The sequence below is a fragment of the Camellia sinensis genome, chromosome 7 (assembly GCF_055761805.1).
Source record: "Camellia sinensis isolate YWXY chromosome 7, ASM5576180v1, whole genome shotgun sequence".
Taxonomy (NCBI): Eukaryota; Viridiplantae; Streptophyta; class Magnoliopsida; order Ericales; family Theaceae; genus Camellia; species Camellia sinensis.
Window position 1 is genome coordinate 16,290,848 of NC_138967.1, and position 72,089 is coordinate 16,362,936.

The 72,089-nt window shown below is 35.0% G+C and overlaps 2 protein-coding genes and 1 long non-coding RNA gene across 3 annotated transcripts in view; 2 read left to right on the top strand and 1 right to left on the bottom strand.

The window, feature by feature from the left end:
• Window positions 1–2,383, bottom strand: part of LOC114307652 (uncharacterized) — a 2,531-nt gene extending 148 nt beyond the window's left edge. Inside the window, exons 1-2 of the long non-coding RNA XR_003645193.2 lie at window positions 2,329–2,383; window positions 70–1,325 (exon numbers count right to left, since the gene is read on the bottom strand). This is a non-coding gene — a long non-coding RNA (uncharacterized LOC114307652). The remainder of the gene's footprint in view (window positions 1–69; window positions 1,326–2,328) is intronic.
• A 15,774-nt stretch (window positions 2,384–18,157) lies between these two features.
• On the top strand, window positions 18,158–45,326 carry LOC114307723 (amine oxidase [copper-containing] alpha 2, peroxisomal). The gene is made up of 5 exons (XM_028253136.2): window positions 18,158–18,983; window positions 25,216–25,600; window positions 38,520–38,633; window positions 38,744–39,282; window positions 44,929–45,326. Exons 1-5 carry the CDS (start codon window positions 18,184–18,186, stop codon window positions 45,131–45,133), a joined length of 2,043 nt encoding a protein of 680 aa, XP_028108937.2. The 5' UTR covers window positions 18,158–18,183; the 3' UTR covers window positions 45,134–45,326.
• Window positions 28,850–30,107, top strand: LOC114307724 (uncharacterized). Its single transcript, XM_028253137.2, has 2 exons — window positions 28,850–29,172; window positions 29,249–30,107. Exons 1-2 carry the CDS (start codon window positions 29,059–29,061, stop codon window positions 29,960–29,962), a joined length of 828 nt encoding a protein of 275 aa, XP_028108938.2. The 5' UTR covers window positions 28,850–29,058; the 3' UTR covers window positions 29,963–30,107.
• Window positions 45,327–72,089: the final 26,763 nt, after the last annotated feature.

Here is a 72,089-nt window from a genome sequence, read left to right on the forward strand (position 1 = left end):
ATAAAAAGGAAATACAGTTCCGAAATTGAGTACATATAAACATGAGAGAGAGAGAGAGAGAGAGCATACTACTGCAGCAAGCAAGTTCACAAGAAGATCTTCTTCAGAAAAATCTGACTTTCCAAAGGGTAAGTGAACGATCCCAGTTTTATCTGCTCTGTATTCAGCTTTGCCCTTCTTGAATTCCTCTATGGCCTGAAACAAACGCAACCTGAATTCATTTCATTTCAGCAAATTTTAAGGGTGTAGGCCATCAGAGAACTCATATATTGTTGATAGCACAGCGTGATGATGACCATTATTTATTTATTTTTTATAATGATAAATAAATCGTATTAGTTGGCCTCTAAGGGGCACAAATCTTGCATTCACTGTGTAAAATATGTGTACTATCATTTACACAAAGGCAAAGTGTCTCCAGTATCAACAACAAAGAAAACACACAGACCAGAACAAAAAATAAAACTGATAGTGTTAAAGGGTTCTTCCTTTTACTCACCCAACCAAACAAGACCTCCAAACAAGGTATAGCAAGAACTGAGAGTCTTCTCTTGCCTTCTAGAAGGAATGCCCTTCCTTTGAATTACACACCTATGCCATGCTGAGTAATGCCAATAGCAACAACTGAACTTTTATTGCAGCCCTAAAAAAGGGCAAGGTGGTCCACTGACAAGTCCAATTTGGAGTCATGTTTGCTCTCCTAAGGCTGTCAACTACGAAAACTCCAATGGGTAACTAACCACACACAAAAACCCACCTTTGCAGAGCAGCTTGGCAGTGGCTAAAATAATTTCAATGCTTCTAATTATAAGTTGCAAAAAAAAAAAAAAAAAAAAAAGAAGCCAAAGGAGCATTTGAATGTCCCAAGTAAATCAAATCATCACTGCATTTTGCTCATCACCTGTTTGTTTCATATGTGCATTTTTTGTCAACACTTGATTGGAACTAGCAGTTTTGCAATTTCAGTAAATGTTGTATAATCATACCATGGATAACCTGCAAGTGATTACAATTAGAAAGACCGCCTATTTAAATCATATTCACTTCGCAGGGGCACCAAAACACCTGATTAGTTCAAAGAAATCACAGAATGTAATATGGCATTTGCTACTATATCACATTAATAGACAATGACATTCAAGTAGACAAAACAGAAACTAAATTCAAACTCTAGAATATCTTAAATGAGAAAAAACCAAATGTTAAGAAGGCAGCTACATAATAAGTCTAGAGATTTAAGCCCCATCTGGCTGGATGAAAGGATTCGCAATCTCATCAGTTCCATCAGTAGGTGATACAAGCATCACGACAGTTCGCCTACACACCTGCAATAGAACCAACAACAAATATTTAACCAAGAATTCTTCAAAGTATTGCAACTTCTCTTCTTATCTTTTGGGATAGGAAAAATATATACAACTTTTGGATGGCACTTCTAAGCATACTTCCTAAGATATTTTATCCAATTTTATATAAAAGAAGCGGTACTCCTTAAATAAAATCCACCTCACATGATGCACCACCAATTTCCATCAAACCTTTTGAATCAAAACATCGGAAAAATTATATAACAGCCAAAACTTCACTAATATAATTTTTAATTTTCTGAAAATTGAAAATTATGAGATGGTATTTTTATTTTTTAGTATTTCTGGCTAAAAAAAAAAAAACAAAACAGAATTCTGGTGTTTCTCTGAAAACTAGTTCTTTTTTAACTCATTTTTTTTTCCTGAAAATAGTTCCTAAGAACAATGAACTTAACAAATTTGCAATTCTATTTTCTGTTTTACGTGACTCCTAGAACAGAAAACTGTTTTCAAAAACTCCAACAAATACAAAGCCCATAATAACCCTTGTTTCCCATTTAAGTGTTGAGAAAAGAGAATTTCCAGTATCAAAACCTAAAGACTCGTGCATAATTTGATGCTCTCCCAAAGATGCAGCAAAACTTGTTGCCTGTTTAATAAAAAGTTTTTTTTTTAAAAAAAAAAAGAACAAACAATGCAAAGCTTCATTTATGAAACCAAATTTCTTGTTGAACATACCAAGCTACTGAACTTTTATAAAAGGAGCCTACTACATATAAAACTTGTTATCTATGTCCCGGCTAAGGTATTTCATGGTTTCAGTTAGTCTAAATACTCCAGTTCTTTACCCCAATTAAAACTTAATCAAAGCAAAAATGCAAGAATTTTCCAATTTAGATTTTTTAAAAAAAAAATCCCATAAAGAGGATTTTCCACAAAAATTAAAAATCTTTGCAGTACTAAAGATAAGAACTCCATTGCAAATTTTATGTTCAAATTTTAATGACTACAGAGAACATACAATTAAGCCAAGACGCCTAGTCTGATCAATAGTCTTCAGTGGATCATCTGGATCTGCAGCAAAAGCACAAGTCAAAATCATTCTTCCCGCACTCAAATCAGAAGCTAATGCTTTATTCAAAGTTGGTTTGACAAATATTTGTAGACTGAAGGAAAAAACATAGTACTACTCAAACCTAATCCAAGACAAACAACTTCTTAAAATGATTATGACATTTATCTGTAGTTATGAAGACTATCTCTAAGAGTGCACATGTTGCTGAGTGCACATTTTGGCAGTTGGACAGTAGAAAATATCAGTTTGTGTATGCAACTGAAGTGTTCAAAACATCATATAAATCAGTAAGAAACAGTGTTGGCTTGACAAAGTTGCTAGCTGATCTCACACCAGCCTCAGGGTTACTTATAAAGCTCTATTGAATGAATCAACTTTTCCCTCCCGAACAAGGGTCAATGGTTCGGGGAAAAGCCTATCTCAGATCGTTTTGGAAAGTTAGAAGAATCACTAGCAACCAGAAACTCAAATGAACGTAGAAAACGAAAACGAGGTCTTTTGATAAATATAGAACATGACTCAGACACTGACCAGTTCACATGTCTAGAGTTTCTCAAGCAAAAATTACACTAACACACTAGTTAGATATCGATATACACATGGAAAATGAAAGAAAGATTAATAGCCTCACATCACAACTACCATTCTAACCCAAACTTCTTGTGAGCTTCCAAGTTCTTGTATTTCTTCTTAATGCTGCTTGGAAATCAAACAGTGAATACATTAACAAAGATTGTCAATTTTCCATCTCCAAAAATACCCAAATTTAGTCACTAGTCACAACAGTAACAACCAAAACCCTAATTTCAGAACCAACAATGCCTTACAAATCAAATGAACATAAACCACGAACTAGTGATATCAGTACTTTTACCTTATTAGTTCTTATTCTTCTTCTCTTTCTTTGAAAGGTGAACCTATATTTAATAAGAGCAAGTATTGTAATTAATAAGATATGTTATTTGTCAAAAAAGCTTTGATTAAATGATTGCTCACCTCTTGGGATGAAAATGCATGAGATTGTTGTTGATGTGACATTGGCCGAACAGTGGGATGACTACTAAGTGAATCCACAACCTATCATTCAATAAGAGACTTACGTTGTATATTAGCTCTAGGCAATTTAAAGTAATAACTAGTAAAAATAATTAAAATACCTGCTGCCTATGTAATGGGTTTGATGGTGCAACAACTGGATCAACGGGCACGCCTGCAGCTTGCAATTGAGATTTCAAAAATTGAATTCGTGACTGAGAATCTGTGCGTATAGCCTGAATTTGTTTCTCCATTACTTCATTCATCTTTGGCTCAAACTGCATTTGATACCGTTGAAGTTGCTCTTGAACTTGTTCTTGAACTTGAGTTTGGAAGAGACAATTTTGCTCTTGTGACTGCCTATATCCACCTCCAAAAACATCAGTGGGTGACGGTCCCAATCCAAACGTCCGAACACGGGCAGGTCGCTCTGGGCCAATAACTTGTGTGAAGATTTGCTCCTGTAAAGCTGCAGGGTCAGTAGAAGATCCCTCCATGTGCTCTGCTAACTCATTCATTTGAGTCTGCAAGTTTGAATTCAATAATTAGCCCCAATATAAATATAAATATAAATCATATTAAAAGTCCAAAGATAAAGTAGTATCACATACCATAACCTCATTAACTGAATCACTATTTGACGTCCCATCTTTCATGTATGCGGCCATCCATAACTGTGATCGACTAGCAGGAACCCCATTGTTCTTTTTTGTCTCCTATAAATGAAAGACAACCAATATCTTAAGATAAATAAGAAAATTAAATAATTAAGCAGTTAAATATGTGAACAAGTTAAGTAAATAAAATAAACAACTAAGCAAATAATATCTGTTTTTGTAGAACTGGTATAAATTCATTATGGTGTAAATTGTTGACACCTCTTTAGCACATATAGACAAATATAGTTGACAAAGAATGAAAAGGATGAATGGAGAGAATAATTATACCTCCAGTCGAACTACTGAGAAAGGCTTTCGGCCTGTTCTATGATGTAATGTCTTCTTCTTCCAGATTTTTCTATTTTTCTTGCTTGATTTCTGTTCAATATGAAATATATTTAAGATGTTATAAAAAATTATCATATATAAACATTTTTTCACATAAATAAAAATTTATCGATGCACTCTGAGTGCCCTAATAGTAGACCAAAGCCCGTCACTGATCCTCATGTACTCTATCTGGTCGATGAGCCAACTTTTCTGCATCATTTTTGAAGGGTTTATATCCCATTGTTTTCACTCGACTTTTCCAATCTCTCCATTTCTTTCCAAATGAAGCCATTATTGTTCTCTTTATGGATTCATCTGCATCCGTATGAGCCTGCATTACAATTATAGACACTTATAATATGCAATGTCAACTACACTTGTAATATGCATTTCATATGGAATACAATTGTAACTTATTTTATATTAAATATCCATATATACTTTTATCTCCCTCCATATGTTATCTTTGTTTTGTTTTGGAACATAATGCCAAGTCGTAAAAGTGAGTGGTGCAAGACTCCCATCTCGTGCCAAAACGCCCAAATGTGAAGCAAGGGATGTGTGTCCTTCAACTACTTGATTAAACTCATTTGGAACAACTTTTAAAATGCCATCTTCATTAGTACCCCATTGACCATGCACATATGTGGGACCCCTTGTCTGCTTTTGTGTGGCTTGACTTGAGCTAGGACCTACAAAACAATAGTAGTAAGCTTCATATCAGTTTCTTTATGATGCAGTTAATTGGTCACTGAAGATGCAGTCAAGTGCAACATTGAGTTATAGCATACCTTTTATACTAAACGAAAATCAAATAATATGCATTTCAGTTGAATATCTGAATTATGCTTTTAATTTCAACAAATTTCAACATATCATACCATGGGGTGTTAAAATTCTGCTATCCTTGCTTCTATACCACACATTATGCTTTTAATTATCTAAACTCAATTTTTTTTTTTAAAATAACCATACATGATGTATGATAGATAGGACTACAAATCTAACTCAAAAACACCATAAGAAAATATCAAGCAAAGTTGATACATACCAGCTGAAACAGAACCATGTGATGTACTACCGCTACGTGATGTGGTAGGAAGACTGCCTGGTGGATGCCATGATGCCGGTGGATCGGGTATGACTTTCATCTTGAGTGTGGTCTGAGTCTCATCTGAACTAGAACTACTAGAGTTTGATTGCTCACTTTCACTAGAAGAATGGTCGAAGCTAGAACTCATAGATAATATCTATAAAAAAACTACAAACATAAGAGTAAGGACATGATAATCTATAATTATCTACTGCATTCAAAACAAAACAAGAGTACATGAAAGGTAAAAATGGCCATTTAAAGAAAGGTACAAAGGTGCAAAAGCAAAGATTTTATTAATATGAATATCCATACAGAAAACACAAATGTAAAAGTGAATATGTTGCCAATTACATTATCATATCAGTTCTTCGTCATCTTCAAATTGTGCCTCTGTCGATGCTTCAAAAGGTTCAATAGTTTCATCAACAGTTGTTCCATCAATACCTTGCCTAACCCAATCCATATCCTCCTCACAAGTGAAGGAAGCTACATCTAACTCTTGATCGCCAAATCCTTCCACTTCGTTGTGATGTAGTCCTTCATCAATAGTTGGTTGTTCTCCACACACCTCATATAAGTCTCTAGGTTTCATCTTGAGTACAACATTCCAATCTTCATCAACAGAATCATTAACATAAAAGACTTGTTGTGCTTGAGATGCTAGGATGAATGGCTCATCACTGTCTTGTTTCTTCGCATATAACAAGTGATTGAAATTAACAAGTGTAAAACCAAAATCATCCTGCTTAAGTCCCTTATTGTTATCAATCCAGTTGCACATGAATAACATGTATCTATGGTCGTGTGAGTAATACAATTCAATAATTTCTGTCACATATCCATAGTATGCTACATCACCTTCCACTGGATTAATGTCTTTCGCACTTGCATAGCTAGAAGTCTTTGCCTTCACCATAACCCCACTATTCTAAGTTTTTCTTCTCAACTCACAACTCTTAGTATGATACCTAGTACCATTAATTATATACCCATTAAATCTGGTGGCCTTTTGGCTGGGTCCCAAAGCCAAAATTTTAATCTCTTCTGACAACGCTACATTTTCAGTAGCTAATAGCTCAGCAACCTATTTTTCAAAGAAAGTTATCAATATTAAACATCAATTAAACTTCAAAAATATAGAAGCACATGGATTGGAAAAATATAGAAGACTTGTGCTTAATATGCACTTACATGAGAATTGAACAATTTGGGAAACTCATCATTGTGACGACGATCCACATCATAATCTCTGAGACGACGATGTGACCGCTTAATAAATTCACGATGTTCCCTGCACAATTAAACTACTTGTAAAATGCACGATAATTATAGTTGGTATAAATACATTCACAATGAGACACAGGTTGCATCTATCTTACTCTCGATATGGGACAACCGCAGCAATGTTAAATAACATATACCAATGAGCCTGTACCCATGTTGTGTTATCAAGAACAAACCCTTTTCCTTTTCCTAAAGCCTGCCCCATTAATATCTCAGGATTGTCACTAACATCGCAATTCCTTAACGGTCGATGCAATTTCAACTCAACATCATGTAAGTACCTTGAGCAAAATGTCATACATTCTTCGACCAAGTATCCCTGTGCAATTGAACCTTCAGGATGACTTCGATTACGCATGTATGATTTAAGCGTCATAAGGTACCTATAAACAAAAAGATGCATACATGACTTCCAAATATAAACAATCAAATATATACAAAATGGACATTGGAGTAGAATTACACACCTTTCTATAAAGTACATCCATCGAGATTGCATTGGACCAGCAATCTTCGCTTCCTCTGCTAGGTGAATGGGTAAGTGCTCCATTATATCGAAAAATGATGGAGGAAAAATTCTCTCAAGATGGCAAAGTGTAAGAGCGATTTGGGACTGAAGACGATTTAGACCATCCACCTCTAGGGTTTTGAAACACAACTGCCTGAAGAAATTGCTTAACTCAATTAATGGTTCAACCACTTTATTCGGTAACAAATTTATCACTGCTATTGGAAGTATTTGTTGCATGAGTATATGGTTATCATGACTTTTCAGTCCAGATATGCTATAATGTTTGAGGTTAACCCGACGAGAAATATTGGATGCGTAACCATCTGGAACTTTGATATTCTTTAGAAGTGTGCAGAATAGACTTTTCTCTCTATTGTTCATGGCAAAACATGCAGGAGGCAAATAATACTTGTTCCCAACCCTTTTCTGAGGATGTAGTGCCTTCCGAATTCCCATATCTTGCAAATCTCGACGAGTATTTAAATTGTCCTTCCCTTTCCCATCAACATTTAATATCGTCCACAATACATTATCACACACGTTCTTTTCAATGTGCATCACATCAAGATTGTGGCGAATCAAATTATGCTCCCAATATGATAGCTCAAAGAAAATACTCTTCTTCTTCTAATTATGACCCGAGTCCTCATTTTCCTCATTTTCTTTCCTTTTTCTATTCCGTTTGCTAGATTGTTGACGCTTAGAATTCAATTTGAACTTAGGGCCTAGTTGTTGTAGCACATTAGCCCCTGATAACCGAGTTGGACATGGTTCGAATTCATGAGTGCCATCAAAAGACGCACTAGTTTTCCGAAATTTGTGACCCCAATTCAACCAGCGACGATGCCCCATGTAACATAATTTCCTTCCGTTCTTCAAATATCGAGAACGAGTATGTGTGTTACAACAAGGACAAGCTAAAGCGCCTTTCGTGCTCCATCTAGACAAAATTGCATAGGCAGGAAAATCATTTATAGTCCACAATAACACAGCATGCATTCGGAACATCTGAAGAGTTTCCGCATCATAGGTGTCAACACCGTTTTCCCACAGTTCTTTCAATTCATCCACTACAAGGCGTAAGTAGACGTTAATATTATTTTCAGGTGAAGAAGGACCATCGATGAGCAATGTCATCATCATATGAGGCTGCTTCATACACAACCATGGTGGCAAATTGTATGGCATTATAATAACTGGCCAACTGCTATGAGAGATATTCATTGCCTTGAATGGATTAAATCCATCCGCTGCTAAACCCAGTCTGACATTGCGCGGCTCACTCGCAAACTTGGGATACAAATTATCAAAAATTTTCCAAATTGGAGAGTCAGCGGGATGTCTCATTTTGCCGTCATCAATTCGACCCTCTGCATGCCATCTTATTAAAGAAGATGTTTTGGATGACATAAACAATCTTTGAAGCCTTGGAATCAATGGAAATTATCTAACAATCTTATGTGGAATTCTTTGTTGCTTCTTCTTAACATCATTCTCCACCCCCTCAAACTGTTTGTATCTAGGCATATGACACACTATGCAATCATCCATACCAGCTGTTTCCTTCCAATATAGTGAACAATCCCTTGGGAATGCATGTACCTTATGATAATCGAGGCCCAAGTCCCTAAGAAGTTTCCTAGTTGCATAAAATGACTTTGGCAAAGTTTCACCCTTTGGGAACGAATCCTTCAAAAGCTCAAGCAACATCGTGAAAGACTTGTCACTCCATCCACTAAGGCACTTGATGTGCAATAACCGAACAATAAATGAGAGCGTTGAAAACTTCTGACACTCAGGATACAACTCTCTTTCGGCCTCTTTTAATAAATTGAAGAATTTTTCAGTTTTCTCATCTGGACCTTGTTTAATACCAGAACTTGCTGCCTCGTGAATAAGGCTTGGTGGAGGAAGTCCAAATCCTTCGTATAACATTTCATAAGTTTTATCACCATCATTCGAATCAGTTTGCCCGACATTCACATTGTGTGGCACAGGCGATGACAAATTCTCCCCATGAAAAATCCAACTGGTGTAACTTGGAAGAAACCTGTTGATCATTAAATGTTCCCCTAACAGGCCTTTCTTCACCAATTTGACATTACGACACCGTTTACCTGGGCATGTGACTTCATTCAACAACGGCTTATTTTCGCATGCAAATTTAATAAATTTCTTAACCCCTTGTATGTATTCCGGGTGCAACCTATGTTGATTTATCCAACTTTTATCCATCTGATTCTCTCTTACACTACAAATGCCACTGCCAAATCAACAAAGTTCAAAATTACCGTTCCGTTTTAATTAATCTTAACCTCAATTAAGTACCTTATAATGCATGCAATATGACATTATTCACCTCTAATTGGTCTCTAATATGTTGGTTCATCCTACTTTCCCATTCAGGAATGCATAGTCTATATTGTAAAAAGCAGCTCATACTGCTCTGCTCATCTCTAACGAAATTTCGGCAGCATCTCCCCATGGTTCTCCAAATACACGACATAGACTAGGTGTACTGTTACACCTTGTCTAGTATGCACTCGGAGAACACAAGGAGTTGCTACACGAAATCTCTACGAGATGGACTATAAGCAGTAAAACTACTAATTACAATATAGACTTGTGCTCCTGAACTGTCCAACTGGACAATCCAAAAAGAGCTTCATTAAAGATGACTAGGTATCTCTAATGAAGATTCTTGGACGGGTCTAAGGCTATTTATGCATGCATGTACCATTAATGATTGCATCCCGATGGTGCAATCTAAATTAGTACTATCAAGCATACTAGAAGCATATCTAGTATGAAGCATATTAATAAAGAAACCAAAAGTTTCTACAATGCTCTTGATAAATTATGATAGATTCAAGAAATACATTGCTTTCTCAAATCAATCAATAATGGAATAATTTTGGCAGGAACTCATGGATGTGGGAAGTTCAAACCCACTACCCAAACCAATAAGTGTACCAAAGCTCGAATACTTCTAATGATGATGATGATGATGATTCAGAAAACACCAAAGAGCAACCACCAAATGAGGAATCACATTCACAATCACAATTACAATCACAATCATATTAGTTGAGGAATCACAATCACAATCACAATCATAGTTATCCGCGTTAATAACTATGAAGAAAACTTGTTTGAATTGAAGACCAAACTTCACCATATAATACTACAAATCAAGATAAAGTTACATGCAAGACAATTCTTTCACATGCTAGCTAGATGATTATTTATTTATTTATTTATTTTGGGTCAAATAACCATCCAAATGAAGTTGATTGTATCCTACACTCTCTCAAATTAATCTATCATGACATTATAAAATTAGAAATTAATTAAAGGGTTAATTAGTAAAATGTCTATTCTTATATGGTCATGTGTTATCCAAGATTAATTTTTCTTTTTTATTTTTTCTGATAAGGATATGTTTTGAAAAACTATCAAAATTGAAAAAGGCATTAGCAACAGCGAAGTAAACATAAATACATCACAGGAGGTATTTTGTCCATTTTAATTAAATTGATGAAATGTAAAGTTCAAGAATGAAATAAATTTAAATTATTTATTATTAACTATAAATAAATTTTGAATAAATAATTATAAATATGTAGTAATGTTGTATCCAATGTGCACTGAACTTAGAAGCAAGCTATGAGTATAAATGCAGCTTTGATGAAACGCTGAGAGAGAGAGAGAGAGAGAGAGAGAGAGAGAGAGTCAACGAAACAGTAAAAAGAGTTTTGATTTGAGAGTGCAGTTTCACTAAAATGAAAGATCATTGATTGGCTGCCGCTACACCACTTAATTAGACAGAACAGAACAACTTCTAGCCCTTGTACTACTCACTTCCATCATCCATATTTCATCATAAAATAATAAATTCTTTTACTTGTTGGTTGATCCATACAGATAAAGGTAAAACCCTTTTTCAACCAACCAACCAACCCTTCTTCCAGTACTTACTAACCAGATACCAACTAGTAGAATCACCTATCAAATTCGTCTTGCAATAGAGAAGAAAAGAAAACTTTGGCAATCATGAAAAGACATCTAAAAGGGTTAAAGTAGACATACTATTGAAGGTATTTCATTTGGGCCTACCCTCCTAGAAAAGAACATCAAAAACCATATCATTTAAAAGGGCCAGTGTTGTCACATTTCGGTTTCTTTTACATCAGTGTACTCTAATACAAGCCATTCATGAAAAACATTAGTTGCAACAATGCACAGTAGGATAGTTTTTCAAAAAGCTTTGGAACAGGAGAAAAAATAACAAGGAGAAACATGGAATTGAAAGTAAAAACAGAGAATTAAATAAGGAATGAAAAGCAACATGACAATGATTCAAGTAGAGAGAACAAAAGACTGGAGGAGTAATCATTGTTAACTCGGGCTCAACTGTTGAGGAATAGGACAAGTTCATACTGCTGCTCATTTTTGCAAGTGCAAAGCTCTGTTGCATTAATGTTTGCAACAAAAAGAGAGCATTTTTGTTAGTTACTAAGAGTTGTCTATTTACCACTTCCAGAATGAAAATGACTAGAAACAGAGTTGACTGCTTTCAACCCAATCTGTTGCTTCAAAAGTAAACGTATCAAGCACCTTAGCTTAGAAAAAGAAACAACCATATTTAACAACATAATGAGAAGCCATCTAAAACAAAAGATCATATTTAAGTCTTTTGGTGAGGAAACCCTAAATCAAGGTTTCCTTCTCCATGTGATGTATTTTCTTCTCTAATTCAGTTGATGTACAAAAAACCAATATGAATTTGTTTTGGGGGTAGTTTCTCAATTTCCATGCTTTCTATGAAGGGAGTCTATTAGTCCCACCCTAGCTTTTAACATCTTTCCTTGGAGGGACTATTGCTTCATATCATTACCACCATATGATGAAACTGTAACAATTTTTTTTTTTTTGTACAAAAGCAGTAGCAAGGTCCTCCACAATAAATTCTTTCCCATAAGAACTTTCTGCTGCAAGGTAGAAATAATTTTTTATGTTTTACAATAACCATCTATGTATCAATGTCAAGCTCTTATAAGTTATAACCCCAGGCAACTCAAACCAACATAATAGCATCTTAATCCTAATTAAAAACACAAAGCACAAGCAAGTGATGGCCAGCCTCCACCGTTTGAGAATGTATGATAAACAAAACCATTAACATTTAAATTATCAATCTGCTAATTTTTCAAAGTAGAAAACATACTTGATTAGACCAAGCATATCTAATTTGATAAAAAGACCAGATCGGCTGTACAAAACCATTAACATTTAAATTATACATGCAAAATGTACAACAAATCAGCTTGTAAAATCATAGCAACAACAAATTCAAGTGAATTGTGAGTAAAATTACAAAGCTGAATCTCTGAATCACAGAGCTGAACTGATAGAGATAACTAGGGTTTAGATAGCACAGAGAGAGAGAGAGAGTAGCTCACCGATCTGAATCGATTTTGAGAGAGAACTTCGAAATGGCTCGGATGAATCACTGATCTGAATCGATTTTGAGAGAGAACTTCGAAATGGCTCTGACTTCGATTTTGAGAGATCTTAGACAGCGCAGAGAGGGCGTGAGAGAGAGAGAGAGAGAGAGAGAGAGAGAGAGAGGGAGAGAGCGCGAGAGTGAGATTTTCGGTTATACTTGCGTATCATATTCAAAATAAAGGTGAAACAGGAGAGAAGGAGGGCGTTGAACAAAAACCATTCCAAGGCGTTTAAAAAACGTCTTTGATTCTTGAAACGGCGCCGTTTCAATTACAGAAAAATAAAACGTTTATAAAACGCCGTTAAATATTAGAAACAATGGCGTTTTAAAAACGCCATTAAAAAAACGCCACCTAACCCCATATTTCCTGTAGTGTGTTACAAACTCATAAAATTTATTCAGAAAATTATTCAAAAAAAAAAAAAAAATCAAAAGTCTAGATTTATTTTGGGTATGACTCACATTTCACTAATTTTAAATTTACATTATACAATCACTTTTGAGATAAAAAATTCGAGATAAATTTTCATTGTTGATAGCACTTTTTGAGTTTCTAATTGGATCATGTGTAAACTATTCAATGTTCAACTCACGAAAAATTTGAAAAGCAATTAAACATGTTAGGAATCTTCATTGGAATAAATCATTCTTGTAAGGACTAATTATATTTTGAGGACCACCGTATCTCATTGAAATATTTTATCAAACATTTTATTTATTTTTAATATAATTTCTAATGTAACTTGGCAAGTTATATATATATATTAAATGTAGTAGATCTTGCACATGTATACAATTTTTATTTTATATTAATATACGTGGGACGTGAAATAGGTCTCATATCTCTAGTTTTTTGGTTTTTAAATTAGGCAAATACAATTAGGGTCTTTGAGTTAATAGTTGTGTAACACTATTTTGTTGTATAAGGTTGCAGGTTCAACCTCCATGGGGGAGGAGTTTGATTTTTTTTTTTTTTTTGGTGTTTATTTCTTTTATATTATAGAGATTGTACATAGCTAGTGTTGTTAAATTATTGATCTATTTTGATGCAATATTTTTAATATTTGTTATTATTGTTCAATCTATTGCCAAAAAAAGATAAAATAAAATAAAGGAAAATGAGTTAGACCCCCTTCAAGGAGGCACCCCCTTTGACCCCCCCTCTCTCTCATTGTCCAATTTTTTTTTTTTTCTTTTTTTCCTTCTCCTCCAATCACCACCTGCCACATGTGTGTGGGGTGGTGATTGGAGGGGGTCTCAATCACTTCATTAATGCCTGTTGGACATTTGTTAAGATGCATTTAATGTCATATTAATTTATAATTAGTGAATTATTAATTTTAGCATATTCACTAGGCCTCGTTTGGGAACAGGCTAATTTAGTAACTTTTTGGCTATTTGGCTAAAAAGGTAGGTAAAAAAAACTTGTATGTTTGGGATGATTTTTTGGCTAATTACGAAAAGATGTGCAAAAAGTAGAGAGAAAAGAGAATCTTTGACTTTTTGGTACGGGTTGTTGGCTTTTTGGCTAATTTAGTAACTTTTTAGCTAATTGACTAAAATAGCCTCTTGCCAAACGAGGTATTTAACTTTTTTTTAGTAACTTTCAATTTTATTTACAACTATTTTATAATTGGAGGCGAATCTCCTTCAGTCCAAAAACTTGACTGGAGGACGTTGTTTGGACCCGTGAAGCTCACTAAAAAAACCACATTTCAATGATCTAAAAATCATTTAGTTTGTCGAGCATGTCGTGTATTTATTCACAAAAATTAGATCGATCCGATAATTATAACATATTCAATTTACCAGGTTTTTCACCAAAAAAAATAGACTATAATTGTGTTTTTTTTAAAATAAACCATACATTTTTTTGGTGACAAATGCAATAAATTGAATAGATTATAGTTATTAGGTTGATCCTTTTTTTTTGTATGAATGAAATACACGACGTGCTCGACAAAATGAACGATTTGGATTATCGAAACGAGGCCTGTGAGGCCCAAACAACGCCTTCTCGTCTATATTTTGGACTGGAAAAGATCTGCCTACTTTACAATTAGGATCTTACTAACAAGCGCTCTGTATTAAAGTGTAATTATGTAATTAGTGTGGGTATTGATTTTTGACCACACAACCAAACAGGGAACTTAGCTGGAGAGCACGTGGCAGAATAGATTAAGCCAGCACCTTTGTACAAGAAGACAAGAAATACCGTGGTGGTTCGTCCACCCGAGAGCACTTCGACGATCAAGCCAGTCAACTTATCTCTCAAAGATATCAAATAAGTACTCAATGAACAAGTCAAAGCATCACAAATAAAAGCATACCTTAGACCCACGAGGGTGCCTCACATTTATAATGGTCAATGTCTAACTTCCCTCAGAAGTCTCACTTCATGGGACTCTATCCTTTACACTATTCAGATTAAGATGAACTTCCTCAAGAGTCTTATCTCTATTCAAATAGGTAGCTTGATGTCATCTAAAACTCTTGTTCCCTATCCAAATATTTCGGATTCAGATATGATCACATCATATCTCAGCAACTTGGTCCATTCACGTGGAATCTAAGCTAACAACCTCGGCCACGTGGACAACCCAAAAAATTTATCCTCACAACTACCGCCTTGGTTCTATTACCTCGACAACCTGAGGTGATAGAACTTATATCGTTTGATCTTCCAACATTTTAGCTAAACAACATGCTAGAGATATTTCTTTGATCGAGATTATGACTCATTGGCTTCATGAAATGAGGACTCAAATGTCCACTCGTTACAAACCAAGAACCAAGAACCAAGAATCAAGAATCAAGATGATCCTTCTCGTCCTCCTTACTAGATGTTGGTCATCTATTCTATACTTTCCCACAGATTGTGCCAAATTGTGGGTGTTGATTTTTTACTACACAACCAAATAAGGAACTTAGCTGGAGAGCACGTGGTAAAATAAATTAAGCAGCACCTGTGCACAAGAAGACAAGAAATACCGCGGTAATTCGTCCACCCGAGGGCACTCCGACGATCAAGTCAGTCAACTTATCTCTCAAAGATATTAAGTAAGTACTCAATACACAAGTTAAAGCATCACAAATAAAAGTATATCTTAGACCCACGGGAGTGCTTCACATGTATAATGGTCAGTGTCCAACTTCCCCTAGAAGTTCATGAGACTCTATTCTTTACAAGGATAACATCTATCATAACTCACACTATTCATATTAAGATAAACTTGCTCAAGAGTCTCATCTCTATCCAAATAAGTAGCTTGATGTCATCTAAAACTCTTGTCCTCTATCCGAATATCTTGGATTCAGATATGATCACATCATATCTTGGCAACTTGGTCCATTCACGTAGAATCTAGGCTAACAATCTCGATCATGTGAATAACCCAAAAAATATACCCCCACAATTAAATTTATTGGAATGTGTTGAAAAGAACTCATCATTCATTATTTATCATCACAATTTTTTAATGCTAATCATAAATGCTTACAATATCTTTTTAATGACTTTTTAACCTTGACTTTTTTGTAAAAATTCAATCGTTTCTGTTGGGAGTAAGAACCGACCCTTGAATTTTTTTATTTCATTTTGTAATTCATTTTCCTTTGTTTATTTTCCTATTATACTTCAGCAAAATCAATGTTTCAAAACTTAACATTTTCCAACAAAATTATTTGGTCACCGAAGAGTGATCATAAAAATATCACCGTTATTTGGCAACTAAATTTTCTTTTGTAGGCAAAAACTATCATACGACGACCAAAAAAATAAAATAAAATAGTCACCTAAAATATAGACTAACGGCGACAAATACATTTTTTGTAGCAAAAAATGTCACTTTTGGCGACTAAAAAAAAATTTAGTTGCCAATAACTAATATATCTCAACTAAAAAAATTTAATAGCCATATCCTAAACCAATGCCAACTAATGCATTTTTTAATCACCAAAAGTGACATTTTTGGTGACTAAATTCATTTTAGTCGCCAAATTTGATCACTTAAAGTGTAAATTCTTGTAGTGAACGAATGCGGCCTAGGTGGTAAAACTGATGGAAGAAGCAACGGGGGGACAAATGCCCCTTCAGAAACTTAGTGGCAGATGCCAAAATATTTTTCAAATGATTTGAATGCACTATTCAACACATTTGGAAAGAAGACAACTTACATTCGGACGCCCTGATGCAGAACAACCTGAAGAAAAATTGGTGGTGAATGAACCACCAGCTAAAATTAGAAGCTTATTAGTTAAAGGCACGATAATACTTTCTAGTGAATGGCCTTAGCTCTTTGTTGTAGTTTTCTTTCCAATGTAACAACACACACACGCACACACAAAAGGAAAAAAAACTAAAAACTATTAATGCCAATCTTAATAAGTGCATTAAGATTATTGGATCGTCTAATTTTTTTTTTTTTTTTTTTTTTTTTTTTTTTTTTTTTTGTTGTTGTTGCATTAGTCAGACATTTCATGTAATTCATAAAAATTAAAATTAAAATTAAGTCGATTCAATAATCGTTATCTATTTAATTTATTGCATTTGTTACCAAGAAAATGAAAGATAATTGTATTTTTAAAAATAAACTATCTATTTATTTTGTGACAAATATGATAAATTGAATATGATACAATTATCGAATTAACCTAATTATTTGTGTAAACAAAAGACATAAAATATCTAATAAAATAAACAATTTAAATCATAAAAACGAGACCTATAATAAACTGGAATAGTCCAAACAACGTTCTCCAATTTAGAATATAAACGGGAAAAAATCTGTCTTCTTCCCAAAATACCTCCAATACGATAATTGTAATTGCTTCATAAGTCTCTCTAAAATAATCATTTTAAATTAGGGCAAATTACAAACACCTCCCTCGAGGTTTTGTAAAAATACAGATTCCCCCCTGACGTTTGAGAAATTACATCCCACCCCCTGAGGTTTATATTTTCATAACAAATTGCCCCCTGAGGTTTTTATTTTCATACAGATTCCCCCCTAATTTTTTCTAATTTGTTATGAAAATTTGACTCTCAGGGGGCAATTTGTAATTTCTCAAACCTCAGGGGGGAATTTATATTTTCACCAAACCTCGAGGGGGGTGTTTGTAATTTGCCCTTTAAATTACACACATATGGAGAGATTTAGGGAGTACAAGCATTTAGGGGGATGAATTTAGGAAGTGCAAGTACTTAAGTGCTTTTTCAAGGATAGAGAAATTTTTACCCATAATTATTAATCTAACAACTAGCAATTAACATTAGCCGATAAATAAAAAAATAAAAAAATACACACATGTGCGTACTCACATCTAAGTCTCTCTATATATATGAGGACAAACCATACTTTTCCATTCAAACCAAACCATGGAAGCTTCAACATTGAGAAATACATTCATCTTCTCTCTCCTTTCCATCTTCTCCATCTCCAGCTCCACCACCACAAGCCACAGCCACCACCACCACCACCCACTAGACCCTCTAACTCCCCAAGAGTTCACCCTAGTCCAAACCATCATCACAAATTCATACCACAACTCAAACCCTAATAACCTAACTTTCCAATATGTAGGGTTAGATGAGCCAAACAAACCAACCCTCCTCTCATGGCTCTCCACCCTCAAAACCACCACACCACCACCGCGACGAGCCTTTGTCATAACCCGATTAAACAAACAAACCCATGAAATCACTGTCGATTTGTCGACTAGTTCCATCATCTCCGATCACATTTACTCTGGCCATGGCTACCCTTTATTCACACTTGAGGAACAAACAACTGCATCTGAGCTTCCAATGACTTACCCACCATTTTTGGAGTCTGTGAAGAAAAGAGGGCTCAATCTATCTGATGTTGTTTGTTCTACTTACAGTGTGGGGTGGTATGGAGAAGAAAAGAGTGCTAGGGTTTTGAGGATTTTGTGTTTTTATACAGAGGGGACTGTGAATTTGTATGTGAGGCCAGTGGAGGGAGTTACATTGGTGGTTGATTTAGATGAAATGAAGATCACTCAGTATTCTGATAGGTTTACTGTTCCGATGGCAAAAGCTGGAGGGACGGAGTATCGGGCAGCGAAGCAGAAGCCGCCGTTTGGGCCAAAGCTGAAGGGTGTCGCAACCGTGCAGCCGGACGGGTCAGGTATTGAGATTGCTGGACACACTATCAGGTCAGTCTAGCTTACCTGAAAAATTTTACCTATAAAAATTTTAATCATAGAATCAGACATTGTGGAATAGAAAGATGTACCTATAAATTTGAGTTTAAAATGTTAAGATTGAACACATTAGTATTGGTTAATACCACACATAAATATATTTGAGCAAATTACGACGGTAGTTTATATATTTTGGTTATTGCGTCTTTTTGGTCTTTGTAATTTTAATTAACTCAATTTTTACATTGAATTTATTATTTTTTCTGAATTTGATCTAATTGATTACAATTCTTAATATTTTTTTTTAATGAAAAATACTCACGTAAGTGTTGTATGTCATATTTTTAAGGGTAAAATTATAAATTTACTCAACTTATTGAGTTAACCTTAACTAATTTAGTGATAATTTTCAATAAAAAATATTAACGATATTATCAATTGGATCAAATTGATACAGAATTAAAAATTAAGGATCAAAATTAAGTCAATTGAAAATGTAGGAATTAAAATAAAATATGAAGTAAAATATAGACGTCACCAGTGTAATTTACCTAATATATTTTTGTCAATTTTTAAACAATAATCCTATACAAACTAATAATTTTTAATTTTTTTTTTACTTATTATTATGACATCTATCGTATTATTGAAGTGTATTTTGTTCATATGTGGCATTTGTATGTATTTTTTGCTTCCTCGCTTGTGGCACTACGATTAAGTTTATATATAAAAAAAAATCACGTGAAAATATTAAAAATATATTGTAACTTCAATCGTTCAGAAAAAAAAAGTAATTATTCACTATTTCATGAAACATTATCGTGGTCATATTATAATGGATGATTAATATTGTTTTGGGCATTGTTAGCTGTGAATAAATTTTTTTAGAACACATTTCTATTAATTTATTGGTTTAAAATAAGTTCACAAAGAAATTAGTGTCGTTTAGCAAATTTTAATAAACCACGTAATTTTTACTTATGTAAAAATGTAGCCTAATTAAAGTCTCTGAAGCCTTGTTTATTTTTAGAAGGAGGTCTTGAGACTGGACTATTAGTGTGTTGGAATTGCTAATACTATGTTTGTTTTTTCAAGAATTATAGCAATGGACTTATAATCCGAACACCTTAGGATGGACCTCTCACTATGGGATTACTCCTGAGGTAGGGGAGAAGGTATTATTAGGAAATGAAGATCTTGAAATTACATGTAAAATGACCATATTGCCTTTATTCAAATTCTTTTGTTGCCCTGGCTATCTCATTCTTTTCTTTACAAGTTTGCAAGAAGAGCAGGTGTTCCATCAAGCGAGCTCAACCAGGACGACTACGAAATAAAATAACTTAATATAAAAATAAATTTTATTATTAAAATATAATAGTATAATAAAAAAAAATATAGTACAAAAAAATATATATTTATGAAATATAATTTTTAATATTAAAATATATCAAAAATACCAAGGGTATTTATAAAATTTCATATATTTAATCTCATCCTAGAATGATAAAACAAATATTAATTCTTATTAATTTAGTGGTTATCAAACAAACACAATTTTTCTCCCTCACTAACAATTCCACTTAACCTAACTCTAAAATCAAACGGGTCTGAGCACCAACCAAAGGACTACGGATAGCATATGGAATTTATATCAAAATATAAGAAATTATTCAATGGGAAATTTCAGTGCAGTGTACATTTAAAAAATATATATATATAAATAAATGGTAAACTTTATATATATTAATAAATATAATCACAAACTTTTTCATGAATAAGTAGTAATTTTTTGATAGTACAACAGAAGGATAATTTCTCCTTATTCAACCATATAAGAAAATAAAAAATAAAATAAAATAATAATAGAAAATTTTAAAATAATTTATATGTAAAGAATTTTGATCTCACTCAAATAACCTGATAATAACATTTTTGTAATTGAAATTTTTGGTATACATATTTTGATTTAAAATGAAAAATTATAATCCAGCTTGATCATTATGATGTATTTATGTATATTTTTGTAACTGCATAATATAAATGGCTTTGTGAGGTAAATTAATTCCTGTATAGCAAAAAAACGATATGATATTGATATATCTTTGAATCATAATGTTGGGTCAGTTTTAGAGGGAAAGTGTATGGGTGGTATAGTGTGCCTCATTTAATGAATCAAAATAAATAAATAAATAAAAATGGACGAAAAACATGTGGATATATGACCATGTTTGGTAGAGTTGTGAGAAAATGATTAGCTTATACCTTAACAGTTTATAATTTATAACTGTGAACATAAGCTGATTTTTGATTTATAAATTAAGTTTCTCTTCTCCTATTCAAAGAATAAGTTAATTTTTTACTTATAAAAAGATATAAACTGTATTGTTAAGCTGAACTAAACATTTTAAAATAACTTAAATTAAATTAAAAATTAAAATAAACTGAAAATAAACCCTATAAAATTTTCCTAAAAGTGATAACATAATGATTTTTTTGTCGGTAAGTCCAGATGCATGATGGTTATGCATGAGCACGGTTGGATCTATAATTATATTTTATTTAAGATAAAATATTAGCTAAAGTCATTACACGAAATGTTGTTTTGATAGACAATGGTAGAGAAGGTAAGATGCTGTTTAGTAATACCTACATTTTCAATTTTTTATTTATATTTATAAAAATTTTAAAAATTTAAATAAAAATTTGCTTGATAAAAATTTTGATTTATAAATCAGTGATCTCAGTTTATAAATTTGGCCAAAAAATGAAAACACAAAAAATGTGTTTCCGTTTTGAATTTTCATTTTTTTTTTACCACCCAATACTAGCCACCACCCGTCACCATTTTCTACCACCGTCTTCCGCCACCACCCCTCACCCCCCACCACTCACCAGCCACCTACCACCACCACCCGCCACTACCACCCGCCAGCTACCCACCTGCCACCCACTTGCCACCCACCCCTCGCCGCCACCACCACCACCACCACCTACCACCCACCACCCACCACCACCACCACCCACTCGCTACCACCTATCACCCGCCACCGTCACCCACCCACCTACCTACCACCCGTTACTCGCCACCCACCTGTCACTATTACCCACCACCTGCCACCATTACCACCCACCACCCACCCGCCATCCGCCACCCACCACCCGCCACCACCATCACCCACTTGCTACCACCCACCACCCGCCACCCGCCACCGTCACCCACCCATCCACTCACCACTCGCCACCTACCCGCCACCACCAGCACCAGCCACCACCACCCGCCACCGCCACAGTCACCCACCCACCCACCACCGCCACCAACCCGCCACCACTAGCTAACCACCACCCACCGTCACCACTCTCCACCACCGTCTTCCGTCGCCACTTGCCATCACTTGCCATTTCTCACTCTTTTTTATATTTTTAAATTTTTTTAAATATTTTGTCAATTACCAAACGCGCTTGCAGTTTATGTTTTTCTAAAAATAAACAAAAAATAAACAAAAATCAGTTTATAAAATTTTTGTAAATATAAACTGAAAACGTAAACGTTACCAAACGCACCCTAATATTTTTAGTAGGAATTTTTTTTAAGACTTTTGATACTAAAATTTTATAAATAAATGTTATATAATATTTTTATACTAGTTAAGGTCTCTCAATATTTTCATAAACAAAATTCGATTCAGAAAAATTTTGTCCGACTCAGAGAAATTTGACCCTGACTTAGAAAAATTTTAATTTTTACAGAGAAATTTTGAAATTTTTCTGTAATAATACTAGAGAAATTTTATTCTATGTAAAAATTGAAATTTCTCTGAATCAAGGTCGAAATTTTTCTGAGTCAAATTTTCTCTATGAAAATATTGAGGGATCTTAGCTAATAAAAAAAAAAAACATCTTGCTGATCAAAAAAAAAAAAAAAAAAAAACATCTTGTACCATTCCTATTACACAAAGTTGGAGGTGAATGTTTTACTAATTTTTCCTATTTTTAAGTCATAATAAAAATAAAACAAAAAAATTGATAATACACAATCCATTTTGTTAGCCAATTCAATCATTTAACATTTAACATTCAACAAATCAACTTTAAGTAAACGGTTAATGGGTTAGTAAATTAGATTATATAAAAAGTCACAGTCACTCCATCTATTCTAATATTAAATATTTAACTTGTTACTATCTCAAAAAATAATTACATAAGTTATTGAGCCAATTGTCATGTCCAATCAATGTATGGGTCCGTATGAGAAGAGCTTTTCTAAGCTTTTTTAGTTATTTTATTCGCAAAAGATAAAATAGACTATTTTAGTCACAAAAAATAAAGCATCACATCTAACCCATAATCATTACGCTCTTCTCTCACAAAAAAAATTAAAAAATCAAAAAGTTCTTCCCAAACCAAACTTCTTAGCCTAGGCTAAAATAGTCAAAAAAATTAAAAAGTCAAAAAGACAACTCACTTCTCAAACGGAGGCTATGTTAGTTAATTATACATACAAATGTCATAATGTTTAAACTTCTATATTGCCATTGGGGATGGCATGTTTAGACTCTTTTTTTTTTTAATTGATCTTTTTGTTTGAATATTTTTTTTCCTTAAATCTTAAGAGCCCTAAAAAGTTTATACATACATATAAATTGTTATTATTTTTTTAAAAATCACTAAAGACAAAAAGTTGATTTAATTAAAAACAGATTTTAAAAAAATTGTCGTTAGTGGAACTTTTAAATTTTCATTTATTTTTTTAGGGGCTTTAGACATGGATTCCCTAAATATATATATATATATATATATATATATATATGTAAAAGTGAAAAGATCTACTACAAAAATTATCATAAAAATCACTTCTTAGCAATTATATACCAAATTAATTAAAAAAAATTATAGTCCAACCACGTGATTGGATTATTAATTTAATGTCAAAACCAGCCAACACAATACAATAATTTAAAGACTTTTGTTCTAACAACAAACTTAACGTTGTGTTTGGTAAATTTAAGAAGAGATTTAAAAAAGATATGTGAAATTAAGTGAAATATAAATATATTTTATTTATATTTTATCTTTTTTTTATTTTTTTTAAAATTTTTTTATCAAATCTTCTAACCAAATACCGTCCAAAAGAGATTATGCAACAAGTCAACACAAAACTTCAAGTCGGTTTCGAGATCGGGACATCACAGGGTGAAAAAAAGCCAAAAATACTTAATTGGTTTGGAATTGTCTATTTGTTGATCAGCTAAGACATAACTTCAAGTCGGTTTCGAGATCGGGACATCACAGGTTGAAAAAAAAACCATAAATACTTGATTGGTTTAGAATTGTCTATTTTGATCAGCGGGGAGAATTTAAAAAACCATAAATAATTGATTGGTTTAGGATTGTAATTTGTGTACACGTTGCCTGGTTCCGGATTGTATTCTTGTTAGGAAATTATTGTGGTGCATATGCAGTTCTATATTATCACAAGGGAAGTGATTGATACCCCCTCTAATCACTGTTCTCACTGCTCCACACATATGCGGCGGGTGGTGATTAGAGGAGAAGGAAAAAAGAAAAAAGAAAAAAGAAAAAAGAAAAACTGCCCAATCAAAGAGAGAGAGGGTCAAAGGGGTGCCTCCTTGAGGGAGTCCAACTCATTTTTCATAATCACAATTAATTTTTTTTTACTTCTAGAATGATATGGTCGTAGAAAACTTGTAAATTACGGGATTGTTTGATATAAATTACTGTAATTTAAAAATTAATAATTAGAAAGTAGAAGTTAAAAATATTTTTTTCCCGACTTTTAAATAATTAATTTTTTTTCCTAATAAGCTGTAAAAATAAATTACAACAAACAGGTTGCACAAATTTTCCAAATTAATATATATATATATATATAAGCAACGAAAATATCACAATGTAACTGTTTACTGCAATCTATCTAAATTGCTTATGACTTCTTCTTTCCTTTTTTTTTTTTTTCTTATTTAAAATTCTAGAAATCTGTGTTAGATGGTTTGGTGCAGCTTCTATTTATAATTTATTAGGCAGAAATATGTTAGATAAAATGAAAAAAATCAATTATCTAAAGGCTGAAGGATTGGTATTTTTGACTATTACTTTCTAAATATTAACTTTTAACTTACAATAAAATGTATCAAACAAAGGCAATAAGACACATGATTCTTTATAATAATTCTACACAAACTTTGTGTTTATATGTCGCTAATTTATTTATTTATTAAATCAGATGGGCCAATTGGGCCTTCCATTTGGGCTTTGATGTGCGAGCAGGCCCAATCATATCTCTAGCCTCAATCTATGACCTGGAAAAAAAAACATTTCGTCGAGTAATGTACAGAGGATACATATCAGAAATGTTTGTGCCATATATGGAACCAACAGAGGAATGGTACTACAAAACATTTTTCGATGTAGGCGAATTTGGGTTCGGCCTGTCGGCAGTGTCGCTCGAGCCCATGAAAGATTGCCCGGCCCACGCAGTGTTCATGGATGGATACTATGCTGGCCAAGATGGCAAACCTGTAAAAATTTCAAATGTATTTTGCATTTTTGAGCAGCATGCCGGAAATGTCTTGTGGCGCCATACTGAGACCGGCATTCCTGGAGAAGTTGTAAGTGATTTTCTAACATGTGTTTAAGTTCTGATTTTTTATTTTTATTTAATTTTATCATCAATTTACTATTTTTTCCGTCTCAAAATATTAGTCTCTTATTTCATTTTTTATTATTTCAAAATATTAGTCTTTTTTTAACAATTAAGGACCAAATATGAATTTTCTATTTTGCTATTATCTTAAATTCATTAACTATGACTGTACGGGAAAGAAATACACATTCTCGTATAATCCTGTTGACCAAGTCTGCTCCTCCGTACGTCGTCGCTTTTCCACCTGAAAACACAAACGTGAGTTAGCCGGCGGGTGTGTGCCGGAAACCTCTACGATGCCTAAGTCAGCAAACTTGACAAATAGAGAAAGCTCTATGTATTCAGAAAGCAAAGTTGTGTGTTACCTCCTCCAAGGTGATGTTTGTGAGCTTTTGTAAGTTTCGTGTGGCACAATCCTAGTAGGACTTCTACTCCTCCATGCAGAGTCCTCCTAGGATTCATACTCCTGAAAGATAATGTTTATCCTTCAACACCCCCCTCACTGCTTAAACCAAGTGAGATGGTTTTTACCATGGCCGAACTACCACATGACCGAAATAATACTGGCTATGCTGAGCCAGAGTAGGCCGAACTATCCTTAGTTCGGTTCTTCCTTGTATTGCTCCTTATCTCGGTTCTCCCATGTCCAAATCATGGTGTGTTTAGACCGAGCGACCGAGTAGCAAGGTTCTGACCGATCTATCCACAATACGTCATGAACGGACTAACCCCCTGCGACCGGCCTAACTCCAAGTCGCTTTCGGACCGGAGTAACATTATATCGGTTTCGGGCCGGAGTAACTTTATCTCTTGGGCCGGAATAACTTTATCTCTCTTGGGCCGGAGTAACTTTTGGCCCTTTTTACCCAGTCCTTCGTACTTTAGGCCATAAAGCCCATCTCATAGCTCGGCCCAATTTTCACCAAAATTACACTCTCAATTGCCCCTTAATTCCATCTGCACAGCATGATTGGGATAACCTGTCTACCAGCCGAGCTGAAGTTTTTAAGCCTTTCCAGCCGAGCTAAAAAAACCCTTTAGCCTCTCCAGCCGAGCTAAAAACTCTTTAGCCTTCCGGCCAAGCTTATTTCTCTCCGGGCTCTACTTGTCCGGTCAAAACGTCTCTTTAATCACAGCGACTGTAACGCTTCCCTTTCCAATGACACGTGGTAGGCTCTGATAGGCTAGGGGCAACTGTCACGCCGCCCTCGTACTACGAAAAATTTGAACAGTTCCCGCTTTTTCTCTTTCGTCCCTTCTTTTACACAAAACACCTTCTATATTTTGGATTAACCACTCTACTATTACATCTCTTTTCTCTTCACCCTGTGTTCTTGCTGTTCTTCCGTTGTACTTGAAGAGACTGTGACTTTGCTGCCATTTTTCCGTCTTCAGTGTTTCTATGTCTTCGTTTGGTAAGCAACTGGAATCTATCTATCTTTCTTTGCTTTTATTTACTTCCATGTAGTTTGTTTCGTGTGTTTTTGCAAAACATATTCTTTCCATTTGTTTTGCCCTGTACTTTACTGGAAAGAACTTTAACAGTAGAACGTATGAGTAAATGATACATCTTGTAGAAAACTAGCTTTCGATCTAGAATCTTGTCCCAACCGAACTAGGAGACTGTTTGTGCTATATATGTAGATCAATTCAGACAATAACCGAACTAGAACTCGTAGAAATAACAGTAGTTTCAGCAAGTTACCAACTCCCGATTCACTTCAGCCGAGATAAGCTCACCGAACGAAATTTGAACTTATTAAACTAGGAACCTCGGCCTTCAACTGAGCTAAGCCTTTGGGGCTAAGCCAGCTTTCTTAGTTTCTGAACCAAACGCAGAAAGCTGCCCCTAGAGGCCCAACCCATGTAACAAAACTCATAGTTCAACCGATTTAGGCCTTTGGGGCTAAACCAGCTTTCTTAGTTTTTTAGACCGAACTCAGAAAGCTGCCCCTAGACGATAAACCGGTCTAACAAAATTGTTTCCAAAGCCAGTATGCCGAGACGCTTGCCAAGGTCTGGCTAATAAAAACCCTACTCAAACCGAGCTACCAAGCATTTTGCTGAACCGAGATAGAACCTGTCCACAAAGCCGAAGTAGGGCTCTTTACCTTGCTTTTAATTTGTAGCACGGTCCAATGATCTGTGCTTACCCCTCTGTTTTCTACCTTGCAGACTTAGGTTGTCCAGGCACTCCTCCGCGCGCTCAACCGAGCTACTGAGCACCAATTTCGCACCGAACTAATTTATTTGTAATTTATACAATAAATGGGAAAGTATAGGTATCTAGTAGACACTCCGGGCGGCCTAGCCGAATTCAGAAAAGACTACAATATACCTGATGACGTCCAACTGATTTTAGCCGAAAAAGATGTCATTCCTTGGGACAATGAAGGCTTTGTTCCTTTCACCCTTTTGTCCATAATCGAGACCGGACTACGATTTCCAGTCCAACCTTTGATTTGTGAGTTTCTTAGGCAAACCAGACTATGCCCAACCCAACTATCCACCAATTCCTACCGCATCATAATGGGAATAGCCGAACTAAATCGCCAAGCCGGACTCAACCTCGGTCTGGCCGAAATCTTCCACCAATACTCCATTGGTTCAAAAGAAGATGGGTGGGTCTATTATTTAAGAATACGAGGTCGCCGAGAGAAGATAATAAAACACACACCGGATAAAGACTTAAACGACGACGATTTTTTCTGGGTGTCTGGGAACTTTGAGGATCATCAAGCCCAGATTCCTGGCCAACGTATAAATTGGAAAAAAGGAGAACCCGGTATATTTACTTCGGTTCTCTTGCTTGCTTTATGATATCTCGGTTTTTCAATCTTTCAGCCTAACTAACAGTTGTCTTCTTTCGCAGATTCTGCCCACATTCATTCTTTATACAGCTACCCAAACCTAGCTACTTTGCGCGCCGCACTACAGTATCCAGAACATAGTTGGGCCAAATTGCTAAAGTTCGAGCCGACCTACAGATACAGTGGTCGCCGAAAAGCCAGAGTGACTGATTTTCTTCTTGAAGACGCACCAGAGTTGGACCCAACCTTACCACAAATCAGACTAATTCCACTAACAGTTGAAAAGGAGACGGCTAAAAAGAACAGAGTAAGGGCGCTTCTAACCAAAACAAACAGGCCCGAAGTACCGCCACCAAGCCAAACGCAGCCTGCCGTTGTGGCCCTCCCTTCTTAACAGCCTTCTTCATCCCGCCCTTCTAAGCGCGCCCGATCTACCCCGACCGAACAACAACTTGTGGATGAGGACGAATCCATCCTCCAACCAAGTCCTCAACCCATCCTTCAACTGGAGCAATCTGACCGAGCTGACTCCTCAAAATGGGCTCCAGTTCTCTCCTTTCAAAACCGAAATATCGAGGAAAGTGACTCGGTTGTTACTGAGAAGGACCACTTAATGGCTTTTAACCTAGCCAAGAGTGTTTGCCTTCCAAAATATATGGAGCACCACAACAAGCAACTCAACACCGAACTGAAGGCCATCCGGTCATCAACAAAGTCAATGATCCTGGTAAGTGGCTCTCCCTTTTCTGTCTAATTTTTCCCAACTGTCAGTCCGGCTGAAGAGAGTTACTATTCTTTTGTAGGCCATTCAGAAGAACAATATTGCACATAAAAAGGTGCTGGAGCTCCGCAAGACAACAAGGCATGCCATGGCAGACGCCGAGGCAAAGACAGCCGAACTTGAGAATGCCAAGAAGCGGATAGCCGAGCTACAGTTTGAGAACGGTCGCTTGACCGGACTTGTTAGCTCGGCTGAAGCTGAAAAACAAAAAATTGCAATAAAGGTGAAAGATAAATATTTGCGCGAGTTGGCCAAACTCGAAGGCAAAAAAGACGCCGAAATAGCGGATCTGAAGAAGAAGATCAGTGATACCAATGCCCAAGGTTTTAAAGAAGCGGAAGGCCTCTACATTCCGCAATGCGAGGGGGCGAAAGACTTGTTCTTCAAGTGTGGCTGGAGGAGTGCTGTGGAACAGCTCGGCTGTGGGCCTGAAACCAAGGTCTACAATGCTCCACAGTACTGCATTCCAGCCACACTTGCAGAATATGCTGCTTCGGTCCAAAAACAATTTTTGCAGGATTTAGATGATTCAGACGATGAGAACGAACAAACTGTTATTCCAGTAGTCAACGCGCAAGTTAACGATCAATCAGCTCGGTTGGAGACAACGGTAGAAGACCTGACTGTTGAGCCATCGACTGATATCGTTCTGCCAGTTGCTACTGAGACGGATGTTCCATCTGCAACCGGAGTTCTAGTTGACATTGATGCCGAAATTGAAGACCTTTTCTCTTGATTTTGTACTTTTTCTTTTTTTTGCTACTTCTTTACTCTTGTAATCAGGCTACGGCCCCTCCTTTGTATTTGCTTTCTGATGAATGAAAATTTTCATTAACTCTTACTTCGGTTGAGGTGTATGTAACCGGGCTACGATCTTTTATACTTTCAACTGTTATCTCGGTTTTTGCTGGCCAATCTAACTACGCTTACCAGCCAACCACTCCTTAGCCGACATAATTACTTCGGCTGAGGAATACTCAGAGTTGGTTTATTCCAGCCAACCACTCATCAGCCATACCCTTACTTCGGCTGAAGAGTACAAAGAGTTGGTTTAATCCAGCCACCCACTTTTCAGCCATACCGTTACTTTGGCTGAAGAGCACTAAGAGTTGGTTTAATCCAGCCAACCACTCTTCAGCCATACCCATACTTCGGCTGAAGAGTATAAAGAGTTGGTTTAATCCAGCCAACCATTCTTCAGCCATACCCATGCTTCGGCTGAAGAGTACAAAGAGTTGGTTTAATCCAGCCAACCTCTAAGTTAGTTTTTCCAGCAAACTTAGAATAATGTTTGGTTTATTCCGACCAAACGTCCTGCAGCCTAGATCCTTATCCTGGGCTTAGGAGGGGTGTTGGTTTATTCCAGCCAACCTCTAAGTTAGTTTTTCCAGCCAACTTAGAATAATGTTTGGTTATTCTGACCAAACGTCCTGCAGCCTGGATCCTTATCCTGGGCTTAGGAGGGGTGTTGGTTTATTCCAGCCAACCTCTAAGTTAGTTTTTCCAGCCAACTTAGAATAAAATGTTCGCAATGTACCTAAAATTTACTAAAGCTAACTTTTACAGAGAACAACTCATGCTGAAAAGAATCGCTTGTTTTATTGAGGAAAGAAAAAATTACACATGTTTGAAAGAGAAAAGCTAAAAGTAAAATAACTTGAGATTGGCCATGTTCCATGGCCTAGGGATTGCTTTGCCGTCCTTGTCTTCTAGGTGGTATGCCCCTTTGCCTGCTAACCCAACCACTTTGTAAGGACCTTCTCAGTTTGGCCCTAACTTGCCATCTCCTGGTATCAAGGTGTTTCCCATTACTTTGCACAGTACCCAATCTCCGATCTTGAATTGTCTTGGATGCACCGTTTTGTTGTATTTTCTGATTAACTCTCGTTGGTATGAGGCACTGTGAACCAGTGCTCTTTTTCTTCTTTCTTCCGCAAGGTCGAGTTCCAATGCTATGGCTTCTCCATTCAAGTCTGGATCAAAATTTTCACTTCGAATTGTGGGGAGGCCAACTTCCAGTGGGATTACTGCTTCCATTCCGTAGGCTAAGGAGAATGGTGTCTCTCTTGTTGATCGCCGATGTGTGGTGCGGTAAGCCCATAAAACATGAGGAAGTTCATCCGCCCACTTGCCTTTTGCTTTTTCTAACCTTTTCTTCAGTCCATCCAAGACGACTTTATTCGATGCTTCTGCTTGGCCATTTGCTTGAGGATATGCCGGTGTAGAATTGTAGAACTCTATCTTGTACTCTTTACAAAAGCCTCTGAAGATTCTGCCGTCGAACTGAGTGCCATTGTCTGAGATTAGGGTTTTTGGTATGCCAAACCGAGTGATGATATTCTGCCAAACGAACTTCTTCACATCTTTTTCTTTGATTGATGCCAATGCTTCTGCTTCCACCCACTTTGTGTAGTAGTCTGTTGCTGCGAGAAAGAACTTTCTGTTGCCTGGTACTATTGGAAGTGGTCCTACTATGTCTAAGCCCCACATTGCAAAAGGCCATGGGCTAGTTAATGGTAGGAGTTCTCTAGCTGGTTGATGTATTTGGTGTGCGAATTTCTGGCATTTCTCGCACTTCTTCACATATTTCTCTGAGTCTGCCTACATGTATGGCCACCAGTATCCTTGCGAAATGGCCCTGTAAGCTAGCAATCTTCCTCCTTGATGGCTTCCGCACACCCCTTCGTGTATTTCAAACAAGAACCTTTAATACCACCGAACGCATTACTTGATGGTAGGATGATGCCACCGAACGCATGGCATGCAGCCACGTTCTGCCCAAGATGATGTTGTAAGTGGAGAGGACCTTTAATACCCAGAACTCCACTTGTTTTGTCACGCTTCCTGCTCTGACTGGAAGAATTATCTTACCGACGGGCCATTCTGGCATGGAGTTGAATCCAATTAGGGGAGATACGGCAGGCGCCAAGTCTTTGTCTTGCAGCTTTAATTGTTTAAATGTTTCGTAGTACATGATTTCACATGAACTACCCTGGTCAATCAGAATCCGCTTGACGTCAAAATCTTTGACTCGGAGAGTGACGACTAGGGCATCATTGTGGGGACAGTATATTCGGTCCAAGTCTTTATCCGAAAAAGACATGACGTTTGTTGCCTCTGTCTTCCCCTTTTTGATGGCAGGTTGGGCACTTAGCACCTCTCTAAAGTGCTCAGCCTTTTTGATTGATCCCCTGAGCTCGCATACACGCTCAGGTTCAAAAACTCCATGTATCACATTGATAATGCCTTGAGGCGGGGTATCAATTGGTATTCCGTTAGGGTGGTTATTATGGTCTTGGGGGGCTGGTTGCGTCCCTCCTTCAATGTATTTATCCAAGTGACCTGCCGCCACTAACTCCTCCAAGTGCTGTCTCAATGGTGTGCAGTTCTCAGTGTGGTGCCCATTTTCTTTGTGGAAGGTGCACCGTGTTCTTTCGTCATAGTCCTTCTGAGCTTCTCCTAGCTTGGCTGGCCACTTGACGAAAGGCTCATCTCTTATTTCGCTCAGAATCCGATAAATCGGTTTCTTGAACACCGTGGTTATGGCAGTGCGGATTCTCAACCATCTTTTATCCGGGTCTTCTTCGTTATCTCGTCTGCCACGTCCGTTTCTGTTTTGACGATCTACTGCATTGACCTTTGCTGAGGTTTTCTTTTCTTGTACTGCGGTCGCACCAGATTTTGCTTTGGCATGTGCGTCATCCTCTTCTACCCTGATGTGCTGATGCACTCTTTCCATCAGGTCTTCCATGGTGAGGGGTGGCATCATGGTGATCGAGTCCCTTAGTCTATTCCCGACTGGAAGGCCTCTTTTATACTGTGCAATGGCGAGATTGGTGGGGCAGTCCCCAATCTGATTAAATGTCTCCCAGTAGCGACTGTTGTAGGATCTTAGGGTCTCTTTATCGCCCATGTCGATGGAGAGTAGCTGGTCGATCTCCATCGGGGTTTTAGTGTTTGTTCGGAACCTTGTTACGAACGCCTCTGCCAATTGTGCCCAGAAGGCTATGCTGCCCTCTGGAAGTTTTTCGAACCAAGTCAAGCCTAGGTCGCCAAGGCTTGATGGGAAGAGTATACACATTAAGGCCTCGTTTCGCCTGTACAAAGCCATGACCTGGCGAAAGTGGCTCAAGTGTGAGTAGGGGTCCGTCTTCCCTTCATATGTAGTGAATTTGGGCTGAAGGAAGCCTGATGGTAGGGGCGCGTTTTCAATCGCTGGAACAAACGGCGAAGTCTGTAGCCTTGCTAATGCTTTGTCCGTTGGTTCGTAGGCAGGGCACGGTATTGGCATTCCAACCTCGACGCTTCCATGCGTCCGAGGAGCCAACCGCTGTAAGGCAGAAACTCTGTGCGGATCCCACGCCCTGGCATCCTCCTTGCATCGTGCTTTCTCTTCGAGCACGGTTCGTAAGTCGGATGATCTGGGTAATTCCGTCTGTCTAGATCTGGTTTGGTGCGAATGCGAGGGCCAATACGTGCTTCCTTTAGTATATGATCTTTCAGATCTCGTCGTCTCAGACCTGGAGTGACGAGTTCTGGAAGACCAGGATTGAGTATCGCCTGTCCTGAGGTTTCTGCTCTCTCCTTGCGAGGGTGTGGTATTCCTACTACTATTTTCTGAGTGGCGAGGGGGCGTTTTGTTTTTGCGCCCCTCTCCTATCGCCACTTCTTTTCCTTTCATCTGGCGCTTCAAAGCTTCCATGTCCACCGCCATCTTTTTTATTAATTCATCTTGTTCTTTCACGCGGTCTTCCAGAGCTTGAGGATCAATCCTCCGTCTTTGCCTGTCAGGACTTTGCGAACGAGAGTGATGGGGGCTGTTATTTCGCCTTCCCCTAGTATCCCTCCTGGTATTATGTCGTTGGGGCTCCAAATCTGCCATGGGAGGGATAGAAGGTAATCCTTCACGCCTTGCGCCCCCGTCTGGAGTTTGTCTGTCGATGGCGGACTGTGGCAATTCTTCAATGTGCGCCATTGTCTTTGAAGAGGAGGAGCTTAATCAAGAGGTTTTGTCCTGTCTGTTCTTCCCACAGACGGCGCCAATTGTACGGGAAAGAAATACACTTTCTCGTATAATCCTGTTGACCAAGTCTGCTCCTCCGTACGTCGTCGCTTTTCCATCTGAAAATACAAACGTGAGCTAGCCGGCGGGTGTGTGCCAGAAACCTCTCTGATGCCTAAGTCAGCAAACTTGACAAATAGACAAAGCTCTGTGTATTCAGAAAGCAAAGTTGTGTGTTACCTCCTCCAAGGTGATGTTTGTGAGCTTTTATAAGTTTCGTATGGCACAATCCTAGTAGGACTTCTACTCCTCCATGCAGAGTCCTCCTAGGATTCATACTCCTGAAAGATAATGTTTATCCTTCAACACCCCCCTCACTGCTTAAACCAAGTGAGATGGTTTTTACCATGGCCGAACTACCACATGATCGAAATAATACTGGCTATGCTGAGCCAGAGTAGGCCGAACTATCCTTTGTTCGGTTCTTCCTTGTATTGCTCTTTATCTCGGTTCTCCCATGTCCAAATCATGGTGTGTTTAGACCGAGCGACCGAGTAGCAAGGTTCTGACCGATCTATCCACAATATGTCATGACCGGACTAACCCCCTGCGATCGGCCTAACTCCAAGTCGCTTCCGGACCGGAGTAACATTATATCGGTTTTGGGCTGGATTAACTTTATCTCTCTTGAGCCGGAGTAACTTTATCTCTCTTGGGCCGGAGTAACTTTTCGCCCTTTTTACCCAATCCTTCGTACTTTAGGCCGTAAAGCCCCTCTCATAGCTCGGCCAAATTTTCACCAAAATTACCCTCTCAATGACAATTGATACAATTGCAATAATTGTATTATCAAAAAAGTTAACATTTTTGAAGTGTAATAATGGTACTATAAAAAAATTTAAATTCTCTAAAAAGAATTAATATTTTGGGACAGAAAAAGTATTAATTTTTATTTTATTTTATTTTATAAATGCAACATGTTTAGGTTTAGTGGTGGGTCAATTTACTATGTTTATTACAACTAAAAAAGAAAAATCAGCATTCCCCGCGTTCGTGGAGTATTTAATTTTTTATAAAAAAGTTTAGGTAGAATAAAAAATAATTATAATTTTCAAATAGGTTTGCCTCCCGTCCACTTTATAGACTGAATCGGCCTAGTTTAAGTTAGTAGGATCACCATGAGTCAAGTTTGATGATCTTATTGGTTAATCTTTTAGACCACAGGGTGGAGATTTGTCTTAAAAAATCGATTCTCAATTTTTTTTAAAATCAAATATGATTAAATCATATAAGTACAATTATTGAATTAATCTCATTTTTTTTTAAATTTTATTTTATGGACGATTTACAAATGAGAACCTAAATAAATTAACAAATCAGAATATCAAAATAAGTCATGCAATGAGTCTAGGGGCCCAACCTTCCTAAGCTCATAATTTTTTTATGTTAGGGAAATGCTGCCGCAAAAATATGTTTTCCATAAAAAAAAAAGGCCTTGGCATGAGCAAGTGGGGTCGCAAAAAGTGTTAGCATCAACAAGGTGTTCGAAAATATGGTGATGGCAATGGAATAAGGTGGATACTAATTTTTTTTCCCCATTTCTCTATTATAATTTCTTCGCTTTCTCTATTTCCCATCCCTATGGGACTATTCTCTTCATCTCCTAATGGTTTGGAATTTTTCCAACCCAACTTGACCCCTTTTTTTTTGTTTTTTGTTTTTTTTGTAAGGTTTACAGTGAAAGCCAAATCCACATTCACTTTTATTTTTTTTAGTTCAACAACAAAATCAAATACATATAAATTAATTAATTAAAAAAATTATTTTAAAGTATTAAATTTATAATCTTAAGACAACCAAACAAATTTTTAGTAACCCAAAATAAAAAAAAAGAAGCAAAAAAAAATGTTAGCATGGACCACCAAAAACTGCCAATCAAGAAACTTGTATCCAATTATGTCAAGTTTTGTCCCATACAGTAACATGAATCAAATTAAAAATAAAAAATAAAAAATAAAATAATTTTTTTTTAAAAAGTGGGATTCAAAACTAGCTGTAGATTTTCAAAAGGAGATCCGGCTCGGAGACCTCGGCTCTGTTTGGTTTAGATTTCAAAACATAGTTTCACCACTGATTTGAGTGTGGTATTTGGTTGCAGCTTTCAAATCATAATTTTACACCTATTTCTCAAAACTCATTTCAAACTATAATCATTACTTTTCAAAATTCACTACCAAACACATAACTCAAAACTCTTTTCAAAATTCAAAAACAACTTAATTTTTATTTTAAATATTTTTTACTTTTTTATTTTAAATATTTTATTTTATTTTATTTTATAGGAATATTTTTAATATTTTAATTGTAAATATTTTGATTTTCAGAATATTTTTAATATTTTGATTTTCGGAATATTTTTAATATTTTTAATATTTTAATTTTCTAAATAATTTTAAAATATTTGTAATTTTTATACAGACCTAAAAAATGAATTGACAGAAAAATTAATTGACATAAAATAATTGACATAGAAGTTATTTGAAAAAAAAAATTCAAAAAAATTACTTAAAAACAATTAATTGAAAAAAAAATTATTTTTTTATTTGAATATTTTAAAAATAGTTTGGTTATGACTGTTGATCAAAAATGCGGATATCGAGTTATGAGTTGTGTGTTTGATTATCAATTATAGTTGAATTAAGTTTTGAAAACTATTTTAAAAACTCATCACCAAACAAACTTTCTTATTTCACATGTTACATCAAACTTTCAAAACTCAATTCTACATACAATTCAAAATTCAATTCAACACTCTATTCAAAAACCATAACTAAACAAATTTTCTACAATCAAATCATAATTCTACAACTCATCACAAACTCAAAATACAACTCATAGTCTTAAATCATATTTACAAAACTCTACCAAACGCAACCCTCGTTTTTCTCTCTCCTTTGGTGATCTCTTCCGGCAATCGGGAGTGTGTCGGATCGGTATTTTCGATGTCACCGTCGCCGAGATCATTTCCTCCACCGTCGTTCTTCAATAAGAAGCAAGTAGGGCTGTAAATGAGCAGAACCGTTAGTGAACAAGCTTGAGCTCGGCTCAGTAAAAGTTCATTTGAACTCGGTTTGTTATTTTTTTTTTGCGTTCGAGATCGAGCTCGAGCTCGTTAAATTTTTAATAAACAAGCCCAAACATTCTAAAGCTCGGCTCGTAAGCTGGCTCGTTTAATATTTATTATTTATATATTAAGTAATGTAAAAATATATATAAAAAATAAGATAAATATGCTATTTGTATATTTAAAAAATATAAATGTAAATAATAGTTAATTATAGATTGTACATTTATATAATAGTGGCAGTAGATATTATTATTTTAATAAAATTTTGACTTTTTTTAAATATGTTTATGTATATTGTATATATAATTGTATAATCAAAATTTTAATTGTAACTTTAGTCTCATAAGCCAGTATGAATTTATAAATTTTTTGGCTCGTTAAGGCTTGTGAACTGGTTCGAGCTCGAGTTGAGCCTAAGCTAACTCGACTCGAGCTCAGTTCGTTAAATTTTTTATTCAGCTCGAGCTTGTTAAAATCTTAATAAATAAACCCAAACATGTTAAAGCTAAGCTCGGTTCAGCTCAGCTCATTTACAACCCTAGAAGCAAGTCTCGAAAGTCTCCGTCGACGGCGACTCCACCACCAAAGACCTCCGACAACTTCTCCAACTGGACTGAAGCTGAAAAAGGGGATATGGGGAGATGGGCGGGTACCCTTCCCCGACCCATCCCCGATAGAGATTTAAACAATATCACTTATCTAACCCAATAGGTAGAAAAAATATAGAAACTCCATGTATTTGGGTTAGGTCTTCATGAATATCCACTGGATAGATTATCCATTGTCATCCCTGACAATTGTCCATTATTAGCGATCGTAGAAACTTGACGCTAAAAAACAAAAAAAAAAAAAAAAATTGCATTTATTGTGATGGCTTAGTTGTACCATCGCTAATAGCATTATTTGTGTCGGTAGAAGTGTTATCACAACATTGTTTTTTTTTTGTTATGTAATATAAATGACAAAAAGTAGGGAACCCAAAAAACTAAGCGAAAAAATTACTTTGAAAATAAATTGTGTGACATGGATCTAACAACTTTTTAAATTACATTTTTTGAGTGCTATAACGTTGCTGATATAAGTGCAATTGTTTATTTAATAAATTTATCTGTTGATAAAGTGTTTTCGCTTCCAACTAATATAATATTCATATTCACTTTGCAGATAAGGGAGGTTAGGCCAGAGGTGAGCCTAGTGGTGAGGATGGTATCAACAGTGGGCAACTATGACTACATAATTGATTGGGAATTCAAGCCTACTGGATCCATCAAAGTTGGGGTAAAAAACATTGATTCCATAATTAAAATTGAAATGTGCTTTAATTAGCACATACATAGTACTAATAATCAATTTGAGTAATCATTTTTAATATTTTTTTTCCCTAATAGGTTGGGCTCACTGGCATATTGGAAGTGAAGGGAGTGTCTTATACTCACACTGATCAAATAAAAGAAGATGGTCATGGGACATTGGTAGCTGATAATACTATTGGAGTGTACCATGATCATTTCTTGACCTTCCATCTTGACCTTGATGTGGATGGTGAGACCAATTCCTTTGTAAAACACAAATTAGAGACACGACGAGTGGCCAATAACATCTCTCCGAGGAAGAGCTATTGGACTGTCGTTAGTGAAACAGTGAAAACCGAGCTCGATGCACGGATTCAATTGGGCTTGAAGCAAGAAGAGTTGGTAATGGTGAATCCTAAGAAAAAGACTAAGCTGGGGAACCCTATAGGCTACCGTCTGTTTCCAGGATCGACAGTGACTTCTCTTTTGTTGAAGGAGGATTATCCGCAAATCCGCGCTGCTTTCACCAACTACAATGTATGGGTGACCCCATATAACAAGTCTGAAAAATGGGCCGGAGGGGTATTTGTTGATCAGAGTCGGGGTGACGATACCTTAGCTGTTTGGACTCTCAGGTACACCCTATAGTCCCAATGAAAACATCATTTGATACGTTAATAAGTTTATGTACACAAAATTAAACTACAGAAAAATACTAAAATACATGTCAGCATAATAAGGTCCACTTTTGATAAAAAAAAAAAAAAAAAAAACAACTAGGATACTAGTAAATTAGAAGGCCTTATCATGCGCTAACATGTACATCTACTACAAAACAAGAGTCTAGGGTGAAATTGAAGTAGACACAGCCAAGTGACGCCAGCTTCACAAGTGATACAACTATGAGGCCTCATTTGAAAATAGATTATTTTAGTAATTTTTTGACTTTTTACAAAAAAAATATGTAGAAAAATGAAAAGAGTGATGTGATAATTTATAGAGCTTTTTTGGGAAAAGCTAAAAACGCCAATTTTTGGCTTTTTACCCATTTTGGGTCACATCACCTCTCACATTTTTTACTTACAAAAAGACAAAATAGACTAAAAAAGCTAAAAAGTCAATTTTTTACTAGCTTCCCAAAACACTCCATAATAAGTTTTTGACTAAAATATTTAGTTCCCAAACAAGGTCTGAATGCCAAAGACAACGCCCCTTAATAACATTGGCGACTCCACATCAATGGTAATGGTCTCATAACTCCATCAAGCTATCAAGAATCATTAAAACAAACTATGTGTGTTGATTTCCGACCACATTGTCAATCAAGTACTAAGCTAGAGAACATTGGCAGAATAGATTAAGGTCGAACAACCTGTCACAAAAAAGAAGAGATTCCGGCGGTGGCTCGTCCACCCGGGGGCACTTCGACGATCAAGTCAGTTATCTCTCAAAGATAGCAAAAGTGCTTAACTAACTATTCAGAATACAAAAAGCATAAAAGACATACCTTAGACCCGTAGGGGTGCCTCCCTTTTATAACCAACACAATCCTAGTCTCAATAGAAGCCTAGCTGTAATGGATTTAGGATTACTGCTAATCTTAGACTCCCAGTAGGATTATGATAAACTCTCTAAGAGTCTTATCTTTTCCCAAACTAAAGTCTTCTCTCATTCTAGGACTCTTGTCCCTTATCCGTTTATCCCAGATTCCGATATCTTCGCAGATAACCTCGGCCTAGTCGAGATCATCTCGGCGTCAAAATCAAGACACGTGGCACCCTGACTGGCACTTCGGTGACACCTCGGCTACGTGTCGTCATTCAAAATTTATGTCCCCACAACTGCCTCCTAGGTTCTATTACCTCGACATCCTGAGGTGATGGAACCTATATCATTTCTTCATTTAATCATGACCCCGGATTAACTTCAACTTGTAAATTTTTCATAAATTTCAACAAGTGTTAAACAAGACCTCGGTTTAACTTCAACTTGTAAATTTTCCTTAGCTTGTAAATTCTAACTCCCAAGCATCATTCTCCAGCCCTCTTTGATTCTCCATGCCCGACCTCCCGTGAAGGTCGGTGAGAATGCCCCTCTGCCCTGTCGTACTGAGGGACTGCAGAAACTGTGTTTTGCCCCCCCTTTCTGGACATCTTTCTTGGCCGCTGGAATCGGCATATCTTGTAGCGGGAACGGTGGCTGCATGACGTTTTTCTGCATCAGGAAATTGACGACCGTTTGTAGGTCTGCCAATTTGTCCGCTATTCTCTTCATCTCGTCGTCCCTCTAGAGGCATCTATCTTTCCATACCTGGAGGTCGTCCTCGTTATAATACATGTTCCGGTCCGATTTCTTTGGCACGTCGCCCTCTTGGCCGATGTCTTTTTCTCCGTGATTTTTATCACGAGTCTCTTCGTTACAGTTGTCTTCTTCGACGTCAAGGTCAATATGTTTCCCACTCTCAGTAGGGGTGTTGTCTCTAACTTTCTCTTTCTGTCCGTCGTTGGCCATCTTTTCTCATTTCTTTCCCACAGACGGCGCCAGATTGTGGGTGTCAATTTTCGACTACACTGCCAATCAAGCACTTAGCTGGAGAACACTAGCAGAATAGATTAAGCCCGAATGACCTATCACAAAAAGAAGAGATTCCGGCGGTGGTTCGTCCACCCGGAGGCACTCCGATGATCAAGTCAATTATCTCTAAAAGATAGCAAAAGTGCTTAACTCACTATTCAGAATAAAAAGCATACCTTAGACCCATGGGGTTGCTTCTCTTTTATAGTCAACACAAACCTAGTCCCAATAGAAGCCTAGCTTCAATGGACTCAAGATTACTGCTAATCTTGAATTTCCAGTAGGATTGGGATAAACTCTCTAAGAGTCTTCTCTTTACCCAAACTGAAGTCCTCTCCCATTCTAGGACTCTTGTCCCTTATCCGCTTATCCCGGATTCCGATTTCTTTGCAGATAACCTCGGCCTAGCCGAGATCATCTCGGTGTCATGACTAGGACACGTGGCACCTCGGATGGCACTTCGGTGACACCTCGGTCACGTGTTGTCATTCAAAAATTATGTCCCCACAACTGCCCCGCCGAGATGATCTCTGCTAGGCCGAGGTTATCTGCGAAAATACCAGAATTCGGGATAAGCGGATAAGGGAGAAGAGTCCTAGAATGAGAGAAGATTTCAGTTTGGGTAAAGATAAAACTCTTAGAGAGTTAATCCTAATCCTACTGGGAGTCCAAGATTAGCAGTAATCCTAAGTCCATTAGAGCTAGGCTTCTATTGGGACTAGGATTGTGTTGGCTATAAAAGGGAGGCACCCCATGGGCCTAAGGTATGTCTTTTATGCTTTTTGTATTTTGAATAGTAAGTTAAGCACTTTTTCTATCTTTGAGAGATAACTGACTTGATCATCGGAGTGCCCCCGGGTAGACGAGCCACTGCTGGAATCTCTTTTTTTCTGTGACAGGTTGTTCGGGCTTAATCTATGCTGCCAGTGTTCTCTAGTTGAGTACTTGATTGGCGGTGTGGTCGGAAATCAACACCCACAATTTGGCGCCGTCTGTGGGAACGAAAGGAGAATAGATGGCCAACGATGGATAGAAAGAGAAGGTTGGGGACGACACCCCTACTGAGAGTGGGAAACATATTGACCTTGACGTCGAAGAAGATAACTGCAATGAAGAGACTCGTGATAAGAATCACGAAGGAAAGGACGTCGGCCAGGAGGGCGACGTACCGAAGAAATCGAACCGGAGCGGGTATTATAACGAAGACGACCTCCATGTATGGAAAGATAGATACATGCGGAGGGACGACGAGATGAAGGGAATGGCGGACAAATTGGCGAACCTACAAACGATCGTCAATTTCATGATGCAGAACAACGTCATGCAACCACCGTTCCCATTACAGGATACGCCGATTCCAACGGCCAAGAAAGATGCCCAGAAAAGGGAGGTAGAAAAAGGTTCCTACAGTCCCTCAGCATGGCGGGACCAAGGGACATTCTCATCGGCCTTCGCGGGAGGTCGGGCATGGAGAATCCTAGAAGACACAATCTCGGCCTAGATGATTAGGTTCGAGAAGAGAAAAGCTCAGCCTAAAGTGAGCAGATCCCAGATTTCAGAAGACAAGATCTCGGCCTAGATGATTAAGTCCAAGAAGAGAAAAACTCAGCCTAAGTTAAAGACTTTTTATATAAGGTTTACAAAGGAGTAGGTGAAAGCCATGCAGAGGGCTGGAGAATGACGCTTGGGAGTTGGAATTTACAAGCTAAGATTAGTTTAACACTTGTTGAAATTTTAAATTTACAAGTTGAAGTTAAACCGATGTCATGTTTAACACTTGTTGAAATTTAAATTTACAAGTTAAAGTTAAACCGATGTCATGTTTAACACTTGTTGAAATTTTAAAGAAAAATTTACAAGCTGAAGTTAAACCGAGGTCTGATTAAAGGAAGGAATGATATAGGTTCCATCATCTCAGGATGCCGAGGTAATAAAACCTAGGGGGCAGTTGTGGGGACATAATTTTTGAATGAAAACACGTGGCCGAGGTGTCACCAAAGTGCCATCCGAGGTGTCACGTGTCCTGGTCATGACACCGAGATGATCTCGGCTAGGCCGAGGTTATCTGCAAAGAAACCGGAATCCGGGATAAGCGGATAGGGACAAGAGTCCTAGAATGGGAGAGCACTTTAGTTTAGGTAAAGATAAAACTCTTAGAGAGTTTATCCCAATCCTACTAGGAGTCCAAGATTAGCAGTAATCCTGAGTCCATTGAAGCTAGGCTTCTATTGGGACTAGGTTTGTGTTGACTATAAAAGAGAGGCACTCACGTGGGTCTAAGGTATGCTTTTTATTCTGAATAGTGAGTTAAGCACTTTTGCTATCTTTGAGAGATAACTAACTTGATTGTCGGAGTACCTCTGGATGGACGAACCATCGCCAGAATCTCTTCTTTTTGTGACAGGTCATTCGGGCTTAATCTATTCTGCCAGTGTTCTCCAGCTGAGTGCTTGATTGGTAGTGTGGTCGGAAATTGACACCCACAATTTGGTGTCATGACCAAGACACGTGACACCTCGGCTGACACTTTGGTGTCACCTCAGCCACGTGTTGTCATTCAAAAAATTATGTCCCCACACAAACATTTATCTATATTGTTAATATTTAAGTTAATGTAGTTTAATCTCATTAAAAAATTAAGGGAACCTATCATATAATTAAACACGAGCTGTTTGACAAGTTTAACTCACTTGTTTGGTTAACAGTTTTTAAAAATATCTTTTGAGTTTATGAGTTTTTATTTTTTTATGTTTTTTTATTTTTGGTAATCAGACATTACTGGCCGGTCATAACTACTATCCTGTTTGGGGCGGGATCGTGACAGGGCACTCTGTCATGACCCTATCCCGCTCCAAACATGATAGTAGTTATGACCGGCCAATAATGACAAAGTGGTATTAGAGCTCTGATACCACTTTGTCATGATCCCATTCCGCTCCAAACAGGATAGTAGTTATGATTAACAAGTAGTGCCTAACTACCCAAGGCCTAGTGAAACAAGACAAGATTGGACTGAAACATTCGGGCTTATGCTGAAAAAAAAATTTGTCCATTAATTACCGAACGTCTATTCAAAGTATGTGCATAAGTCGTATGATTAAAATAAAAAAAAAAAAATTATTTATTTATCTTTGACATTTACAAGCTCAATATTCAAAAGAAAGGTACAACATTTACAAATATACAACCAATAAAGACCAAAACTCTTATACAAGATCTTCATTTATTTGTTTTTAGTGAACTTTTAAATATTTTAAGCATTTAAAAAAAAAAAATAGATCCTCTTAATCTAAATACATTTAAAAATTAAAATATTTGTGAAAAAATCTAAAAAATATTCATTAAATACAAAAATATACAAAAACTCAGTATATTTTCATTTTTTTTAATGTATTTATTAATTTTTAGGTACATCTAGCTTATGCGTATCTAAAATAAAAAATAAAATTAAAAACAAAAGACTAGATTATGCAACAAAAAAAATTCTAAAGATAAAAAAACAAAAAACAAAAAACAAAAAACTTGGATTGCTTTTAAAACTCAAAACAAAATAGAGTAATGTTGTTTAGTTAAATTTTTTTTCCCCTTATAAAATTTATGGAACTTAAGCTTATGGAGTGACCCTATCTACAAAAATTTCTGGAATTGCCACTGCTTAACAAGAATTCACCGTGCTTGCTCATCAAAATTTTGGACAAATTGTGCAGGAATAGGAAGATTGAGAACAAGGACATTGTGTTGTGGTACACCATGGGATTTCATCATGTCCCTTGCCAAGAAGATTTTCCGATAATGTCGACGCTAAGTGGTGGATTTGAGCTCCGGCCAACCAATTTCTTTGAGAGAAATCCAGTGTTAAAAACAAAAGCTCCCAAGATTGGGCATTGGCCCAATTGCACTGCCAAACCTTGATCAAATTTCCACAGACATTGTATGCAGAAAAAATAAGCACAAAGTACACATTAGTGTCTATTTCTTCTTCTTATATGTAATTTAGACGTGTAAAAGACTTGATGAAACCAATAAATCATGAGTACTTGTGAAACTGCAACAACTGTGGTCCGTGGATATAATTATATTGTGGAATAAACTATGTGAATCCTTATTTTGTGTGTGCGACATTGATTGGTTTCATTTAATTTTTCTTATTTATTATTTTGTGTTTCATCGATCTGGCTGGAAATTATCAATTTCCTAACATTTCTCTGTCTCTATCATGGAGTTCGCAAGTTGGAATTGGATTGATGTTGTTTGTTGACGTCAATGTGAATTTTTAGTTTAAAACTGACATTTCCGAAGGAAAATAAGGTCCCCAAATGCCTATTCTACATGCATATAATAGTCTACGCGCCCCCAAAGATTATTACAAAAAGAATCACGTCACATTTTAGAGGTAATTTTTAAAAAAATTAAAAATTCTTAAGACATTTTATAAATAATTACCAAAAAAGACCCATAAGGATAAGTTTATTATATTTTTTGGGTTAATCACACACCACTATAATTTCACTTAATTTTTACTTATTTTATTGTTTAACTAATAGTTGATCCGTGTAATGCACTCGTTAATTTTTTTTCTTTTTAAATAATATTTTATAAAATTGAATGAAATTATTTATGCATGTCTATATAAATTATTTTTAGAAATATGTTGCAATGTATGCCTTACAAAAGAATAATAATAATAATAATTTTATCATGATATAAAATATAATATAAATAAATATATAATAATTTTAGTTGAATTATTTATGTATATATCTATGTGTACATATATATAGAACTATTTAAAAAATACATTATAAAATATGTATGGAATTTTTGTTTTCTTAAACTATAAAAGTGTATTATATATATATATATACTAGCGTATGCCCGTGCCTGAAGGCACAACGTAAATAATGTTCGGTGTAAATAATGTTGGGATTAAAATGTAGTTATAATTTCTACGTATAATGTCAATTAATTAATTAATATAATGCATCCTCAACATTTAATTAATCATGGGGAACATGAATACATTAGAAACAGTGTATGCTGCCACCACACATAAGCCAATTTTGTTTGAATAATTGTAGGTATCATTAAAATTTAGGAAAAATTAACCAAAAAAAAAAAAAAAAAACTTAGAATTTAATACTTGTAACAAAATAAACTATTGAGTTTTTAATTTGATAAATTTAAATATTAAATTTCCGATTTATTTTCAATCTAAACTATTTGCATGTTTTCAATCTAAACAATCTGAGATCTTTTACGTATTTTACTAAATAATAAATAATAAATAAATACCATTAACAATCCAAGCAATTTGTCGGTAGGAAGAAGTAGCCATTAGTCCTTTGCGGGATTTGTCTTTCACATATTTTTTTTTGCATTCCTATTGAAAATAATAATAATATATCAACACATTTTGCATTCCTATTGAAAAAAATAATAATATATCAACACAATTTGAATAGCACATAAAATAAATAAAGATGTGAGTGGCCAAGCATTTGAATGCGCATCACAATTAAGAAAACCGACCACTATCTCTTTTCTTATTCTGTTTCTTTTCAATTTCTTCACCATGTCTTCAACATGGATGAAGAAATAGTCCATGAATTATGAGTGAAAATTTAAATTGGGTTATAGAAATAAAATAAAATGAAACAAAAATAATGACCCGTGAGAGACATGCAGGTTGAAGAAAAAAAAAATAAAAAAAAAATGTTGAGACCCAAAGTAATGTCAACAGCCCCCACAAACCAATGTCAAGACCCTCGCCTGACAACACAAAAAAGAAAAACAAATACATATCAGTTTAAGGTTAGAAACATCAACCCATATAAATTGAAAGATGCATAAATAAAAAAATAAAAAAAGAAACAGAACACAAAAAAAGAAAGAGAAATCCAAATACATATCAGTTTAAGGTTTAAAAACACAAATCCAACACAAACACATCAGTTTAAGGTTCAGAAAAACAAATACAAATCCAAATCTTAGAAACACAAACCCAAATTGATGCGTCTCTTTTGCTTTGATTGAAAAGAAACATAATGATTTTCAATGCTTTGTTTCAATGCTTTGTGTCTCTTAAGCTTTGTTTCCAACTTTTTATGTGGTTTCATTGAATGCATACCTAATCACACAAAACCAAATAGAGATCTTAGAAACATAAATATTAGAAACACAAACACAAATCGAAACCAAAATCTTAGAAACACAACCTAATCAACAAAAATATATATATAAAAATAATAATAATAACACAAATCCAACACAATGAAACATTGAAAACCATTTGAAAAATCACTTAAGAATATCTTAAAAACCATTTGAAAACCATTTCATGAGGATCAATTGTTATTTCAAACCCAAGGATTAGTTTGTATACCATACTACAAAATGAGTCAAAAAAAAAAAAAAAAAAAAAACCGCTCTTTCAACCCACCTAAATATTTCAATAAAGTTGTTCTACTAATTTTTTAGCAACTTCACATCTCCTTTCATTCTTACCTTCGTAACACAAACACAAAGTTGCTCACCAGTTTGGAGACACAAACACCAATCCAAATCATACCCAAACACGTACCTAATCCTATCTGTTCATCAACAACAACATAATTACCAAATCCTATCTGTTCATCATCATCATAAAAAAAAAAAAAATCAAAAAATTAAAAATAAAACAGAGTTGTATGTGCCTCTTCCAAGTACTTCTTCAACCTCTTTGCCACACTCTTCAACCTCTTCATCATGATCATCAATTTGGATAAATCAGAGCCTTTTATATGTACAAATTTTAGCTACAAAAATTTACTTTGCACAGATCAAGTCTTGTACATGTATCTTATCTATTTCATCATCATTCTACATCATCATCATTCATCATCAACAACAACAATATGCATTCACAACACCCAGATCATCACAACACAAACAACAATTAAAAATTAATCAGCAAGAAGAACACAGATCCAATCCTAAAATCAACAACAACAACAATATGCACTCACAACACCCAAATCATCACAACACCAACAATAATTAAAAATTAATCTGCATGAAGAACACATATCCAATCCTAAAATCTTTGTACATAATTCAAATGAAATGTAAAATTAAAAATAAATTTAAAAAAAAATGTTCTCCCGTATTCAAAAAAATAAAAAATAAAAAAATCTCAGCATTCAAACAAAATGTAAAATTAAAAATAAAAAAAGGAACCATTCTCCCTTATTCAAAAATAAATAAATAAATAAATAAAATCAAAGATGGGTATAGATGATTTACTGTCTTTGGGTCCATGAAAATCCACAGAGAACTTCTCCACCTTATAGTCATTCATCATCCTATTTCACAACAATCAAAACCCATCTATTAAAATAATAATAATAATAAATTAATGGAAGAAGAAAAAAAAAACTGTTCTCCCTTATTCAAAAAATATATAATTAAAAATAAAAAATAAAAATCAGAGATGGGTATAGATGATTTACAGTTTCTTTGCGTTTGCTTTGGGAAGACATGGTGCTCTCGACGATGGAGGACGGAGGTGCCGTAGTGGGTTGAGATCTAATAGGGTGAAGAGATGAAGAGTTGATGTCGGTGGAGATTGGAGGCGACGCGACGGTGGAGACGACGCGATGGTGGAAGTGGAACGGCAGTGGAGAGGAGGGAGATGAAGAGAGAGATCTTTGAGGATAAAGAGTTTGAGACCTGAGAAGTTGGAGGGGAGATCGGAAGTGGCGCGACAGTGGAGATGACTCAACGGTGGAGAGGAGGGAGAGGAAGAGAGAGATCTCTGAGGACAGTTTGAGACCTGAGAAGTTGGAGAGAGAGAGAGAGAAGTGTGCAAATAATGTTTGGGGTGGGTGGGACACAGGAGAGAGAGAGGATTGTTTTGAGCGGGAATTGAAAATATTACAAAGCATTTTAGCCCTCAATGGTTAAAAATAATCATTTTAGCTGTTGAAATGAACTGTATTTCTGATACATTTTACATATTTTCAAAATCCGTTCTGTTTTATTATATAAATATTATTGTATTCTCTCATAATCCCCTCATTTTCAAAATAGAGGCATTTATATATAAAAATTATAAAATAATATTTGTTTTAATAATTAAAAAATCTTAGTGTAAATAACTTAAAAATTATTAACATGATATTATTTGGTGTTGATGGTACATTGTTTGCTGAATATTGGAAGTAAACACAATGTGTAAAACTTTTTTTTTTTTGAACACCAAACCAATATTTAGCTTGAATTACTAATGAAAAGCTTTTGGTTGCGTTTGGTAGAGTTTTGTAATTATGATTTGAGAGTATGAGTTGTATTTTGAGTTTGTGGGGTTTGAAATTATGGTTTGAGTGTAGAAAATTTGTTTGGTAAAGAGTTTTGAAAATAGTTTTGAAAAGAGCTTTGATTTGAGTGGGGAATTGTTGATATGATATTTGATACAAAAATTTATAACTCATAACTAAACATACAACTCAAAATTATTTTAAAGCACATAAAAAATTTTAAAAATTTTAGAAAATGTTTTTTTCGATTATATAAAAATTAACATATCAAAAAAAAAAAATCACTATTCCGGTCAACCGGTCGGATGACCGGTCGAACAACCGGTTTGGCAAAATTTGCAAAAATTTTTTTTTTGAAAAGCGCGGCTGGTACAGACTTCTCTGTAGAGTTTTGGAAACGTGTTTCCAAAACACGTTCCAAACACCATATTCAAAACTCAGTGTAGAATTACCTTTTGAAAACATAACCAAACAGATTTTTAATGGAAAGATGCATGCCTTCTTATGTTACAACAGTGAGAGTTACATTTGGTTCCAAAGATATCATCACATAACTACGATGAAGCAATTCGGCTATTCCTCACTGAGGGCCCAATGGCAGTGCACAAATAATTGTGAAGGTCCTTGGGTTAGGGTATGAGAGAAAGTATCTACTTGCTACTTGACTTCTTTCTAATAATGCAGCAAAATTGACCAAATTTAAAAATCTTGACCAAATTTAAAAAATTTAAGACAGTCCAATTTTATGAATAGCGACGTAATCAGCCAAATGTTTTACACTTCAATTTACCCACTGGAGTCAGGACAACCAATCATAATCCAAGCTTTAAGTTCTAACAACAACAATAAGGAAACCATGAAATTGAAAACCATGATGTTTATGATTAGTAAATTACTTAACTTTCTCTCTCAACAACAATTTTATGATGGTTATGAAATTGAAAACCATGAAATTTGAGTGAAAAATTGATTATAAGCTTGATCTGATATGGAATACTCCAATCCTTACTCTCTTCGCATCTTCAAATCTTTTCAAAAAAATTCCAAACTTATCCTAAAAACCATCTCTTATCCATAACATTTTTTATGAAAGAAAACCATCTCCTATCCATACTCTATTTTAAAATTTTATCAAAAAAGATTAGAAGTATTATTATTGGAGATTTGGTGAAATTTTTTGTTCATCCTTGATTTAGTGAAAATTTTGGAAAGAATAATGCCTTTTATCTATTATGTTTTTCCTGTGTATAATAGCCAAATAATTTTGAGACCAACCTTATCAACCATGATAGTTGACAGTAAACACAATGTGTATAACCTTTTTTTTTTTTGGAACACCAAACCAATGAACACCAAACCAGTTTTATCTATTATGTTTTTCCTTCTAATAGCCAAATATACAAATGTGTATAACCTCACTCAAACAGCTATTATACAAATATATCTAATAGCCAAATATGTTTTTCCTGTGTATAACTTATCCTAAAAACCATTTCCTATCCATACCATTTTTTATGAAAGAAAACCATTTCTTATCCATACTCTATTTTAAAATTTTATCAAAAAAAGATTAAAAGTATTATTATTGGAGATTTGGTGAAATTTTTTGTTCATCCTTGATTTAGATAAAATTTTGGAAAGAATAATGCCTTTTATCTATTATGTTTTTCCTGTGTATAATAGCCAAATAATTTTGAGACCAACGTTATCAACCATGACAGTTGACAGTAAACACAATGTGTATAACCTTTTTTTTTTTTTTTGAACACCAAACCAATGAACACCAAACCAGTTTTATCTATTATGTTTTTCCTTCTAATAGCCAAATATACAAATGTGTCTAACCTCACTCAAACATCTATTATACAAATATATCTAACGAAAATAATTATGTTAGCCAAATATGTTTTTCTTATGTATAATAGCCAAATAATTATGTTTTACCAATTTTTATCTCTTCTCCTTTCTATCAACCAATCCTACCAATCTAAAACAGCTTACCTGATAACTACACCAATCCTCCTTTCCTACCAATCCTCATTTCCTTCTTTGCCTCACTCAAATAACTTACCTGATAACTATACACCATGAGCACAGAGTCAACTAAAAAAAAAAACAGAGTCAACTTGAATTTTGACTCTCCTCCTTCTTTTGCAACTACTCTTTAATTTTGTCTCTCCTCCTTTCTCTCAGTGTGCATATATCTATCAACCATCACCTACTCAAACAGCTTACTTGATAACTAATAATGAGAACAAAACATAATTGAGTATCGATTTAAACATAGAAATGAAAATTGTGCTAAGTTTGGGCCACTGTTCTTAGAAAAACATGCAAAAGCAATGCAAGTGATGACTATGAATAGTATAAGACTTGCAACTATCACCATTAACATGCACCAACAAATCCAAATAATTTAAAGAACACATTCAAAATTCAGAATTACAAATTGAAAAATAGAACCAGCCATGTGGTAATTATATTTTGATAACCACCATTAAGAAATCATTAATAATATTTTCAATGTCATCTTTTTGAAAGATTAAATCCAAACTATTTTTAAAAAGTCACTCAAATATGTTTAGCCCATCAAAATTGTATACAACACAAACAACAAATAAATAACTGTGCTGTATCTCAAATTATTAATATGTTTATTAGATATGATAAGTTTGAGATAAGTTGATGGGCATAGAGAATATTAAAATTAATAATATTTTAATGTTATGAATGCTTTAAATTAGATATGCTTGAAGACTTCACAGTATTCTCTAGACAACACAGTTTAATATTAAACCCATCAACAATTTTATATTTAGTTTAAGTATTCTCTTATAATGATATTTAGTTTAACAATTCCATATCAGTTTATGTTTATGGCTTCAACTTGAGTCAGTATTCTCTTGAGTCAACATATCATTAAAATATTAAATTAGATATGCTTGAATATACTTTAATATTAATGATATGAATACATTATAAGAGAATATTGTGCTGTCCAATATTATTTATTTAAAATATTTTAATGATATAACCAAATATTTAATATGTTTATTAGATATGAAACTATCTGTGAGTCCAGTTCAAGCAAATATTTAGATATGAAACCATCTGTGAGTAAATATTTGATATGTTTATTAGATATGAAACCAAATATTTAATATGTTTATTAGATATGAAAGCAGTTCAAGCAAATACAAAAGAGATTTGAGTAATTGATCCTAGAAAACAACACAAACATCATTAGGCTTGAACACAAACCCAACAAAAAATACTAGTCCTTGATTGTAGTATAAAACTTGCAACTATCACCAACAAATCCAAATAATTTAAACAACAAATTCAAAATTCAAAATTAAGAAACTCATTTAGGATTCAAAATTCAAGCTACAAATTCAAAATTCAGAATTAAGAATTCCAAAAACTCATTCAGGATTCAAAATTCAAAATATTCAAAATTCAGAATTCAAAAAGGAAAAAACACAACAGCGAGTTCGAAGTCTTACCTTGCGAGTGGGAGTTCGAAGGGAGCCGAAGGAGGAGCAATGTCGTTTGAACCTAAAAATGCTAACCCAAGACAGCCAAAAACAAAAACAGACAGAACCTTGAGCCAAAAACAAACCCAGTCAAATGAGATCATACACAGATTTATAAACACAATGTATTTGACTAAAGGAATAAATGAATAAATAAACACAATAACAGAGGAAAAAAATACAACAAGAGTAATCAAAATAATACGGAAAAAAATTCTGAAATCAACAAAGAGTAACCAATATCTTCCAAGGACTCACAAATGTCAATTAACATGAGTTATTGAAAGCGCTATACATATATATAATATATGTATTTTAGTTTCAATATATGTTTTCTTTATTTTAGACTTAAGCTATACACCAAGTCATGCCCTTTTTGCTCAATCAAGTCTACTATTTCGAGAAAAACCAGTTAATCAACCAACAACAGTGATAAAAACCAGAAAAAGGGAAAAACTTGTTAATCAACCAAAAACAGATTGATGACTACTCTTTAATTTTTAATCTTAGATTGATGACTACTCTTTAATTTTTACTCAAGGCACGGTGTAAAAAACAGGAAATCAGTCAACTTGAGTCAATTTTATTCGTCCTCTACAGTTACCAAAGCAAAAAAAACCTAAACCAGTGCCAAAATGATAAACTAACCCAGCAGCCGTAGTGATGTCGAGCCAGAGTGAACAGTGTAAGCTCTGATGAAGGCTCTATGTAAGCTCTGATGAAGACTCTGATGGTGCCAAAGTGATAAACTAACCCAGCAGCCGAAGTGATGTCAAGCCGGAGTGAACGGTGTAAGCTCTGATGAAGGCTCTGATTTGAACAACGATGTAAGCTCTGATGAAGGCAAAAGCTGAGATTTTCAAAAAAAATCAAGAAGAAGAACGAAGAGGAAGAGAGAGATAGAGAGGGTAGGCAGAGAAATAGAGAGGGAAGGTGGGTAGACAGAGGGTAGATGGGGAGGCAAATCATTTGTGATGGGGAGACAGAGGTTAGATACTGAGGGAGAAGAGTGGAGAAATAGACGGTAGGGTGTTGGGCAGGAACATCATTAACTGAAGAATTGATCTAAGCCATGGATAGTTATTAGAATTGATCTGAGCCATTCAAAGGAAATGTGTCTCTCATACATTTTATACATTTTCAAAAAAACTTCTCCCTTATTATATAGATGGTTTGAACAAATTAGTGGTCACACTTGAAGTACAGTTCTAAAATTATTATTTTTAACATCTAATTTGGACATAAGGGCCAAATTGAAACTACACTTAAAGTGTAGATGTTAAATAGTTTAAATTGAAACTATGTAAAATTTGAATCAAATTATAGAGATGAAAAATGTAATTAACCTTAATTTTGTCTTTGTTATTTATATTTGGATGCCGAATTGTGTGTGTGTGTGTTTTTTTTTCTTCTTGTGAGACCCTTATCATAGCATCCAGACATAAAAATTGAATCTAGATACGCAGTGATACAGAAATTTTAATGTTTAATACTTAATGTAAGAGATTTATGAGAATTCTTACATCTTATAGAGCCAATAAAATTGAATCGTAAGATTATTAAATAGATTAATAGAAGTAACTAATGAAACTTTAAATATTTAGATAAATCATAACATTATGAAGATTGAAATATTCAAACTATTAGAAGAAGTAAAATTACTCTAGTTTAAGAGCAATACATATACATATACATGTATATATATATATTAAAAAAGAAGATGATTCTACTGGCTAAAAGGAATGTTCATTAAAATTATATTTAGTTATAAAAGTATGACACATGTCATCAATCTGCATATTTTTCATTAAAAAATATTAAGAATTGTAATCAATTAAATTAAATTGATATAAAATCATAAATTCAAAATTAAAATCGAGTCAATTAACATTACAAAAATCAAAATGATACAAAAGGCCAAATTAAAATAAATTATCCTTTATAAATTTGATAAGAATAATATTTTCCATTACCCTAGTAATATTTATTTGTGCGAACACTATGAGAATTAAAATAATATTAATTCAGAAAGAAGAATACCTCTTACCATGATGTTCAAGCTATTGAATCTTTATACTTGAATGATCAAATCTTGAATGTATAAACAAAACCCACTCACTGAACACTTTTACAGAACCATGTGGGAAAAGTGGAAGGAAGAGAGTTTCAAGCCTATTCTATTCACAAAACCACACATGTGTTTGATGGCTATCACAGGCATATATATAGATAGGCTTGGACCCATACCCAAGTGTAACTCCTTATAACTTCCTACCATCCGGAAAATTGTAACGTCCCATAAAACCATCATATGGGACAGACGTTAGTTACCCATTAACCATTAAACTAATTAAATAGATATAATAAATATAAATAAATATCATTAAACTAATTAAATATATATAACAAATATAAATAAATATGGGTCACTTTATGGATATTCTTACATTCTCCCACTTGGCACATATAACACACGTTGTTGGCTGTCGGGTAACTAACAAATTGATTATGGCCATAAAAATACCCAAACCTTAGAGTTATAACACACGAATCACGGCGGTTATACTCTATCAATAGAGTATTTCCTTCCATGTATTACATTGTATCACACTCTCAACTTTATGTGGTGTCATGCTTTATGAATAACATCTAATAAGTCATTCTGGGTCCAATGATCCCTATGGATCAATAGTCACAATGGACTGCATAGCATCACAAATACTTTAGGTGCACAAAATGATAATTTTCACTAATAATAATCAAAATATCATGACAACTAGAAAAACTATTAAGCTAACCAATAAATCCCATGCCCTCAACGTGTTTTGAAAACACCTTTACAGAAAGACCTTTGGTCATGGGATCTGCAACCATCATATCGGTACTAATATGCGTAATGCTGACTTCTTGCTTCTTAACACGGTCTCGAATAGCAAGATACTTTATGTCAATGTGCTTGCTTCGGCTACCACTTTTGTTGTTGTTAGAGAAGAAAACCGCAGCCGAATTATCACAGTAAACCTCTAATGGCCTAGAAATTGAATCCACAATTCAAAGCACTGTGATAAAATTCCTTAACCAAATAGTCTGTGATGTTGCTTCAAAGCATGCTATAAACTCTGCTTCCATTGTTGACGATGCAATTATCGTCTCTTTGGCGCTTTTCCATGAAATAGCACTGCCTGCTAACAGATATTCATATCCTAAAGTGGATTTTCTGGAATCTTGACAACCCGCAAAATCCGAGTCTGAATATCCAACCACCTCAAGACAGTCAACATGCTTGTAAGTAAGCATATAGTCCTTGGTTCCTTTTAAGTACCTCATGATTTTCTTTGCAGCCTTCCAATGTTCTATTCGTGGATTGCTTTGGTATTTTCCAAGCATCCCAACTACAAATGCAATGTCAGGTCGTGTACAAACCAGAGCATGCATTAAACTGTCTACGGTAGACGTATAGGGAATGCTAATCATTTGTTCCTTTTCCAAATCATTCTTCGAACATTGACTTAAACTGAATTTGTCACCCTTTAAAATGGGCGTGGCATTAGGAGTGCAATCACTCATCTTAAATTTCTCAAAAACTCTTTCAATGTAGGCTTTATGAGACAGTCCTAATGTCCTTCTGGACCTATCTCTGTGAATCACTATGCCAATGACATAAGAAACTTCACCCATATCCTTCATTTCAAAATTTTCGGAAAGAAATTGTTTAGTAGCATACAACAATCCCAAATCATTAGATGCAAGTAAAATGTCATCCACATATAGAACAAGAAAAATGTATTTGTTCCCACTAACCTCAAGGTATATACAGTTGTCCCCAACATTCTCCGTAAAACCATATGAAGTAATAACATTGTGGAACTTTAAATACCACTGTCGGGAAGCTTGTTTTAGTCCATATATGGATTTCTTGAGCTTGCAAACTAAGTGACTATCTTTATCAGAACAAAAACCTTTAGGTTGCTTTATGTATACTTCTTTCTCAAGATCTCCATTTAAAAATGCCATATTCACATCCATTTGATGTAGCTCTAAATCAAAATGAGTTACTAATGCCATGATAATTCGAAATGAATCTTTCTTAGAAACCGGAGAGAATGTATTATGATAATCGATGCCTTCTCTTTGAGTAAAACCCTTGGCTACAAGTCTGGCCTTATATCGTTCGACATTACCATTTAAGTCTTTCTTTTCTGTTTGTTTCTCTATCTCTGTTTTATAATTTTAAAGGCATCAAGTGCCTTGGCCTTATCAAACAAGAGGTAGAGATACATGTAACGCTTGAAGTCATCAATAAATGAGATAAAATATCTCTGACCATTCAGACAAGATGGAGTAAATGGTCCACAAATATCAGTGTGTATAATTCCAAGAATTTCCTCATTTCTTTTGGCACATTTACTGATCTTGTTGGTCTGCTTTCCCTTTATGTAGTCCACACAAATACCAAATTTGGTAAAATCAAGAGTCGGAAGGACTTCATCATTAACCAACCTCTTTATTCTCTTAATGGAGATATGTCCCAATCTCCTATGCCAAAGAATAGAGGAGGACTCATCAACAATATTACGCTTAATGCCAATATCACCAAGCAAGGTTAAAAAATTTTGTTCGAAAATAGGATCCAAATTTAATTTGTACAAACCATTAATTAAAGTACGAAATCCTACAAAAATAGAGTCTTTAAACAAACTAAAATTTACACCAACAAACTGAAATTCAAATCCAAACGGTACTAGTCTAGAAACAGAAATTAAGTTTTTTTGAAAAAGATGGAATGTAAAATGCATTTTCAAGATCCAAAACAAAGCCATTTTTTAAAACAAGTCTGAAAGTTCCAACAGCTTTGACGTGCGAACGCATCCCATTGCCTGAATAGATGCCTTATTCACTTCCCGTCGGTTTCCGTAGGCTGAGGAAGCCTTGCATGGTATTATTAATGTGAACTGTAGAACCCGAATCAATCCACCAATCATATTGATGAGTATTAACAAAATTAGATTCATAACACATAAGAGACATGAGATTACATTTCTTCTCAATCTCTAAGGACTTAAGACGACCTGCAATGTCCTTAATTTTCATAATTTGCTCACTCACACTCCTAGAATTGTTATGCTTCATTCCTGATAGTTTGTTCACTAGGGTGCTTGCCAATGCTTTGTCAGAACTAACAAATTGCTCTTCAATAGCCCTCATGTAGTTCTTGACCTTATCAGATGGTGGGATTGAGCCCCTAATGCTCTGGTTGATATGTGACTTTATGAGCATTAGGCTTAAGCGATTGGATCGCTCCCACTTATCATAAGCACTCTTTTCTGCAGTGGAACTCTCGTCCGTTGGTTCAAGAGGTTCATCCACACAGAGTGCCAGATTGAGGTCCATGCACCCTAATGTTGAAAGGATTTTGTCCTTCCAATCAGAAAAATTATCACCGTTCAAGAATGGAATACGAGAAGACTCATTAGACAGTACAAAGGTAGAAATCACTCTAATTACCAAGAACATCATTAATGCTTTGAAACAAGAACTATAGTCTGAATCAACTAATGTCAAATTCAGTAACAAATCTAAACCTTCCTGGCTATAGCTTTAGTTGAAGTCATTGGAAAACCACCTTTTTAAAAATGGAGAATATTATGGGAGGTACACAGAATTAGGACAATTACCAGGTCCATTTACTAAGTTCCTTAAGGATGAAGGCATTATTGCACAATATTCAATGCCTGGCACACAACAACAAAATGGTGTTGCTGAAAGAAGGAACCGAACACTTATAGACACGGTAAAACATGTGGCATATGGGTCACTTTATGCATATTCTTACATTCTCCCACTTGGCACATATAACACACGTTGTCGACTGTCGCATAACTAACAAACTGATTATGGCCATTAAATAAAAATACCCAAACCTTAGAGTTACAATACATGAATCATAGCGGTTATACTCTACCAATTAAGTATTTCCTTCCATGTATTACATTATATCACACTCTCAACTGTATGTGGTGTCATTCTTTATGAATAACTTCTAATAAGTTATTTTGGGTCCAATGATCCCTATGGGTTAATAGTCCCAATGGACTACATAGCATCACAAATAATGTAGGTGCACAACATGATACTTTTCTCTAATAATAATCAAAATGTCATGACAAAACAAAACAAAATAAAACAATAACTAGAAAAATTATTAAGCTAACCACTTAGTCCCATGCCCTCAACGTGTTTTGAAAACACCTTTACAGAAAGACCTTTGGTCATGGGATATGCAACCATCATATCGGTACTAATATGCGTAATGCTGACTTCTTGCTTCTTAACACGGTCTCGAATAGCAAGATACTTTATGTCAATATGCTTGCTTCGGCTACCACTTTTGTTGTTGTTAGAGAAGAAAACCGCAGCCAAATTATCACAGTAAACCTTTAATGGCCTAGAAATTGAATCCACAATTCAAAGCCCTGTGATAAAATTCCTTAACCAAATAGCCTGTGAGCTTGCTTCAAAGTGTGCTATAAACTCTGCTTCCATTGTTAACGATGCAATTATCGTCTCTTTGGTGCTCTTCCATGAAACAGCACCGCCTGCTAGTAGATAGACATATCCTACAGTGGATTTTCTAGAATCCTGACAACTTGCAAAATCCGAGTCTGAATATCTAACCACCTCAAGACAGTCAACATGCTTATAAATAAGCATGTAGTCCTTGGTTCCCTTTAAGTACCTCATGATTTTCTTTGCAGCCTTCTAATGTTCCATTCCTGGATTTTCTTTGCAGCATTCCAATGTTCCCTTTAAAATGGGCGCTGCATTAGGAGTGCAATCACTCATCTTGAATTTCTCCAAAACTCTTTCAATGTAGGCTTTTTGAGACAGTCCTAATGTCCTTCTGGACCTATCTCTGTGAATCTCTATGCCAATGACATAAGAAGCTTCACCCATATCCTTCATTTCAAAATTTTGGAAAAGAAATTGTTTAGTATCATGCAACAATCCCAAATCATTAGATGCAAGTAAAATGTCATCCACATATAGAACTAGAAAAATATATTTGCTCCCACTAACCTTAAGGTATATACAATTGTCCACAACATTCTCCGTAAAATCATATGAAGTAATAACATTGTGGAACTTTAAATACCACTGTCGGGAAGCTTGTTTTAGTCCTTATATGGATTTCTTGAGCTTGCAAACTAAGTGACTATCTTTATCAGAACAAAAACCTTCAGGTTGGTTCATGTATACTTCTTCCTCAAGATCCCCATTTAAAAATGTCGTTTTCACATCCATTTGATGTAGCTCTAAATCAAAATGCGTTACTAATGCCATGATAATTCAAAATGAATCCTTCTTAGAAACTAGAGAGAATGTATTATGATAATCGATGCATTCTCTTTGAGTAAAACCCTTGGCTACAAGTCTGGCCTTATATCGTTCGACATTACCATTTGAATCTTTCTTGGTCTTATAGACCCATTTACAGCTAGCAGCTTTAACTCCTTTAGGCAACTCAACAATTTTCCAAACTTGATTCTTAGCCATAGATTCTAACTCTTCCTTCATGGCATCATACCATAATTTAGAATCATCCCTATTCACGGCATTGGAAAATGAAATAGGATCATCTTTATGTCCGATATCAAAATCAAACTCCATTAAGTATACAAAATAATCACTAGAAATTGCTGACTTTCTAGCTCGTGGGGATCTCCTTAATTCTGTATTCTCAGTTGGGACTTGAGCTACAGGCTCTATGTTGACTTGTTCCTCTTGTTGTGAAAGTTCTTGAATTTGTGGATTTTCAAGAATATCGGGTTGATTATCTTGAAAGACAACCAATTCACCTATATTCATGGGTGTTGTATCCGGATCTCGTGATTCCTTCCACTCTATTTTTTGAGGGTAATTCCCACTAGGGTTGACTTCCTCAATAAACTTAGCATTTCTGGCTTCAACAATTCTAAGTGAATTTGAAGGACAATAAAATCTGTAACCCTTGGAGTTTTCTACATAGCCTATGAAAAACCACTTACTGTTCTGGGGTCCAATTTCTTTAAATGTGGGTTATACACCCTCACTTCAACTGGACAACCCCAAACGTGTAAGTTTCTTAAACTTGGCTCCATCCTTTCCATAACTCAAACGGTGTTTTGAGAATAACCTTGGATGGAACCCTGTTTAAGATATACACAGCGGTTTTCAAAGTTTCACTCAATAAATTTATAGACACATTAGAATAACTAAGCATGTTCCTTACCATGTCCATAAGTGTTCGGTTCCTTCTTTCAGCAACACCATTTTGTTGTGGTGTGCCAGGCATTGAATATTCTGCAATAATGCCTTCTTCCTTAAGGAACTTAGCAAATGGACCTAGTAATTGTCCCAATTCTGTGAGAATTAAAATAATATTAATTCAGAAAGAAGAATACCTCCTGCCATGATGTTCAAGCCTTTGAATCTTTATCCTTGAATGATCAAATCTTGAATGTATAAACAAAACTCACCCACTGAACACTTTTACAGAACCATGTTGGAAAAGTGGAATGAAGAGAGTTTCAAGCCTATTCTATTCACAAAACCACGTCTGTGTTTGATGGCTATCACAGGCATATATATAGATAGGCTTGGACCCATATCCAAATGTAACTCCTTATAACTTCCCACCATCAGGGAAATTGTAATGTCCCATGAAGCCATCATATGGGATATTGAACAGACGTTAGTTACCCATTAACCATTAAACTAATTAAATATATATAATAAATATAAATAAATACCATTGAACTAATTAAATATATAATAAATATAAATAAATATGAGCCACTTTATGGATATTCTTACATTCTCCTACTTGGCACATATAACACATGTTGTTGACTGTTGGGTAACTAACAAACTGATTATGGCCATTAAATAAAAATATCCAAACCTTAGAGTTATAATACACGAATCATGGCGGTTATACTCGATCAATTAAGTGTTTCTTTCCATGTATTACATTGTATTACACTCTCAACTTTATGTGGTGTCATTCTTTATGAATAACTTTTAATAAGTTATTCTGGGTCCAATGATCCCTATGGATCCATAGTCACAATGGACTGCATAGCATCACAAATACTTTAGGTGCACAAAATGATACTTTTCACTAATAATAATCAAAATTTCATGACAAAACAAAATAAAACAACAACTAGAAAATTATTGAGCTAACCAATCAGTCCAATGCCCTCAACATGTTTTGAAAACACCTTTACAGAAAGACCTTTGGTCATGGGATCTGCAACCATCATATTGGTACTAATATGCTCAATGCTGACTTTTTGCTTCTTAACACGGTCTCGAATAGCAAGATACTTTATGTCAATATGCTTACTTCGGCTACCCCTTTTGTTGTTGTTAGAGAAGAAAACTGCAACTAAATTATCACAGTAAACCTTTAATGGCCTAGAAATTGAATCCACAATTCGAAGCCCTGTGATAAAATTCCTTAACCAAATAGCCTGTGATGTTGCTTCAAAGCTGCTATAAACTTTGCTTCCATTGTTGACGATGCAATTATCGTCTCTTTGGTGCTTTTCCATGAAACAGCACCGCCTGCTGGCAGATAGACATATCCTAAAGTGGATTTTCTGGAATCTTGACAACCCACAAAATCCGAGTCTGAATATCCAACCACCTCAAGACAGTCAATATGCTTATAAGTAAGTATGTAGTCCTTGGTTCCCTTTAAGTACCTCATGATTTTCTTTGCAGCCTTCCAATGTTCCATTCTCGGATTGCTTTGGTATCTTCCAAGCATCCCAACTGCAAATGCAATGTCAGGTCATGTACAAACCAGAGCATGCATTAAATTGCCTACAATAGACGCATAGGGAATTCTAACCATTTGTTCCTTTTCCAAATCATTCTTCGAACATTGACTTAAACTGAATTTATCACCCTTTAAAATGGGCGCTGCATTAGGAGTGCAATCGCTCATCTTGAATTTCTCCAAAACTCTTTCAATGTAGGCTTTATGAGACAATCCTAATGTCCTTTTGGACCTAACTCTGTGAATCTCTATGCCAATGACATAAGAAGCTTCACCCATATCCTTCATTTCAAAATTTTGAGAAAGAAATTGTTTAGTATCATGCAACAATCCCAAATCATTAGATGCAAGTAAAATGTCATCCACATGTAGAACTAGAAAAATGTATTTGCTCTCACTAACCTTAAGATATATATAGTTATCCACAACATTCTCTGTAAAAGTGTTTAGTGAGTGGGTTTTGTTTATACATTTAAGATTTGAGCATTCAAGAAAAGACTTGAACATCATGGTAGGAGGTATTTTTCTTTCTGAATTAATATTATTTTAATTCTTACAATTGGTATCAGAGCCACCTTTTGTCCTTGTTGTTTAGCGTTATTGTATGTCATGGAAACCAAATCATATTACATTCTGTTTTATACACCTGTTGGGCCTCTATTCCGTTATGATTTCGACATGATAATTTTCTTCGTGTATTCGATTTGTTTTGTTGGCTATAATATATTATTTTGGTTTACGCTTCCTAATATTTTGATTAGTTTGAGTACACCACGTCTCTGCTTTTAGCCCTTTGTTTATTTTCTTCTGTCAAGGAGGTTTTGGAACTTGCAGGCCATTATGCTTTTGAATATAAAATGATAGTCTAATATTTAATAGTGAAGTTTCAGTCAACACGGTGCCATCATTATACATGACTTGTGATTGTGCCATATAATTTAACATTATTTAGAGTTTGAATTATCAGAATAAATATTCATTGTTTGATTCATCTTAATATATATATATATATATATATATATATATATGTATATGAAACTTGATGGATTAAAATATTAATTTGATGTCTATCAAAGATGAATTATTGCATGATGAATTACTTAGAGGGATTAGTATAATTCATTCTGTTATGTGATTGTAGTATTTGCATCTAAAATTACTCCTGTTCTGAATCTATTTCATCTTGGAAAATTATTGTATGTCTTTAAGTATTGATTTTTATTTATTGACAAACATTAAAAAAAAACAAAACAGCGTCCTCTTATTTTGTATAAATTCTAGAAATTATCATACTTTATTTGGATTTCTTTGGTTTATTTTAAAAGGCATGAAGGACTTGAATTTAATTCTAGATTTTTCATAAAGAAATTTTAATATGTTGTTAAGGATGTTTTGTTTATTATAGTTGCATGTTTAAATAGTAAGCAAATTCAATTGAATTTCATATAGTGAATTATAACATGTTCTTTTAGTTTTTATAATTTTTTAGATTCATTGGCATGTTATCTAAAATAATATAATTGTATATTATATGTATTAAGGTAATTATTTATGTATTTGTTGTGACTATAAGGATTTGCTCACATTAATAAATTATGCCATATTTCACAATTTTATTCTGTTTTAAGAGTAGCTATAGCATCTTCAGACATAAAGATGTGATTCTCAGTATTTTGATAACATAAAGTTAAAAATTAATTTGGCATTTTTACATTGCAATTATGTTTTGTAAATAATTTCTTGGTCCCACAGGAAAGTAATTATTTATGAAATTTAATTCGAATAAGATAATAGATTGGATATTAAAGGGATTGAACACTCTAAACCCACAGGTATGAATTTTCATTTCCTTAAATATTTTGAAACCCATTAGTCTTATTATAAAGTAATAGCAAATCTAATACAATTTAGTGATCTCTACCCACAGGAAGGTTTAGATTTGTTAGTGAATTTGACATTGGTTGATTCAGACTATAGTTATTGTTTCAAAGCATTAATGATGTTCTTGGTAATTGCAGTGATTTCTACCTCTATACTATATAATGAGTCTTCTCATATTCTATTCTTGAACGGTGATAATTTTTCGAATTGGAAGGACAAAATCCTTCTAACATTAGGGTGCATGGATCTCGATCTAGCACTCCGTGTGGATGAACCTCCTGAACCCACGGTCGGGAGTTCCGCTGCAGAAAAGAATTCCTATGATAAGTGGGAGCGATCTAATCGCTTAAGCCTAATGCTCATAAAGTCACATATCAGCCAGAGCATTAGGGGCTCAATCCCACCATCTGATAAGGACAAGAACTACATTAGGGCTATTGAAGAGCAATTTGTTAGTTCTGACAAAGCATTGGCAAGCACCCTAATGAACAAACTATCAGGAATGAAGCATAAAAATTCTAGAAGTGTGCGTGAGCACATTATGGAAATGAGGGACATTGCAGCTCGTCTTAAGTCCTTAGAGATTGAGATTTCTGAGTCATTCCTTTTCAATTTCATACTCAATTCTCTTCCTGTGGAATATGGAGCATTCCAAATTTTTTACAACACACAGAAGAAAAAATGGTCTATCAATGAACTTTTGACCATGTGTGTTCAAGATGAGGAGAGATTGAAGCATGAAAAAGTGGAAGGAACAGAATTTCAAGCCTATTCTATTCAGAAAACAACGTCTGTGTTTGATGGCTATCACAGACATATATATAGATAGGCTTGGACCCATATCCAAGTGTAACTCCTTATAACTTTCCACCATTAGGGAAGTTGTAAGGTCCCATGAAACCACCATATGGGATAGTGAACAGACGTCAGTTATCCATTAACCATTAAATTAATTAAATATAAATAATATATATATATATAAAAATAAATAAATAAATAAAACAAACATGTGGCATATGGGTCACTTTATGGATATTCTTACATTTTCCCACTTGGCACATACAACACACGTTGTCGACTGTCGAGTAACTAACAAAAACCTTAGAGTTGTAATACACGAATCATGGCAGTTATACTTTATCAATTAAGTATACAGATGAATTATTGCATGATGAATTACTTAGAGGGACTAGTAGAATTCATTCTGTTATGCGATTGTAGTATTTGCATCTAAAATTACTCTTGTTCTGAATCTATTTCATCTTAGAAAATTATTGTATGTCGTTAAGTATTGATTTTTATTTATTGACAAACACTAAAAAAAAAAAAAAAAACTGCGTCCTCTTATATTGTATAAATTCTAGAAATTATCAGGTTTATTTGAATTTCTTTGGTTTATTTTAAAAGGCATGAAGGACATGAATTTATTTCTAGAATTTTCATAAAGAAATTTTAACATGCTATTAAAGATGTTTTGTTTATTATAGTTGCATGTTTAAATAGTAAGTAAATTCAATTGAATTTCATACAGTGAATTATAAGATGTTCTTTTAGATTTTATAATTTTTTAGATTCATTGGCATGTTATCTAAAATAATGTAATATTATATTACATGCATTAAGGTAATTATTTATGTATTTGTTGTGACTATAAGGATTTGCTCACATTAATAAAGTATGCCATATTTAAAAAATTTATTCTGTTTTAAGAGTAGCCACATAATCTTAAGATATAAAGATGTGATCCTCAGTATTTTGATCACATAAAGTTAAAAATTAATTTGGCATTTTTACATTGCAATTATGTTTTATAAATAATTTCTTGGTCCCATAGGAAAGTAATTATTTATAAAATTTAATTGGAATAAGATAATGGATTGGGTATTAAAGGGATTGAACACTCTAAACCCAGAGATATGAGTTTTTTTTTCCTTAAATATTTTGAAACCCATTAGTCTTATTATAAAGTAATAGTAAATCTAATACAGTTTAGTGACCACTACCCACAGGAAGGTTTAGATTTGTTCCTGAATTTGACATTAGTTGATTCAGACTATAGTTATTATTTCAAAGCATTAATGATGTTCTTGGTAATTGAAGTGATTTGTACTTCTATACTATCTAATGAGCCTTCTCGTATTGCATTCTTGAACTGTGATAATTTTTTGGACTGGAAGGACAAAATCTTTCTAACATTAGGGTGCATGGACCTCGATCTAGCACTCTGTGTGGATGAACCTCCTGAACCCACGGTCGAGAGTTCTGCTGCAAAAAAGAGTTCTTATGATAAGTGAGAGCGATCTAATCGCTTAAGGCTAATGCCCATAAAGTCACATATCAGCCAGAGCATTTGGGGTTCAATCCCACCATCTGATAAGGTCAACAACTACATGAAGGCTATTGAAGAGCAATTTGTTAGTTCTGACAAAGCATTAGCAAGCACCCTAATGAACAAACTATCAAGAATGAAGCGTAACAATGCTAGGAGTGTGCGTGAGCACATTATGGAAATGAGGGACATTGCAGCTCGTCTTAAGTCCTTAGAGATTGAGATTTCTGAGTCATTCCTTGTCAATTTCATACTCAATTCTCTTCCTATGGAATATGGAGCATTTCAAATTTCTAACAACACACAGAAGGAAAAATGGTCTATCAATGAACTTTTGACCACATGTGTTCAAGAGGAAGAGAGATTTAAGCATGAAAAAGTAGAAAGTGCTCATTTAGCAACACATAAAGGAGGGCAATGGAAAAAGGGCAAAGTTGATCAGAAATGGAAGAAGCTTGGTAAAGTGCCATTTAAAAATCATGGCAATAAGGATGCATTCTTCTTCTGCAAGAAAAAAGGGTCACATGAAGAAAGACTGCCCCAAGTATAAGAAATGGCTTGAGAAGAAAGGTAATCTCATATCTCGTGTGTTATGAATCTAATTTTGTTAAGACTCATCAATATGATTGGTGGATTGATTCGGGTTCTACAATTCACATTGGAAATACCATGCAGGGCTTCCTTAGCCTAAGGAAACCGACAAGAAGTGAACAAGGCATCTATTCGGGCAATGGGATGCGTTCGCACGTCGAAGCTATTGGAACTTTCAGACTTGTTTTAAAAAATGGCTTTATTTTGGATCTTGAAAATGCATATTACATTCTATCTTTTTTCAAAAAACTTAATTTCTGTTTCTAGACTAGTACCGTTTGGATTTGAATTTCAGTTTGTCAGTGCAAATTTTAGTTTGTTTAAAGACTCTGTTTCTGTAGGATTTGGTACTTTAATTAATGGTTTGTACAAATTAAATCTGGATCCTGTTTTTGAACAAAATCTTTTAACCTTGCATGGTGATATTGGCATTAAGCTTAATATTGTTGATGAGTCCTCCTCTATTCTTTGGCATAGGAGATTGGGACATATCTCCATTGAGAGAATAAAGAGGTTGGTTAATGATGAAGTCCTTTCGAGTCTTGATTTTACCAAATTTGGTATTTGTGTGGACTGCATAAAGGGAAAGTAGACCAACAAGACCAGTAAAGGTGCCAAAAGGAGTGAGGAAATTCTTGGAATCATACACACTGATATTTGTGGACCATTTACTCCACCTTGCCTGAATGGTCAAAGATATTTTATCTCATTTATTGATGACTTCACACGATACATGTATCTCTACCTCTTGTTTGATAAGGCCGAGGCATTTGATGCCTTTAAAGTTTATAAAGCAGAGGTAGAGAAACAAACAGAAAAGAAAATTAAAATTGTGTGGTCAAACAGGGGCGGAGAATATTATGGGAGGTACACAGAATTAGGACAATTACCAGATCTATTTCCTAAGTTCCTTAAGGAAGAAGGCATTATTGCACAATATTCAATGCCTGGCACACCACAACAAAAGGGTGTTGCTGAAAAAAGGAACCGAACACTTATGGACATGGTAAAGAGCATGCTTAGTTATTCTAATGTGTCTATAAATTTATGAAGTGAAGCTTTGAAAACCGCTGTGTATATCTTAAACAGGGCTCCATCCAAGGTTGTTTCCAAAACACCGTTTGAGTTATGGAAAGCATGGAAGCCAAGTTTAAGACACTTACACATTTGGGGTTGTCCAGTTGAAGTGAGGGTGTATAACCCACATTTAAAGAAATTGGACCCCAGAACAGTTAGTGATTTTTCATAGGCTTTGCGGAAAACTCCAAGGGTTACAGATTTTATTGTCCTTCAAATTCACTTAGAATTGTTGAAGCTAAAAATGCTAAGTTTATTGACGAAGTTGACCCTAGTGGGAGTTATCCCTCGAAAGATAGAGTGGAAGGAATCGCGGGATCTGGATACAACACTTACGAATATAGGTGAATTGGTTGTCTTTCAAGATAATTAACCCGATAGTCTTGAAAATCAACAAATTCAAGAACTTCCACCACAAGAGGAACAAGTTAACATAGAGCATGTAGCTCAAGTCCTAATTGAGACTACAGAATTAAGGAGATCCTCACGAGCTAGAAAGTCAGCAATTTCAGGTGATTATTTTGTATACTCAATGGAGTCTGATTTTGACATCGGACCTAAAGATGATCCTATTTCATTTTCCAATGCCATGAATAGGGATGATTCTAAATTATGGTATGATGCCATGAAGAAAGAGTTAGAATCTATGGCTAAGAATCAAGTTTGGAAAATTGTCGAGTTGCCTAAAGGAGTCAAAGCTGTTGGCTATAAATGGGTCTATAAGACCAAGAAAGACTCAAATGGTAATGTCGAATGATATAAGGCCCGACTCTTAGCCAAGGGTTTTACTCAAAGAGAAGGCATCGATTATCATAATACATTTTCTTCAGTTTCTAAAATGGATTAATTTCGAATTATCATGGAATTAGTAGCTCATTTTGATTTAGAGCTATATCAAATGGATGTGAAAACGACATTTTGAAATGAAGATCTTGAGGAAGAAGTATACATGAACTAACCTGAAGGTTTTTAGTCTGATAAAGATAGTTACTTAGTTTGCAAGCTCAAGAAATCCATATATAGACTAAAACAAGCATCCCGACTGTGGTATTTAAAGTTTCACAATGTTATTACTTCGTATGGTGTTACGGAGAATGTTGTGGACAATTGTATATACCTTAAGGTTAGTGGGAGCAAATACATTCTATATGTGGATGACATTTTACTTGCATCTAATGATTTGGGATTGTTGCATGCTGCTAAACAATTTCTCTCTGAAAATTTTGAAACGAAGGATATGGGTGAAGCTTCTTATGTTATTGGCATAGAGATTCAGAGAGATAGGTCCAAAAGGACATTAGGACTGTCTCATAAAGCCTACATTGAAAGAGTTTTGGAGAAATTCAAGATGAGTGATTGCACTCCTAATGTCGCGCCCATTTTAAAGGGTGACAAATTCAGCTTAAGTCAATGTCCAAAGAATGATTTGGAAAAGGAACAAATGATTAGCATTCCCTATGCGTCTGCCATAGGCAGTTTAATGCATGCTCTGGTTTGTACACGACCTGACATTGCATTTACAGTTGGGATGCTTGGAAAATACCAAAGCAATCCACGAATAGAACATTGGAAGGCAGCAAAGAAAATCATGAGGTACTTAAAAGGAACCAAGGAATACATGCTTACTTACAAGCATGTTGATTGTCTTGAGGTGGTTGGATATTCAGACTCGAATTTTGCGGGTTGTCAAGATTCCAAAAAATCCACTTTAGGATATGTCTATCTGCTAGCAGGCGGTGCTATTTCATGAAAAATTGCCAAAGAGACAATATTGCATCGTCAACAATGGAAGCAGAGTTTATAGCATGCTTTGAAGCAACATCACAGGCTTTTCGGTTAAGGAATTTTATCACAAGGTTTCGAATTGTGGATTCAATTTCTAGGCTAGTAAAGGTTTACTGTGATAATTCGGCTGCGGTTTTCTTCTCTAACAACAACAAAAGTGATAGCCGAAGCAAGCATATTGACATAAAGTACCTTGCTATTTGAGACCGTGTTAAGAAGCAAGAAGTCAGCATTGAGCATATTAGTACCGATATGATGGTTGCAGATCCCATGACCAAAGGTCTTTCTGTAAAGGTGTTTTCAAAACACGTTGAGGGCATGAGATTGATTGGTTAGCTCAATAGTTTTTCTAGTTGTCATGACATTTTGATTATTATTAGTGAAAAACATCATTTTGTGCACCTAGAGTATTTGTGATGCTATGCAGTCCATTGCGACTATTGATCCATAGGGATCATTGAACCCAGAATGACTTATTAGAAGTTATTCATAAAGCATGACACCACATAAAGTTGAGAGTGTGATACAATGTAATACATGGAAGGAAATACTCTATTGATAGAGTATAACCGCCATGATTTGTGTGTTATAACTCTAAGGTTTGGGTATTTTTATGGCCATAATCAGTTTGTTAGTTACCTGACAGTCAACAACGTGTGTTATATGTGTCAAGTGGGAGAATGTAAGAATATCTATAAAGTGGCCCATATTTATTTATATTTATTATATATATTTAATTAGTTTTATGGTATTTATTTATATTTATTATATATATTTAATTAGTTTAATGGTTAATAGGTAACTAATGTCTGTTCATTATCCCATACGATGGTTTCATGGGATGTTACAATTTCCCTGATGGTGGGAAATTATAAGGAGTTACACTTGGATATGGGTCCAAGCCTATCTATATATATGCCTGTGATAGCCATCAAACACATGTGTGGTTTGTGAATAGAATAGGCTTGAAACTCTCTTCCTTCTACTTTTCCCACATGGTTCTGTAAAAGTGTTCAGTGAGTGGGTTTTGTTTATACATTCAAGATTTGATCATTCAAGGATAAAGATTCAAATGCTTGAACATCATGGCAGGAGGTATTCTTCTTTCTGAATTAAAATTATTTTAATTCTCACAATTGGTATCAAAGCCTCCTTCTACTCGTTGTTCAGCATTACTGTAATTTATGGAGGCCAAATCTTGTTAGATTATATTTTATTTTGTTTTCGTTTATGCTATCAATATAATATAATGGCCTGATCACTAGCACACTATTGTGGCATAAGGAATTAGAGAACCAAAATTATTTTCGATTATTATTTTTAGTTTTGAGAATTCATAACTATTGTTTATTTTAATTAATCAAAATGTTATGACAAAACAAAATAAAACAACAACTAAAAATTATTGAGCTAACCAATCAGTCCCATGCCCTCAACGTGTTTTGAAAACACCTTTACAGAAAGACCTTTGGTCATGGGATCTGTAATCATCATATCGGTACTAATATGCTCAATGCTGACTTCGTGCTTCTTAACATGGTCTCAAATA

Excerpts from the sequence above, each read along its gene's own strand:
- LOC114307724 (XM_028253137.2), top strand. The coding sequence starts at position 29,059 with ATGGCTTTTAACCTAGCCAAGAGTGTTTGCCTTCCAAAATATATGGAG. Across the intron at positions 29,173-29,248 it reads CAACAAAGTCAATGATCCTG|GCCATTCAGAAGAACAATAT; the intron begins GTAAGTGGCTCT and ends ATTCTTTTGTAG.
- LOC114307723 (XM_028253136.2), top strand. The coding sequence starts at position 18,184 with ATGGAAGCTTCAACATTGAGAAATACATTCATCTTCTCTCTCCTTTCC. Across the intron at positions 18,984-25,215 it reads ATTGCTGGACACACTATCAG|ATGGGCCAATTGGGCCTTCC; the intron begins GTCAGTCTAGCT and ends TTATTAAATCAG. Across the intron at positions 38,634-38,743 it reads CTGGATCCATCAAAGTTGGG|GTTGGGCTCACTGGCATATT; the intron begins GTAAAAAACATT and ends TTTCCCTAATAG.